Source organism: Panulirus ornatus, chromosome 10 (genome assembly GCF_036320965.1).
Source record: "Panulirus ornatus isolate Po-2019 chromosome 10, ASM3632096v1, whole genome shotgun sequence".
NCBI lineage: Eukaryota > Metazoa > Arthropoda > Malacostraca > Decapoda > Palinuridae > Panulirus > Panulirus ornatus.
In genome coordinates this window covers 63,682,400-63,754,488 of record NC_092233.1, presented here as the reverse complement: position 1 = coordinate 63,754,488, position 72,089 = coordinate 63,682,400, and the positions used below count along the sequence as shown (strand labels likewise).

Here is a 72,089-nt window from a genome sequence, read left to right as displayed (position 1 = left end):
AAAGTTCTGTGGGGCCTGGATGTGGAAAGGGAGCTGTTGTTTCGGGCATTATTACATGACAACTAGAGACTGAGTGTGAGCGAATGGGGCCTTTGTTGTCTTTTCCTAGCGCTACCTCGCACACATGAGGGGGGAGGGGGATGTTATTCTATGTGTGGCGAGGTGGCGATGGGAATAAATAAAGGCAGACAGTATGAATTATGTACATGTGTATATATGTATATGTCTGTGTGTGTATATATACGTGTACATTGAGATGTATAGGTATGTATATGTGCGTGTGTGGACGTGTATGTATATACATGTGTATGGGGATGGGTTGGGCCATTTCTTTCATCTGTTTCCTTGCACTACCTCGCAAACACGGGACACAGCGACAAAGCAAAATGAATAAATAAAATATATATATATATATATATTTTTTTTTTTTGCTTTGTCGCTGTCTCCCGCATTTGCGAGGTAGCGCAAGGAAACAGACGAAAGAAATGGCCCAACCCACCCCCATACACATGTATATGCATACGTCCACACATGCAAATATACATACCTACACAGCTTTCCATGGTTTACCCCAGACGCTTCACATGCCTTGATTCAATCCACTGCCAGCACGTCAACCCCGGTATACCACATCGCTCCAAATCACTCTATTCCTTGCCCTCCTTTCACCCTCCTGCATGTTCAGGCCCCGATCACACAAAATCTTTTTCACTCCATCTTTCCACCTCCAATTTGGTCTCCCTCTTCTCCTCGTTCCCTCCACCTCCGACACATATATTCTCTTGGTCAATCTTTCCTCACTCATTCTCTCCATGTGCCCGAACCATTTCAAAACACCCTCTTCTGCTCTCTCAACCACGCTCTTTTTATTTCCACACATCTCTCTTACCCTTACGTTACTTACTCGATCAAACCACCTCACACCACACAATGTCCTCAAACATCTCATTTCCAGCACATCCGTCCTCCTGCGCACAACTCTATCCATAGCCCACGCCTCGCAACCATACAACATTGTTGGAACCACTATTCCTTCAAACATACCCATTTTTGCTTTCCGAGATAATGTTCTCGACTTCCACACATTCTTCAAGGCTCCCAGAATTTTCACCCCCTCCCCCACCCTATGATCCACTTCCGCTTCCATGGTTCCATCCGCTGCCAGATCCACTCCCAGATATCTAAAACACTTCACTTCCTCCAGTTTTTCTCCATTCAAACTCACCTCCCAATTGACTTGACCCTCAACCCTACTGTACCTAATAACCTTGCTCTTATTCACATTTACTCTTAACTTTCTTCTTTCACACACTTTACCAAACTCAGTCACCAGCTTCTGCAGTTTCTCACATGAATCAGCCACCAGCGCTGCATCATCAGCGAACAACAACTGACTCACTTCCCAAGCTCTCTCATCCCCAACAGACTTCATACTTGCCCCTCTTTCCAAAACTCTTGCATTCACCTCCCTAACAACCCCATCCATAAACAAATTAAACAACCATGGAGACATCACACACCCCTGCCGCAAACCTACATTCACTGAGAACCAATCACTTTCCTCTCTTCCTACACGTACACATGCCTTACATCCTCGATAAAAACTTTTCACTGCTTCTAAGAACTTGCCTCCCACACCATATATTCTTAATACCTTCCACAGAGCATCTCTATCAACTCTATCATATGCCTTCTCCAGATCCATAAATGCTACATACAAATCCATTTGCTTTTCTAAGTATTTCTCACATACATTCTTCAAAGCAAACACCTGATCCACACATCCTCTACCACTTCTGAAACCACACTGCTCTTCCCCAATCTGATGCTCTGTACATGCCTTCACCCTCTCAATCAATATCCTCCCATATAATTTACCAGGAATACTCAACAAACTTATACCTCTGTAATTTGAGCACTCACTCTTATCCCCTTTGCCTTTGTACAATGGCACTATGCAGGCATTCAGCCAATCCTCAGGCACCTCACCATGAGTCATACATACATTAAATAACCTTACCAACCAGTCAACAATACAGTCACCCCCTTTTTTAATAAATTCCACTGCAATACCATCCAAACCTGCTGCCTTGCCGGCTTTCATCTTCTACAAAGCTTTTACTACCTCTTCTCTGTTTACCAAATCATTTTCCCTAACCCTCTCACTTTGCACACCACCTCGACCAAAACACCCTATATCTGCCACTCTGTCATCAAACACATTCAACAAACCTTCAAAATACTCACTCCATCTCCTTCTCACATCACCACTACTTGTTATGACCTCCCCATTTGCGCCCTTCACTGAAGTTCCCATTTGCTCCCTTGTCTTACGCACTGTATTTACCTCCTTCCAGAACATCTTTTTATTCTCCCTAAAATTTAATGATACTTTCTCACCCCAACTCTCATTTACCCTCATTTTTACCTCTTGCACCTTTCACTTGACCTCCTGTCTCTTTCTTTCATACATCTCCCACTCAATTGCATTTTTTCCCTGCAAAAATCGTCCAAATGCCTCTCTCTTCTCTTTCACTAATAATCTTACTTCTTCATTCCACCACTCACTACCCTTTCTAATCAACCCACCTCCCACGCTTCATATATACATATATCCCTGGGGATAGGGGAGAAAGAGTACTTCCAATGCATTCCTCACATATCGTAGAGGGCGACTAAAGGGGACAGGAGCAGGGCGCTGGAAACCCTCCCTTCCTTGTATTTTGACTTTCTAAAAGGGAAAACAAGGAGTCACCTGGGGAGTGCTCATCCTCCCTGAAGGCTCAGATTGGGGTGTCTAAATGTGTGTGGATGTAACCAAGATGAGAAAAAAGGAGAGATAGTTAGTATGTTTGAGGAAAGGAGCCTGGATGTTTTGGCTCTGAGTGAAACGAAGCTTAACGGTAAAGGGGAAGATTGGTTTGGAAATGTCTTGGGAGTAAAGTCACGGGTTAGTGAGAGGACAAGAGCAAGAGAAAGAGTAGCACTACTCTTGAAACAGGAGTGGTGGAAGTATGTGATAGAGGGTAAGAAAGTAAACTCTAGATTGATATGGGTAAAACTGAAAGTGGATGGAGAGAGATGGGTGATTATTGGTTCATATGCACCTGGGCATGAGAAGAAAGATCACGAGAGGCAAGTATTTTGGGAGCAGATGAATGAGTGTGTTAGTAGTTTTGATGCATGAGACCGGGTTATATTGATGGGTGATTTGAATGTAGAGGTGAGTAATGTGGCAGTTGAGGGAATAATTGGTGTACATGGGGTGTTCAGTGTTGTAAATGGAAATGGTGAAAAGCTTGTAGATTTATGTGATGAAAATGGAGTGGTGATTGGGAATACCTGGTTTAGAAAGACATATATACATAAGTATACGTATGTAAGTAGGAGAGATGGCCAGAGAGTGTTAATGGATTACGTGTTAATTGATAGGCGTGCGAAAGAGAGACTTTGGGATGTTAATGTGCTGAGAGGTGCAACTGGAGGGATGTCTGATCATTATCTTGTGGAGGCAAACATGAAGATTTGTAAAGGTTTTCAGAAAAGAAGAGAGAATGTTGGGGTGAAGAGAGTGGTGAGAGTAAGTGAGTTTGGGAAGGAGACTTGTTTGAGGAAGTACCAGGAGAGACTGAGTACAGAATGGAAAAAGAGAACAATGGACGTAATGGGAGTGGGGGAGGAATGGGATGTACTTAGGGAAGTAGTGATGGCTTGCGCAAGGGATGCTTGTGGCATGAGAAGAGTGGGAGGTGGGCAGATTAGAAAGGGTAGTGAGTGGTGGGATGAAGAAGTAAGATTATTAGTGGAAGAGAAGAGAGAGGCATTTGGACAATTTTTGCAGAGAAATAATGCAAATGACTGGGAAATGCAAAAAATAAGAGGGAGGAGGTCAAGAGAAAGGTGCAAGAGGTGAAAACGAGGGCTAATGAGAGTTGGGGTGAGAGAGTATCATTAAATTTTAGGGAGAATAAAAAGATGTTTTGGAAAGAGGTAAATTAAGTGCATAAGGCAAGGGAACAAATGGGAACTTCAGTGAAGGGGGCTAATGGGGAGGTGATAACAAGTTGTGGTGATGTGAGAAGGAGATGGAGTGAGTATTTTGAAGGTTTGTTGAATGTGTTTGATGATAGAGTTGCAGATATAGGGTGTTTTGGTCGAGGTGGTGTGCAAAGTGAGAGGGTTAGGGAGAATGATTTGGTAAACAGAGAAGAGGTAGTAAAAGCTTTGCAGAAGATGAAAGCCAGCTAGGCAGTGGGTTTGGATGGTATTACAGTGGAATTTATTAAAAAAAAAAAAAGGGGGTGATTGTATTGTTGACTGGTTGGTAAGGATATTTAATGTATGTATGATTCATGGTGAGGTGCCTGAGGATTGGCGGAATGCTTGCATAGTGCCATTGTACAAAAGCAAAGAGGATATAAGCGAGTGCTCAAATTAGAGAGGTATAAGTTTGTTGAGTATTCCTGGGAAATTATATGGAAGGGTATTGATTGAGAGGCTGAAGGCATGTACAGAACATAAGATTGGGGAAGAGCAGTATGGTTTCAGAAGTGGTAGAGGATGTGTGGATCAGGTGTTTGCTTTGGAGAATGTATGTGAGAAACACTTAGAAAAGCACATGGATTTGTATGTAGCATTAATGGATCTGGAGAAGGCATATGATAGAGTTGATAGAGATGCTCTGTGGAAGGTATTAAGAATGTATGGTGTGAGAGGCAAGTTGTTAGAAGCAGTGAAAAGTTTTTATCGAGGATGTAAGGCATGTGTACATGTAGGAAGAGAGGAAAGTGATTGGTTCTCAGTTAATTTTGGTTTGCGGCAGGGGTGTGTGATGTCTCCATGGTTGTTTAATTTGTTTATGGATGGGGTTGTTAGGGAGGTGAATGCAAGAGTTATGGAAAGAGGGGCAAGTATGAAGTCTGTTGTGGATGAGAGAGCTTGGGAAGTGAGTCAGTTGTTGTTCACTGATGATGCAGCGCTGGTGGCTGATGTGGGTGAGAAACTGCAGAAGCTAGTGACTTTGTTTATTAAAGCGTGTGAAAGAAGAAAGCTGAGAGTAAATGTGAATAAGAGCAAGGTTATTAGGTACAGTAGGGTTGAGGGACAAGTCAACTGGGAGGTAAGTTTGAATGGAGAAAAACTGGAGGAAGTGAATTGTTTTAGATATCTGGGAGTGGATTTGGCAGTGGATGGAACCATGGAAGCTTAAGTGAATCATTGGGTGGGTAGGGGGCGAAAGTTCTGGGAACGCTGAAGAATGTGTGGAAGTCGAGAACATTATCTTGGAAAGTGAAAATGGGTATGTTTGAAGGAATGTGGTTCCAACAATGTTATATGGTTGCGAGGTGTGGGCTATAGATAGAGTTGTGCGGAGAAGGGTGGATGTGCTGGAAATGAGATGTTTGAGGACAATGTGTGGTGTGAGGTGGTTTGATTGAGTAAGTAATGTAAGGGTAAGAGAGATGTGTGGAAATAAAAAGAGCGTGGTTGAGAGAGCAGAAGAGGGTGTTTTGAAATGGTTTGGGCATATGGAGAGAATGAGTGAGGAAAGATTGACCAAGAGGATATATGTGTCGGAGGTGGAGGGAACGAGGAGAAGTGGGAGACCAAATTGGAGGTGGAAAGATGGAGTGAAAAAGATTTTGATTGATCGGGGCCTGAACATGCAGGAGGGTGAAAGGCTTGCAAGGAATAGAGTTAATTGGAACGATGTTGTATACTGGGGTCGACATGCTGTCAGTGGATTAAACCAGGGCATGTGAAGCGTCTGGGATAAACCATGGAAAGTTCTGTGCGGCCTGGATGTGGAAAGGGAGCTGCTGTTTCGGTGCATTAGACATGACAGCTAGAGACTGAGTGTGAACAAATGTGGCATTTGTTATCTATTCCTAGTGCTACCTCATGCATATGCGGTGGGAGGGGGTTGTTATTTCATGTGTGGCAGGGTGGCGATGGGAATGAATAAAGGCAGACAGTATAAATTATGTACATGTCTGTATATGTATATGTCTGTGTGTGTATATATATGTATATGTAGAGATGTATAGGTATGTATATTTGCGTGTGTGGATGTGTATGTACATACATGTGTATGTGGGTGGGTTGGTTCATTCTTTCGTTTGTTTCCTTGTGCTACCTCGCTAATGCAGGAGACAGCAACAAAGTAATATAGGGGAGAAAGAATACTTCCCACGCATTCCTCACATGTCGTAGAAGGCGACTACAGGGGACGGGAGCGGGGGGCCAGAAACCCACCCCTCCTTGTATTCTAACTTTCTAAAAGGGGAAACAGAAGAAGGAGTCACGCGGGGAGTGCTCATCCTCCTCGAAGGCTCAGATTGGGGTGTCTAAATGTCTGTGGATGTAACCAAGATGAGAAAAAAGGAGAGATAGGTAGTATGTTTGAGGAAAGGAACCTGGATGTTTTGCTCTGAGTGAAACGAAGCTCAAGGGTAAAGGGGAAGAGTGGTTTGGGAATGTCTTGGGAGTAAAGTCAGGGGTTAGTGAGAGGACAAGAGCAAGGGAAGGAGTAGCACTACTCCTGAAACAGGAGTTGTGGGAGTATGTGATAGAGTGTAAGAAAGTAAATTCTAGATTGATATGGGTAAAACTGAAAGTTGATGGGTGATTATTGGTGCATATGCACCTGGGCATGGCAAAAAAGATCATTAGAGGCAAGTGTTTTGGGAGCAGCTGAATGAGTGTGTTAGTGGTTTTGATGCACAAGACCGGGTTATAGTGATGGGTGATTTGAATGCAAAGGTGAGTAATGTGGCAGTTGAGGAAATAATTGGTATACATGGGGTGTTCAGTGTCGTAAATGGAAATGGTGAAGAGCGTGTAGATTTATGTGCTGAAAAAGGACTGGTGATTGGGAATACCTGGTTTAAAAAGCGAGATATACATAAGTATACGTATGTAAGTAGGAGAGATGGCCAGAGAGCGTTATTGGATTACGTGTTAATTGATAGGCGCGCAAAAGAGAGACTTTTGGATGTTAATGTGCTGAGAGGTGCAACTGGAGGGATGTCTGATCATTATCTTGTGGAGGCGAAGGTGAAGATTTGTAGGGGTTTTCAGAAAAGAAGAGAGAATGTTGGGGTGAAGAGAGTGGTGAGAGTAAGTGAGCTTGGGAAGGAGACTTGTGTGAGGAAGTACCAGGAGAGACTGAGTAAATAATGGAAAAAGGTGAGAACAAAGGAGGTAAGGGGAGTGGGGGAGGATTGGGATGTATTTAGGGAAGCAGTGATGGCTTGCGCAAAAGATTCTTGTGGCATGAGAAGAGTGGGAGGTGGGTTGATTAGAAAGGGTAGTGAGTGGTGGGATGAAAAAGTAAGATTATTAGTGAAAGAGAAGTGAGAGGCATTTGGATGATTTTTGCAGGGAAAAAATGCAAATGAGTGGGAGATTTATAAAAGAAAGAGGCAGGAGGTTAAGAGAAAGGTGCAAGAGGTGTAAAAGAGGGCAAATGAGAGTTGGGGTGAGAGAGTATCTTTAAATTTTAGGGAGAATAAAAAGATGTTCTGGAAGGAGGTAAATAAAATGCGTAAGACAAGGGAACAAATGGGAACTTCAGTGAAGGGGGCTAATGGGGAGGTGATAACAAGTAGTGGTGATGTGAGAAGGAGATGGAGTGAGTATTTTGAAGGTTTGTTGAATATGTTTGATGATGGAGTGGCAGATATAGGGTGTTTTGGTCGAGGTGGTGTGCAAAGTGAGAGGGTTAGGGAAAATGATTTGGTATATAGAGAAGAGGTAGTAAAAGCTTTGAGGAAGATGAAAGCCGGCAAGGCAGCAGGTTTGGATGGTATTGCAGTGGAATTTATTAAAAAAGGAGGTGACTGTATTGTTGACTGGTTGGTAAGGATATTTAATGTATGTATGATTCATGGTGAGGTGCCTGAGGATTGGCGGAATGCTTGCATAGTGCCATTGTACAAAGGCAAAGGGGATAAGAGTGAGTGCTCAAATTACAGAGGTATAAGTTTGCTGAGTATTCCTGGTAAATTGTATGGGAGGGTACTGATTGATAGGGTTAAGGCATGCACAGAGCATCAGATTGGGGAAGAGCAGTGTGGTTTCAGAAGTGGTAGAGGTTGTGTGGATCAGGTGTTTGCTTTGAAGAATGTATGTGAGAAATACCTAGAAAAGCAAATGGATTAGTATGTAGTATTAATGGATCTGGAGAAGGCATATGATAGAGTTGATAGAGATGCTCTGTGGAAGGTATTAAGAATATATGGTGTGGGAGGCAAGTTGCTAGAAGCAGTGAAAACTTTTTATCAAGGATGTAAGGCATGTGTATGTGTAGGAAGGGAGGAAAGTGATTGGTTCTCAGTGAAGGTAGGTGTGTGGCAGGGGTGTGTGATGTCTCCATGGTTGTTTAATTCATTTATGGATGGGGTTGTTAGGGAGGTGAATACAAGAGTTTTGGAAAGAAGGGCAAGTATGCAGTCTGTTGTGGATGAGAGAGCTTGGGAAGTGAGTCAGTTGTTGTTCGCTGATGATACAGCGCTAGTGGCTGATTCATGTGAAAAACTGCAGATGCTGGTGACTGAGTTTGGTAAAGTGTGTGAAAGAAGAAAGTTAAGAGTAAATGTGAATAAGAGCAAGGTTATTAGGTACAGTAGGGTTGAGGGTCATGTCAATTGGGAGGTAAGTTTGAATGGAGAAAAACTGGAGGAAGTAAAGTGTTTTAGATATCTGGGAGTGGATCTGGCAGCAGGTGGAACCATGGAAGCTGAAGTGAATCATAAGCTGGGGGAGGGGGTGAAAATTCTGGAAGCTTTGAAGAATGTTTGGAAGTCGAGAACATTATCTTGGAAAGTGAAAATGGGTATGTTTGAAGGAATAGTGGTTCCAACAGTGTTGTATGGTTGCGTGGGCTATGGATAGAGTTGTGCGCAGGAGGGTGGATGTGCTGGAAATGAGATGTTTGAGGACAATATGTGGTGTGAGGTGGTTTGATCGAGTAAGTAATGTAAGGGTAAGAGAGATGTGTGGAAATAAAATGAGTGTGGTTGAGAGAGCAGAAGAGGGTGTTTTGAAATGGTTTGGTCACATGGAGAGAATGAGTGAGGAAAGATTGACCAAGAGGATATATGTGTCAGAGGTGGAGGGAATGAGGAGAAGTGGGAGACCAAATTGGAGGTGGAAAGATGGAGTGAAAAAGATTTTGAGTGATCGGGGCCTAAACATGCAGGACGGTGAAAGGCGTGCAAGGAATAGAGTGAATTGGAACGATGTGGTATACCGGGGTCGACGTGCTGTCAATGGATTGAACCAGGGGATGTGAAGCGTCTGGGGTAAACCATGGAAAGTTCTGTGGGGCCTGGATGTGGAAAGGGAGCTGTGGTTTCGGTGCATTATTACATGACAGCTAGAGATTGAGTGTGAACGAATGGGGCCTTTGTTGTCTTTTCCTACCGCTACCCCGCACACATGAGGGGGGAGGGGGTTGTTATTCCATGTGTGGTGAGGTGGCGATGGGAATAAATAAAGGTAGACAGTATGAATTATGTACATGTGTATATATGTATATGTCTGTGTGTTTATATATATGTGTACATTGAGATGTATAGGTATGTATATTTGCGTGTGTGGACATGTATGTATATACATGTGTATGTGGGTGGGTTGGGCCATTCTTTCGTCTGTTTCCTTGCACTACCTCGCTATCGCGGGAGACAGCGACAAAGCAAAATAAATAAATATATATATATATATATATATTTCCCATTTTAGAAAGTTAATACAAGGAGGGGAGGATTTCTGGCCCCCCGCTCCCGTCCCCTCTAGTCGCTTTCTACGACATGCGAGGAATACGTGGGAAGTATTCTTTCACCCCTATCCCCAGGGATAATATACATATATATATACATATACACATACACACACATACACATACATACGCACATATACACACACACACACATACATATATATACATATGAAAAATGTAAGAAACAATTTAGAAAACTGAAACATCTAGCTTGAAATGAATGGAAAAAAATGAATGTCACATAATGGTTCAACCTCTGGCTATGGAGAAAAGGAAATGTATAATTTATTTACACAAACGCAGGAGACAGCGACAAAGTATAAAGAAAAAAAAAAATATATATATATATATATATATATATATATATATATATATATATATATATATATACATATACATATATATATATATATATATATATATACATACATACATGTACAGAGCATCAGATTGGGGAAGAGCAGTGCGGTTTCAGAAGTGGTAGAGGATGTGTGGATCAGGTGTTTGCTTTGAAGAATGTATGTGAGAAATACTTAGAAAAGCAAATGGATTTGTATGTAGCATTTATGGATCTGGAGAAGGCATATGATAGAGTTGATAGAGATGCTCTGTGGAAGGTATTAAGAATATATGGTGTGGGAGGCAAGTTGTTAGAAGCAGTGAAAAGTTTTTATCGAGGATGTAAGGCATGTGTACGTGTAGGAAGAGAGGAAAGTGATTGGTTCTCAGTGAATGTAGGTTTGCGGCAGGGGTGTGTGATGTCTCCATGGTTGTTTAATTTGTTTATGGATGGGGTTGTTAGGGAGGTAAATGCAAGAGTCCTGGAAAGAGGGGCAAGTATGAAGTCTGTTGGGGATGAGAGAGCTTGGGAAGTGAGTCAGTTGTTGTTCGCTGATGATACAGCGCTGGTGGCTGATTCATGTGAGAAACTGCAGAAGCTGGTGACTGAGTTTGGTAAAGTGTGTGGAAGAAGAAAGTTAAGAGTAAATGTGAATAAGAGCAAGGTTATTAGGTACAGTAGGGTTGAGGGTCAAGTCAATTGGGAGGTGAGTTTGAATGGAGAAAAACTGGAGGAAGTGAAGTGTTTTAGATATCTGGGAGTGGATCTGGCAGCGGATGGAACCATGGAAGCGGAAGTGGATCATAGGGTGGGGGAGGGGGCGAAAATTTTGGGAGCCTTGAAAAATGTGTGGAAGTCGAGAACATTATCTCGGAAAGCAAAAATGGGTATGTTTGAAGGAATAGTGGTTCCAACAATGTTGTATGGTTGCGAGGCGTGGGCTATGGATAGAGTTGTGCGCAGGAGAATGGATGTGCTGGAAATGAGATGTTTGAGGACAATGTGTGGTGTGAGGTGGTTTGATCGAGTAAGTAACGTAAGGGTAAGAGAGATGTGTGGAAATAAAAAGAGCGTGGTTGAGAGAGCAGAAGAGGGTGTTTTGAAATGGTTTGGGCACATGGAGAGAATGAGTGAGGAAAGATTGACCAAGAGGATATATGTGTCGGAGGTGGAGGGAACGAGGAGAAGAGGGAGACCAAATTGGAGGTGGAAAGATGGAGTGAAAAAGATTTTGTGTGATCGGGGCCTGAACATGCAGGAGGGTGAAAGGAGGGCAAGGAATAGAGTGAATTGGAGCGATGTGGTATACAGGGGTTGACGTGCTGTCAGTGGATTGAATCAAGGCATGTGAAGCGTCTGGGGTAAACCATGGAAAGCTGTGTAGGTATGTATATTTGCGTGTGTGGACGTGTGTATGTGCATGTGTATGGGGGGGGGGGTTGGGCCATTTCTTTCGTCTGTTTCCTTGCGCTACCTCGCAAATGCGGGAGACAGCGACAAAGTATAAAAAAAAAAAAAAAAAAAAAACATACATATTTTTATCCCTGGGGATAGGGGAGAAAAAATACTTCTCACGTATTCCCTGAATGTCGTAGAAGGCGACTAAAAGGGAAGGGAGCGGGGGGGCTGGAAATCCTCCCCTCTCGTTTTTAATTTTCCAAAAGAAGGAACAGAGAAGGGGGCCAAGTGAGGATAATCCCTCAAAGGCTCAGTCCTCTGTTCTTAACACTGCCTCGCTAATGCGGGAAATGGCGAATAGTATAAAAAAATATATTTTTATATATATATATATATATATATATATATATATATATATATATATATTTTTTTTTTGCTTTGTCGCTGTCTCCCGCGTTTGCGAGGTAGCGCAAGGAAACAGACGAAAGAAATGGCCCAACCCACCCCCATACACATGTATATACATACGTCCACACACGCAAATACACATACCTACACAGCTTTCCATGGTTTACCCCAGACGCTTCACATGCCTTGATTCAATCCTCTGACAGCACGTCAACCCCGGTATACCACTTCGCTCCAATTCACTCTATTCCTTGCTCTCCTTTCACCCTCCTGCATGTTCAGGCCCCGATCACACAAAATCTTTTTCACTCCATCTTTCCACCTCCAATTTGGTCTCCCTCTTCTCCTCGTTCCCTCCACCTCAGACACATATATTCTCTTGGTCAATCTTTCCTCACTCATTCTCTCCATGTGCCCGAACCATTTCAAAACACCCTCTTCTGCTCTCTCAACCACGCTCTTTTTATTTCCACACATCTCTCTTACCCTTATATTACTTACTCGATCAAACCACCTCACACCACACATTGTCCTCAAACATCTCATTTCCAGCACATCTATCCTCCTGCGCACAACTCTATCCATAGCCCACGCCTCGCAACCATACAACATTGTTGGAACCACTATTCCTTCAAACATACCCATTTTTGCTTTCCGAGATAATGTTCTCGACTTCCACACATTCTTCAAGGCTCCCAGAATTTTCGCCCCCTCCCCCACCCTATGATCCACTTCTGCTTCCATGGTTCCATCCGCTGCCAGATCCACTCCCAGATATCTAAAACACTTCACTTCCTCCAGTTTTATTTATTTATTTATAATTGGTGTACATGGGGTGTTCAGTGATGTAAATGGAAATGGTGAAGAGCATGTAGATTTGTGCGCTTAAAAAGGACTGGTGATTGGAAATACCTGGTTTAAAAAGAGATATTCATAAGTATATGTATGTAAGTAGGAGATGGCTAGAGAGCGTTGTTGGATGAATGTGTTAATTGATCGGCGTGCGAAAGACAGACTTTTGGATGTTAATGTGCTGAAAGGTGCAACTGGAGGGATGTCTGCTCATTACCTTGTGGAAGCAAAGATGAAGATTTGTAGCGGTTTTCAGAAAAGAAGAGAGAATGTTGGGGTGAAGAGAGTGGTGAAAGTAAATGGGTTTGGGAAGGAGACTTGTGCGAGGAAGTACCAAGAGAGACTGAGTGCAGAATGGAAAAAGGTGAGAACAAAGGAAGTAAAGGGAGTGGGGGAGGAATGGGATGTATTTAGGGAAGCAGTGATGGCTTGCACAAAAGATGCATGTGGCATGAGAAGCTTGGGAGGTGGGCAGATTAGAAAGGGTAGTGAGTGGTGGGATGAAGAATTAAGATTATTAGTGAAAGAGGAGAGAGCGGCATTTGGACGAGTTTTGCAAGGAAATAATGCAAATGATTGTGAGATGTACAAAAGAAAGAGGCAGGAGGTCAAGAGAAAGGAACAAGAGGTGAAAAAGAGAGCAAATGAGTGTTGGGGTGAGAGAGTATCATTAAATTTCAGGGGGAATAAAAAGATGTTTTGGATGGAGGTAAATAAAGTGCGTAAGACAAGAGAACAAATGGGAACATCGGTGAAGGGGGCAAATGGGGAGGTGATAACAAGTAGTGGTAATGTGAGAAGGAGATGGAGTGAGTATTTTGAAGGTTTGTTGAATATGTTAGATAATAGAGTGGCAGATATAGGGTGTTTTGGTCGAGGTGGTGTACAAAGTGAGAGGATTAGGGAGAATGATTTGGTAAACAGAGAAGAGGTAGTAAAAGCTTTGTGGAAGATGAAAGCCGGCAAGGCAGCAGGTTTGGATGGTATTGCAGTGGAATTTATTAAAAAAGGGGGTGACTGTGTTGTTGACTGGTTGGTAAGGATATTCAATGTATGTATGACTTATGGTGAGGTGCCTGGGGATTGGTGGAATGCATGCATAGTACCATTGTACAAAGGCAAAGGGGATAAAGGTGAGTCCTTAAATTACTGAGGTAATTACTGGGAAATTGTATGAGAGGGTATTGATTGAGAGGGTGAAGGCATGTATAGAGCATCAGATTGGGGAAGAGTAGTGTGTCTCAGGTGTTTGCTTTGAAGAATGTACGTGAGAAATATTTAGAAAAGCAAATGGAGTTGTATGTAGCATTTATGGATCTGGAGAAGGCATATGATAGAGTTGATAGGGAAGCTCTGTGGAAGGTATTAAGAGTATACAGTGTGAGAGGCAAGTGGTTAGAAGCAGTGAAAAGTTTTTATCAAGGATGTAAGGCATGTGTACGAGTAGGAAGAGAAGAAAGTGATTGGTAGTCAATGAATGTCGGTTTGCGACAGGGGTGCATGATGTCTCCATGGTTGTTTAATTTGTTTATAGATGGGGTTGTTAAGGAGGTGAATGCAAGAGTTTTGGAGAGAGGGGCAAGTATGCAAACTGTTGAGGATGAGAGAGCTTGGGAAGTGAGTCAGTTGTTGTTCGCTGATGATACAGCGCTGGTGGCTGATTCGTACGAGAAACTGCAGAAGCTGGTGACTGAGTTTGATAAAGTGTGTGAAAGAAGAAAGCTGAGAGCAAATGTGAATAAGAGCAAGGTTTCCAACGAAAGAATGGCCCAACCCACATTCATACACATGTATATACATACACGTCCACACACACACACATATACATACCTATACATCTCAACATATACACATATATATACACACCCAGACATGTAGATATATACACTTGTACATAATTCGTATTCTGCCCTTATTCATTCCCTCGCCACCCCGCCACACATGAAATGACAACCCACCTCCCCCCCCCCGCATGTGCGCGATGTAGCACTAAGAAAAGACAAAGGCCACATTTATTCACACTCAGTCTCTAGCTTTCATGTATAATGCACCATATATATATATATATATATATATATATATATATATATATATATATATATATATATATATATATTTTTTTTTTTTTTGCTTTGTCGCTGTCTCCCGCGTTTGCGAGGTAGCGCAAGGAAACAGACGAAAAAAATGGCCCAACCCACCCCCATACACCTGTATATACATACGTCCACACACGCAAAATATACATACCTACACAGCTTTCCATGGTTTACCCCAGACGCTTCACATGCCCCGATTTAATCCACTGACAGCACGTCAACCCCGGTATACCACATCGCTCCAATTCACTCTATTCCTTGCCCTCCTTTCACCCTCCTGCATGTTCAGGCCCCGATCACACAAAATCTTTTTCACTCCATCTTTCCACCTCCAATTTGGTCTCCCTCTTCTCCTCGTTCCCTCCACCTCCGACACATATATCCTCTTGGTCAATCTTTCCTCACTCATTCTCTCCATGTGCCCAAACCATTTCAAAACACCCTCTTCTGCTCTCTCAACCACGCTCTTTTTATTTCCACACATCTCTCTTACCCTTATGTTACTTACTCGATCAAACCACCTCACACCACACATTGTCCTCAAACATCTCATTTCCAGCACATCCATCCTCCTGCGCACAACTCTATCCATAGCCCACGCCTCGCAACCATACAACATTGTTGGAACCACTATTCCTTCAAACACTCATTTTTGCCCCCCGAGACAACGTTCCCGACCTCCACACACTCCCCAAGGTAATTAGTGCATGACAGCTAGAGACTGAGTGTGAACGAATGGGGCCTTTGTTGTCTTTTCCTAACGCTACCTCGCACACATGAGGGGGGAGGGGGATGGTATTCCATGTGTGGCGAGGTGGCGATGGAAATGAATAAAGGCAGACAGTTTGAATTGTGTGCATGGGTATATATGTATGTGTCTGAGTGTGTATATATATGTGTACATTGAGATGTATTGGTATGTATTTTGCGTGTGTGGACGTGTATGTATATAAATGTGTGTGTATGGGGGTGGGTTGGGCCATTTCTTTCGTCTGTTTCCTTGCGCTACCTCGCAAACGCGGGAGACAGCGACAAAGCAAAATAAATAAATAAATATTGGTAACTAAATGTTTCAGGACAATATGTGGTGTGAGGTCGTTTGATCATGTAAGTAATGAAAGGAAGTGCTGGGAACAAGGCGAATGGGGAGACCAAATTGGAGATGGAAAGATGGAGTGAGAAAGATTTTGAGTGATGAGGGCCTGAACATGTGGAAAGGTGAAAGGTGTGAATGGGATAAAGAGAATTGGAACAATGTGGTATACTGGGGTTGATGTGCAGTCAATGGACTGAACCAGGGCATGCAAAGTATCTGCAGTAAACCATGGAAAGGTCTGTAGGGTCTGGTTGTGGATAGGGAGCTTTGGTTTCGTTGCATTACCTTGATTGCTAGAGAATGGATGTGAGCTGATGTGGACTTCTTTCATCTGTCCCTGGGGCAACTTTGAAATGCAGGAACTTATGATGAAATATGGGGAAGAGAAAGAAAAAAAATATTTCAGTAAGCTTCAACTTGTTAAGTGTCGCCACTACTGCACGTTTATCCCTACTTGTATTTTCTCAGTTCTTTTATGTGATAGTATCCATCTAAGAACATTATGATATTATTTAGTTACTGTTTCAATGATTATTATTTTCAGATTTCAAAACAATATTGATTTAAAAAAGTATGGTTAGTTATTATGCATCGACGGCATTGCAACCCAATAAACCACTCCCAAATTTGCTCAGTTTGCCTTACAGAATCGAGACTCGAGCAAAGACAGAATTGGTCGCAATGTTAAACTGAAGCAGGGGTCAATTCCAACGAGATTCAAAATGTTTCCATATCATCTTAAAAAGGTAAAGTATAAATACACTATGCAAAGTGCATTGATTTGTAATTGAAGCATGTAATGGTTAAGGACAAAATGGTGATATGCTGGATAAATTTCCTTGAATTTTTCTTTGAACTTGTACAATTATTAAACAAAGCAGGACTGTTGGAAGTTCTTGTATTCAATTTGCCAAGAGACAGAAAGTCATATTTGTACTTCTAATTTTCATGACAAAATAGGCTAAAGATCTAAGCTTTAGGAATTTTATTTACATCACTGTATTAACAGATACAAGTGGCTCAGTTTAGGCGTCGATTTCTCTTGCCTAGGCGTAAAAATTATAGATTTCACTTTAAGTGAGCCATATTCGAAATGACAACAGAGCTCCTTAATCATCCAGAAATTGTGTAAGTACAGTGAAGACAACTATAGTGAATTGTAGGATAATTTTCTCTGAAAGTATTGAGGATTTTAGAAGCCTTTCAGTGCTCGGTATGAATCTCGTGATCTGATAATGTCATCAATCTGACAGCGATAGAAACTCGATCCAATCTTTATATTTTAGACCAGTGGTATACAAGCAAGGGATCTGAAGTGTGTCTGGCAGGGTTTTTTTCACCAGTTCCTTTCATGACGTACAACAAATACTTTGGAAACAACTTTCCGAGGGGGGATACCCATGGTTACTCCATCCTTTTGTTTGAACAGAAATGATTAAACAGAAAAAAATAAACAAGGAAGTATATTTGAACATATCATCAGTACAAATATCTCTGTTATTGTCAAGGATTGTTCTCAATACCAAGATACATTAAAAGAGGCAAAAAAGCAGTCATCATGGTTAAGATTACGAAGGAGGAGGAATCATTGACTGTGTAAATTGGGGCAAGTACTGGAAAGAGAAGCGTTGCTAAATTGTAGTTAAAAGTACTAGTAGCCAATGAAATAGAACGAAACATCTCAGTTTCGTCTGAAGAGTATCTATACTCTCAGAAAGGAACGACAGGCTCATCTCGTGTACATTTTGTCCGTTGGTACACCTAACGAGAGAGAGAGAGAGAGAAACAAAAGCTTCAATGAGTTGTATGCTGGATTCAAGATCCGAAGTAACCGAGATCTCCTTACTGTTACACGAGAAAATAATCGACACATTGACAATGTGGAATGCACATCGAAGTTATTTTGAAACTGTGATTCCTGACGTTTACCAGTTATGAACTAATTAAATGTAATCTAAGCGTCACAAACGTTCGCCCCTCATGTTTGTTTCATGGATCATTGCAAGTATCGAATCACTTTCGAGTGTTTTGCAGACCTGGGTGTCATAGCTTGTATGGACAGACCAAGGATTAGGCAGGAAACCACGAAGGAATTGAAAGGAACAGAAACAGTGAGCGTCATGATATAATACCTCATAGATACTAATAATAGTAAGTGAACAATCTGTCAATAGACTGATCAAACGGTATATGGAGAAAAGATATTACAATGAATGGGCATGGCTGAGGGCACCCTAGTTCAACCACACCGCGTGAAGACCAAGGGATTGTCACGCTTATACATGCTAGGCTTATACGTAGCGGAGGAGGCATATAAGACAGTTTGCAGATGTAGTACAAATGACCAACGGTAATACACAGACTGAGCAGATGTTCACTCATACAACCTACCTGTTAAGCCTGCAGTGCTACAACGTCACAGGAATGAACATGGAGGAAATTGCGAGACTAGACACAGAAGACAAGTTTTGGTAAGTCATGTTTTGTGATGAGAAAACGTCCATCAGATAGTCTTAGACCATCACGCATCTGGAGGACCAATAATACAAGGTGAAGTTATTTTGAGAGGAGGTAAACAATGAGACGATAGGGTAACGGTAAATACCTTCGGTGTTCATTAGGTTGATTAGAAAGGGTAGTGAGTGGTGGGATGAAGAAGCAAGATTATTAGTGAAAGAGAAGAGAGAGGCATTTGGACGATTTTTGCAGGGAAAAAATGCAAATAAGTGGGAGATGTATAAAAGAAAGAGACAGGTCAAGAGAAAGGTGCAAGAGGTGAAAAAGAGGGCAAATGAGAGTTGGGGTGAGAGTATCATTAAATTTTAGGGAGAATAAAAAGATGTTCTGGAAGGAGGTTAATAAAGTGCGTAAGACAAGGGAGCAAATGGGAACTTCAGTGAAGGGCGCAAATGGGGAGGTGATAACAAGTAGTGGTGATGTGAGGAGATGGAGTGAGTATTTTGAAGGTTTGTTGAATGTGTTTGATGATAGAGTGGCAGATATAGGGTGTTTTGGTCGAGGTGGTGTGCAAAGTGAGAGGGTTAGGGAAAATGATTTGGTAAACTGAGAAGAGGTAGTAAAAGCTTTGCGGAAGATGAAAGCCGGCAAGGCAGCAGGTTTGGATGGTATTGCAGTGGAATTTATTGAAAAAGGGGGTGACTGTATTATTGACTGGTTGGTAAGGTTATTTAATGTATGTATGACTCATGGTGAGGTGCCTGAGGATTGGCGGAATGCGTGCATAGTGCCATTGTACAAAGGCAAAGGGGATAAGAGTGAGTGCTCAAATTTCAGAGGTATAAGTTTGTTGAGTATTCCTGGTAAATTATATGGGAGGGTATTGATTGATAGGGTTAAGGCATGTACAGAGCATCAGATTGGGGAAGAGCAGTGTGGTTTCAGAAGTGGTAGAGGATGTGTGGATCAGGTGTTTGCTTTGAAGAATGTATGTGAGAAATACTTAGAAAAGCAAATGGATTTGTATGCAGCATTTATGGATCTGGAGAAGGCATATGATAGAGTTGATAGAGATGCTCTGTGGAAGGTATTAAGAATATATGGTGTGGGAGGCAAGTTGTTAGAAACAGTGAAAAGTTTTTATCGAGGATGTAAGGCATGTGTACGTGTAGGAAGAGAGGAAAGTGATTGGTTCTCAGTGAATGTAGGTTTGCGGCAGGGGTGTGTGATGTCTCCATGGTTGTTTAATTTGTTTATGGATAGGGTTGTTAGGGAGGTGAATGCAAGAGTTTTGGAAAGAGGGGCAAGAATGAAGTCTGTTGGGGATGAGAGAGCTTGGGAAGTGAGTCAGTTGTTGTTCGCTGATGATACAGCGCTGGTGGCTGATTCATGTGAGAAACTGCAGAAGCTGGTGACTGAGTTTGGTAAAGTGTGTGAAAGAAGAAAGTTAAGAGTAAATGTGAATAAGAGCAAGGTTATTAGGTACAGTAGGGTTGAGGGTCAAGTCAGTTGGGAGGTAAGTTTGAATGGAGAAAAACTGGAGGAAGTAAAGTGTTTTAGATATCTGGGAGTGGATCTGCCAGCGGATGGAACCATGGAAGTGGAAGTGGATCATAGGGTGGGGGAGGAGGCGAAAATTCTGGGAGCCTTGAAGAATGTTTGGAAGTCGAGAACATTATCTCGGAAAGCAAAAATGGGTATGTTTGAAGGAATAGTGGTTCCAACAATGTTGTATGGTTGCGAGGCGTGGGCTATGGATAGAGTTGTGCGCAGGAGGGTGGATGTGCTGGAAATGAGATGTTTGAGGACAATGTGTGGTGTGAGGTGGTTTGATCGAGTAAGTAACGTAAGGGTAAGAGAGATGTGTGGAAATAAAAAGAGCGTGGTTGAGAGAGCAGAAGAGGGTGTTTTGAAATGGTTTGGGCACATGGAGAGAATGAGTGAGGACAGATTGACCAAGAGGATATATGTGTCGGAGGTGGAGGGAACGAGGAGAAGTGGGAGACCAAATTGGAGGTGGAAAGATGTGGAGTGAAAAAGATTTTGTGTGATCGGGGCCTGAACATGCAGGAGGGTGAAAGGAGGGCAAGGAATAGAGTGAATTGGATCGATGTGGTATACCGGGGTTGACGTGCTGTCAGTGGATTGAATCAGGGCATGTGAAGCGTCTGGGGTAAACTATGGAAAGCTGTGTAGGTATGTATATTTGCGTGTGTGGACGTGTATGTATATACATGTGTATGGGGGGTGGGTTGGGCCATTTCTTTCGTCTGTTTCCTTGCGCTACCTCGCAAACGCGGGAGAGCGACAAAGCAAAAAAAAAAAAAAAAATCCTTTCAGGTAATTATAGACAATAATTCATTTTTAGGTGTAAATACACACACTCCTTCACGAATTACGTTGCATATTGAAGGACTTTTATGTCAGAAATATCCAAAATGAACAATGTTTCTAAACAATCATTAGATTGCATCATCTAATAGTGCCCTAGCGCGCTAACCCTCCATTGCTCAGTTTTAATTCCAGTGGCAGATTTGGCGGGTGCAATGCTGTGCTCCAAGGCGGTGAAGATGGTGGTAGTGGCGTTGGTCATCGTTTCATACGTTGAGATACAGGAAGAAATGATGCTGCCACCTGTGATGGTACATCCGTTACCAAGTGAAAAAGCTTACCTGCCCCCAAGATAAAAGCCGTATCCACACTACAAGGAATGTTGCAGCACGTCCTCACACTCCTCGACTGACCGCCTATATCAACAGACCTAAAACACTTGAAAACTTGCCGGCATATATAAATAATGAAGTTGGGTGGGTGTGATGCAACGAGTCTACAAATAATATGAATAAAGTGAATGAGTTGTAGGAGTGCCGTCGACATATTCAGAAATTACACACCTTGTTGAGTCAGGCGCAAGCGGAGGACATACCAAGAACTAATGTATCATCTTTCTTTGCGTAATAAAAAGATTATATCTTTATAAATCTATTGGTGATCTAATATCGTGTGAATACAATTACTTCATTCACGTGTTATAAGTAAAGAATACGTTGATGGTTTTCGAGGTCCCACACGCTTGCTAATCGTTCATTTCTTTCACAATAGGGTGTATCGGACGACTTAATATCCCCGCAATGTATCCACCAAATCTTGAGATAGAAAACAACAAATAACCAGCTTTTCGGAGCATTAAGAGGAACCCTATGGCACAACGCAGCCGTTCTCCAAAACGTTATTGCAGCCACTCGAAACCACAAGAGAGCTTTGGACCGCCAGCATATATAGCCAGGAATACTTCCCATTCCATGAATTGCTGGGTCCCTCCTTCGCTTGCTACCTTCATCCATCGCTGGGAGCTTGCTTTTAATATGGTAGGCCTCTTAAAGCAGTTTTATATTCATTCTATTGTAGCCCATATTTTAATCACATATATATCAGGATTTATCTATTAGATCTTTATCCACGTTAATTTGTGTACGACTGGACGTAAATGCTCAACCATTCTCTTCTAAGAGATTTTTAGACAAAATTAACTATTTATCTAAAATGAATGATCTTCTAAATGATGACATAACATATTCTAAACTTAGTATAAATCCCTTAGAAGCAGTTAATTCTCATTTCAATAAAGAAATGAAGTTGAAAAGTAACATTTATCAAAAGTTTGTCGTCTTTGTCCCCTTCATTGCCATATATGCATGGACTTATCAAAACACATAAACAGAATTTTCCAGCAAGACCTATAGTGAGTTCAGTAGGCTCCATCACATATAGATTGTCAAAATGGTTAGTTTCTTTATTAAGCCCTTTAGTGGGTAAGGTATCAAATTCTAATATCATGAACAATGTAGATTTAGTCAACAAGCTAAACAATATCAATGTTAATTTTGATTTCAACCTAGTTAGCTTTGATGTTTCCTCACTTTTCACTAAAGTTCCAGTTGATGACCTTTTAGAATATTTATTTGATGTCTTGGATGATATTCATTTGCCTGTTTCAAAAGTCTAATTTCATTGAACTGCTAAAATTGTGAATAAAAGACTGTATTTCAATTTAATGGAGATTATTATGCTCAAAAATTTGGTATGGCGATGGGTAACCCTCTTTCACCTGTACTAAGTAATCTTTATATGGAATTTTTTGAAACAAAATTACTAAAAGATATCTTACCTTCTAATGCAGTTGGGTTTAGGTATGTAGATGATGTTTGTGTTTGGCCAACAAATGAAAATTTACAAATATTTCTCCCCTTAACAATTTAGTACCGTCCATCAAATTTACTGTAGAAAATGAAAATAATGGTATGTTACCATTTTTAGATTGCATGATCCATAGACAGGGAAACAAGTTTAAGTTTAGCATGTACAGAAAACCCACCAATGTATGCTCATATATCCATTATTACTCATCTCAACATGACAGAGTTAAATTATCATCATTTCAATCTATGTTCCTTAGGGCATTACGTATTTGCAGTCCAGAGTTTATTGATGAGTTTGAGAAGATATATTGTAATGGATCTAAGTTAAAGTACCCTAAATCTTTCATTGATAAATCCCCTAAGTTAGCAAAGAAATTATTTTATAGAGTTGAGCCCAAACCTCCCATTGACACCAAGAATCTTTTAGTTTTCCCTTTTGATAATAATTTCACTATGCTTCCCATGTTGCTTAAATTCTTTAATGTAAATGTTGCCTTTAGCAACAATAATACTATAAAGAATATCTTAAACAGGAATTCACCAGAAAATTCTCTTGGATGCATCTATAAAGTGCCTTGTGGAAACTGTGATAAATTTTATGTTGGTCAGACTGGTAAGGATTTTTCTTTTAGACTTAAGCAACATAAATATAGTATAAGAATGGGACAAGAATCAATTGCCTTGTTTAATGATGTTAAAAACTATGATCATTGTACTGACTGGAGTAACGCCATCTCAGTTATTAACTCTAACTCTATTACCAAGAGAAATATCATTGAATCTTCTATTATTAGATACACAGAGAATTATAATCTTAATATTAGTGATGGTCTATACAAATTACATAACTTTATTGCTGATAAAATTTGTAAAATGATAAGTTTATGAAGGCTCGTATATTTTCGACAATCACATGTTTACCAAATGGCGTCCTAGCTTTGTCTCTTCGATGTATATCAACTGACTGTTATGTTTCTCTCTTGTGTCTCCCCTGATGATGTAATTATTACACGAAAGTGCACTTGGGAACTTATCGTGTTTCATTTTCCCCGTGGACTCATAGGAATTTATATATATATATATATATATATATATATATATATATATATATATATATATATTTTTATACTATTCGCCATTTCCCGCGTTAGCGAGGTAGCGTTAAGAACAGAGGACTGGGCCTTTGAGGGAATAACCTCACCTGGCCCCCTCCTCTGTTCCTTCTTTTGGAAAATTAAAAAAAATATATATATATATATATATATATATATATATATATATATATATATATATATATATATATATTTTTTTTTTTCGCTGTCACCCGCGTTCGCGAGGTAGTGCAAGGAAACAGACGAAAGAAATGGCCCAACCCACCCCCATACACATGTATATACATACACGTCCACACACGCAAATATACATACCTATACAGCTTTCCATGGTTTACCCCAGACGCTTCACATGCCCTGATTCAATCCACTGACAGCACGTCAACCCTGGTATACCACATCGATCCAATTCACTCTATTCCTTGCCCTCCTTTCACCCTCCTGCATGTTCAGGCCCCGATCACACAAAATCTTTTTCACTCCATCTTTCCACCTCCAATTTGGTCTCCCACTTCTCCTCGTTCCCTCCACCTCCGACACCTATATCCTCTTGGTCAATCTTTCCTCACTCATTCTCTCCATGTGCCCAAACCATTTCAAAACACCCTCTTCTGCTCTCTCAACCACACTCTTTTTATTTCCACACATCTCTCTTACCCGTACGTTACTTACTCGATCAAACCACCTCACACCACATATTGTCCTCAAACATCTCATTTCCAGCACACCCACCCTCCTGTGCACAACTCTATCCATAGCCCACGCCTCGCAACCATACAGCATTGTTGGAACCACTATTCCTTCAAACATACCCATTATTGCTTTCCGAGATAATGTTCTCGACTTCCAAACATTCTTCAAGGCTCCCAGGATTTTCGCCCCCTCCCCCACCCTATGATCCACTTCCGCTTCCATGGTTCCATCCGCTGCCAGATCCACTCCCAGATATCTAAAACACTTTACTTCCTCCAGTTTTTCTCCATTCAAACTTACCTCCCAATTGACTTGACCCTCAACCCTACTGTACCTAATAACCTTGCTCTTATTCACATTTACTCTTAACTTTATTCTTTCACACACTTTACCAAACTCAGTCACCAGCTTCTGCAGTTTCTCACATGAATCAGCCACCAGCGCTGTATCATCAGCGAACAACAACTGACTCACTTCCCAAGCTCTCTCATCCCCAACAGACTTCATACTTGCCCCTCTTTCCAAAACTCTTGCATTCACCTCCCTAACAACCCCATCCATATATATATATATATATATATATATATATATATATATATATATATATATATATATATATATATATATATATTTTTTTTTTTTTTTTTTTTTTTTTTATACTTTGTCGCTGTCTCCCGCGTTTGCGAGGTATATATATATATATATATATGTGTGTGTGTGTGTGTATATGTATATGTTTGTGTGTGTGTATATATATGTGTACATTGAGGTGTATGGGTATGTATATTTGCATGTGGGGACGTGTATGCATATACATGTGTATGGGGGTGGGTTGGGCCATTTCTTTCGTCTGTTTCCTTGCGCTACCTCGCAAACGCGGGAGACAGCGACAAAGCAAAATAAAAAAAAGATATAATTATATATATATATATATATATTTATTTATTTATTTATTTATTTTGCTTTGTCGCTGTCTCCCGCATTTGCAAGGTAGCGCAAGGAAACAGACGAAAGAAATGGCCCAACCCAGCCCCATACACATGTATATACACACATGTCCACACACGCAAATATACAAACCTATACATCACAATGTACACATATATATACACACACAGACACATACATATATACCCATGTACACAATTCACACTGTCTGCCTTTATTCATTCCCATCGCCACCTTGCCACACATGGAATACTATTCCCCTCCCCCCTCATGTGTGCGGGGTAGCGCTAGGAAAAGACAACAAGGCCTCATTCGTTCACACTCAGTCTCTAGCTGTCATGCAATAATGCCCGAAACCACAGCTCCCTTTCCACATCCAGGCCCCACACAGCTTTCCATGGTTTACCCCAGACGCTTCACATGCCCCTTAGGAGGAATAGTGATTCCAGCATTGTTATATGGTTAAAGGCATGGGCTATAGATAGGGTTGTGTGGAGGAGGGTGGATGTGTTATGTGTTGGAAGTGAGATGTTTGAGGACAGTATGTGATGTGAGGTGGTTTGATCGAGTAAGTAATGAAAGGGTAAGAGAGGTGTGTGGTAATAAGAAAAGAGTGTAGTTGAGAGAGCAGAAGAGGGTGTATTGAAATGGTTTGGTCACATGGAGAGAAATGAGTGAGGAAATACTGACAAAGAGGATATATGTGTCAGAGGTGGAGGGAACGAGGAGAAGGAGACCAAATTGGAGGTGGAAGGATGGAGTGAAAAAGATTTTGAGCGATCGGAGCCTGAACATACAGGAGGGTAAAAGGCGTGCAAGGAATAGAGTGAATTGGAACGATGTGGTATACCGTGTTCGATATGCTGTCAATGGATTGAACCAGGGCATGTGAAGTGTCTGGGGTAAACTATGGAAAGTTTTATGTTGCCTGGATGTGGAAAGGGAGCTGTGGTTTCGGTGCATTACACGACAGCTAGAGACAGTTGCGAACATATGTGGCCTTTGTTGTCTTTTCCTAGTGCTACCTCGCACGCTTGCGGGGGGAGGGGGGTGCCATTTCATGTGTAGCGGAGTAGCAGCGAGAATGGATGAAGGCAGCATGTATGAATATGTATAAATATGAATGTCTGCGTATTTATATGTATGTATACGTTGAAATGTATAGGTATGTATGTGTGCGTGTGTGGGCTTTTTGTATATACATGTGTATGTGGGTGGGTTGGGCCATTCTTTCATCTGTTTCCTTGCGCTACCTTGCTAACGCTGGTGGGGTGGCGATGGGAATGAATAAGGGCAGACAGTATGAATTATGTACATGTGTATATATGTATATGTCTGTGTGTGTATATATATGTATATGTTGAGATGTATAGGTATGTATATGTGTGTGTGTGGTCGTGTATGTATATACATCTGTTCTCGACGCCACCCTGCCCCACAGAAAACAGCACAAATGCATAAAGGAAAAAAAAGATAATGTACATTCTCTTCCCCTCCCTCACACTTGATTGCTGTCCCTCTGCATCAGCGAGAGAACGCCAGGAAACACAAAGGAAAGCCACATCCACTCTTCAGTCTCTATCTGTCATGTGTAATGTACTGAAACCCGAGCACCCTATCCATATTCAGGCCCTACAGACCTTTCCATGGTTTACCCCGAACATTTCACATGCCTTGGTTTAGTCCACTGACAGCGCGTTGATCCCGGTATACCACATCATTTTCTCTCTCTCTCTCTCTCTCTCTCTCTCTCTCTCTCTCTCTCTCTCTCTCAACGCAGGAAATGGCAAATAGCATGAAAGAAATATATATATATATATATATATATATATATATATATATATATATATATATATATATATATATATATATATGTATATTATTATTACTATTACTATCGGTGTCATCAGTGACAAGCCGTGCATCACAAAATTCCACACCCTTCCTTCCTTCACTTTAGGCAACCACACCAAAGACGCAGACACATTACTACTGCCTTGCTTGCCTGCACCACTTGACTACTACAGCCCTGCCTGCACGCGTGTATGCATGTCATACGACAGCATCAGCAGCAGCACAGAAAAAGAAGTAGCAGAAACACAGTACAGGGGCAACACGGAGATGTGCCAACAATGGGTGGCGGGTGAGGAGGAAGAAGAAGAAGAACTTTGCTGTGATGATGCAGAGGGCTTGGACACAAAATCAACAACACCAAAAGTAAGTCCAACACCACCACCAAAACCTCCTTCACCTCGTCCAGTCCTGCGCCTGAACCCAGGCCCGCTTCCTGCACAGGCCCGACTGGCTCAATCCTCAGAGCCAATCCTTTTCCCGAAGTTACGGATCTAACTTGCCGACTATTATCCCTGGGGATAGGGGAGAAAGAATACTTCCCACGTATTCCCTGCGTGTCGTAGAAGGCGACTAAAAGGGAAGGGAGCGGGGGGCTGGAAATCCTCCCCTCTCAATTTTTTTTTTAATTTTCCAAAACAAGGAACAGAGAAGGGGGCCAGGTGAGGATATTCCCTCAATGGCCCAGTTCTCTGTTCTTAACGCTACCTCGCTAACGCGGGAAATGACGAATAGTTTGAAAAAAAAAAATATATATATATATATATATATATTTATATATATATATATATATATATATATATATATATATATATATATATATATATATATACCACTTCTGAAACCACACTGCTCTTCCCCAATCTGATGCTCTGTACATGCCTTCACCCTCTCAATCAATAACCTCCCATATAATTTACCAGGAATACTCAACAAACTTATACCTTTATAATTTGAGCACTCACTCTTATCCCCTTTGCCTTTGTACAATGGCACTATGCACGCATTCTGCCAATCCTCAGGCACCTCACCATGAGTCATACATACATTAAATAACCTTACCAACCAGTCATCAATATAGTCACCCCCTTTTTTAATAAATTCCACTGCAATACCATCCAAACCTGCTGCCTTGCCGGCTTTCATCTTCCGCAAAGCTTTTACTACCTCTTCTCTGTTTACCAAATCATTTTCCCTAACCCTCTCACTTTGCACACCACTTCGACCAAAACACCCTATATCTGCCACTCTATCATCAATCACATTCAACAAACCTTCAAAATACTCACTCCATCTCCTTCTCACATCACCACTACTTGTTATCACCTCCCCATTTGCGCCCTTGTCTTACGCACTTTATTTACCTCCTTCCAGAACATCTTTTTATTCTCCCTTAAATTTAATGATACTCTCTCACCCCAACTCTCATTTGTCCTAGTTTTCACCTCTTGCACCTTTCTCTTGACCTCCTGTCTCTTTCTTTTATACATCTCCCACTCAATTGCATTTTTTCCCTGCAAAAATCGTCCAAATGCCTCTCTCTTCTCTTTCACTAATAATCGTACTTCTTCATCCCACCACTCACTACCCTTTCTAATCAACCCACCTCCCACTCTTCTCATGCCACAAGCATCTTTTGCGCAATCCATCACTGATTCCCTAAATACATCCCATTCCTCCCCCACTCCCCTTACTTCCATTGTTCTCACCTTTTTCCATTGTACAAAGGCAAAGGGGATAAGAGTGAGTGCTCAAATTACAGAGGTATAAGTTTGTTGAGTATTCCTGGTAAATTATATGGGAGGGTATTGATTGAGAGGGTGAAGGCATGTACAGAGCATCAGATTGGGGAAATGCAGTGTGGTTTCAGAAGTGGTAGAGGATGTGTGGATCAGGTGTTTGCTTTGAAGAATGTATGCGAGAAATACTTAGAAAAACAAATGGATTTGTATGTAGCATTTATGGATCTGGAGAAGGCATATGATAGAGTTGATAGAGATGCTCTGTGGAAGGTACTAAGAATATATGGTGTGGGAGGCAAGTTGTTAGAAGCAGTGAAAAGTTTTTATCAAGGATGTAAGGCATGTGTAACGTGTAGGAAGAGAGGAAAGTGATTGGTTCTCAGTGAATGTAGGATTGCGGCAGGGGTGTGTGATGTCTCCATGGTTGTTTAATTTGTTTATGGATGGGGTTGTTAGGGAGGTGAATGCAAGAGTTTTGGAAAGAGGGGCAAGTATGCAGTCTGTTGTGGATGAGAGAGCTTGGGAAGTGAGTCAGTTGTTGTTTGCTGATACAGCGCTGGTGGCTGATTCATGTAAGAAACTGCAGAAGCTGGTGACTGAGTTTGGTAAAGTGTGTGAAAGAAGAAAGTTAAGAGTAAATGTGAATAAGAGCAAGGTTATTAGGTACAGTAGGGTTGAGGGTCAAGTCAATTGGGAGGTAAGTTTGATTGGAGAAAAACTGGAGGAAGTGAAGTGTTTTAGATATCAGGGAGTGGATCTGGCAGCGGATGGAACCATGGAAGTGGAAGTGAATCATAGGGTGGGGGAGGGGGCGAAAATTCTGGGAGCCTTGAAGAATGTTTGGAAGTCGAGAACATTATCTCGGAAAGCAAAAATGGGTATGTTTGAAGGAATAGCGGTTCCAACAATGTTGTATGGTTGCGAGGCGTGGGCTATGGATAGAGTTGTGCGCAGGAGGATGGATGTGCTGGAAATGAGATGTTTGAGGACAATGTGTGGTGTGAGGTGGTTTGATCGAGTAAGTAACGTAAGGGCAAGAGAGATGTGTGGAAATAAAAAGAGCGTGGTTGAGAGAGCAGAAGAGGGTGTTTTGAAATGGTTTGGGCACATGGAGAGAATGAGTGAGGAAAGATTGACCAAGAGGATATATGTGTCGGAGGTGGAGGGAACGAGGAGAAGTGGGAGACCAAATTGGAGGTGGAAAGATGGAGGGAAAAAGATTTTGAGTGATCGGGGCCTGAACATGCAGGAGGGTGAAAGGCGTGCAAGGAATAGAGTGAATTGGAATGATATGGTATACCGGGGTCGACGTGCTGTCAATGGATTGAACCAAGGCATGTGAAGCGTCTGGGGTAAACCATGCAGTGTGTGGGGCCTGGATGTGGAAAGGGAGCTGTGGTTTCGGTGCATTATTACATGACAGCTAGAGACTGTGTGTGAACGAATGGGGCCTTTGGTGTTTTTCCTAGCGCTACCTCGCACACATGAGGGGGGAGGGGGTTGTTATTCCATGTGTGGCGAGGTGGTGATGGGAACAAATGAAGGCAGACAGTATGAATTATGTACATGTGTATATATGTATATGTCTGTGTGTGTATATATGTGTACATTGAGATGTATAGGTATGTATATTGTGTGTGTGTGGACATGTATGTATATACATGTGTATGTAGGCGGGTTGGGTCATTCTTTCGTCTGTTTCCTTGCGCTACCTCGCTAACGCGGGAGATAGCGACAAAGCATAATAAATAAATAAAATAAAAATGCTATATTTTGGAGACATGAGAAAAAAATCTGCAGGAAAATTATTAGTAATTTTTTAGGGTGATTGAATTAGAAAGGGAGTAGTTATTAGTTTCTGAGGTAATAAGGTGGTTGCCATTTCCTTATTTAAACAGTAAAGAGGATTATATTTGATTTTTAGTTAACAAGGAAGATGCCATATCCCTTTCATATCCCCCCATTCCCACCCAGTGTTAAGAGTGTGATTTGCGTGTGTTGGTGGGGTGAGTTGGGCGGTCAATTATGTAGTGCTTCTCATTTCAGTGTGTATTTGTTGTCAATGATGTGTTTGTTCAGTGTTGGGGGATCTGTGAGTAGAGGTTACTGCAGATGAGGTGGGGCTAGGCTTTTTACATCTACTTGAGGGTTGATGGTTAGTTATGGAGTGGTTTGGGTGGGAGAGGGTCTAGTGCTGTGGCATAGAATTGGGTGCCGAACATGTTTAATTGGGACTGCATTGAGAGGATCTCTGTTTCATCTTGAAGGTGTTGAGTGCTTATTGTTCTTGGGCAGCTGATGTTTATTCTAAACGCTCTAATTTGTGTTGTTCGTAGCATATATTTGCCCTCGATGGGGTGGAGAACCATACAGTTAAGACGTAGTTTAGGGTGCAGTGGATATTTAATTTGTAAAGGATGCTAAGGGAGTCTTTTTCACGTCCAAATCTGGCATTTAGTTTGTGTTGATGTCTTTGGTGTGGGGAGTGAATATGTGTATCATAAGTGATGCTCAAAATAGTTGGTGTTTTGTTCAGTGGGATTGATTGTCCACACAAGATGACTTTGTGTCTGTTTGGGGTTGAGGATGATCAAAAGACTTGTGAAGGTAAAGGCATTCTGTTTAAGGTGAGCCATTGTTCAAATTGTGTAATAAAGTGTTGCATATTTGTTGCTACTGTTGTATCAAGGTGTTGTGAAGTGATTGTGAAACAAATTGAAACATTCTATTGACAATAATTACATCAAAAGGACAGGGTAGTGTACTACTCCCACCCTTTAGGGCTTACAAAAGTTTTAAATGTTATAAATTGGTACAATACAAGAATTACCTTATTCATTGCATTATTTACAGTGATAGAATTGAAATACAACTAGTAAGTGATTGTGTGGTCGTCTTCCTTCATATTATAGTTCATCGGAAGTAATGGAAGGCCATGTAAGGAGAGATTGAAGAGTGTTAGGGAAAGACCCGCTCCTTAAGAACTCCATTGAAGATTTTTTAGAGGTGGAGCTATTGCGAGTGACTAGCTTGGCGGCCGGATTTCAAGTTGGCTAAGCACCATTTGTCATTGTTGTCCAGGTTAGTGTCAAGTTTCTTTTGTGTGATGTGTTGGAGAAGAGTGTTAAATGTTTTGTAGACGTCGCCGCTAATATTGTGCGGGATGGGGGCTATGTTTGCTTGAAGCCTTCTAGGATATGTATGAAGTGTGTGTGTAGTGTTGTGGTGGAGGGTTGGGTCCGAATCCATGTTACGTATAAGAGTGGGATATTTCTTTTGATTCTGTTGTGGATTATATTTCACAAATTGTGAATGCTGAAGACAGAAGTGATACAGGGCGGCAGGAGGAGGGTGTGTTGGATGGTTTAGGGGCTTTTGGCTCGGTATTATGTTGGTAGTTTCCATATGTTTGGGATTTTCCTTGTGTACAAAGGAATGGTTAAAGATAATCGTAAGTGCATGCACTGTGATTGAGTCAAGCATCTCCATTCCTATCAGACCATACTTTACCATCGCTTCAAGACCCTCGCATTTCCATCACACTGCACCATCTATAAACACAATTAAACAGCCATGGCAACATCACATGCCCTTGATGCAAACTCACCTTCAACTGGAACCACTCACACTCTTCATTCTACTCGCACGCACATCTCTTTTGATGAAAACTCCTCACTAGGGCTCACAGGAAAGTGATATAACATTAGGCCTCACAGGGAAGAGTGATATAACTAGGCTTCTCAAGGAGGAGTGATATATTAACACTAGGCCTCACAGACAAGATAAATATAACACTAGGCCTCACAGGGAAGATTGATATAACACTAGGCATCACAGGGAAAAGTGATATAACACTAGGACTCACAGGGAAGAGTGATATGACACTAGGCATCACAGGGAATAGTGATATAATGCTAGGCCTCACTAGGAAGAGTGATATAACACTAAGCCTCACAGGGAAAATTGATATAACATTAGGCCTCACAGGGAAGAATGATATAACACTAGGCCTCACAGTGAAGAGTGATGTAACACTAGGCCTCACAGGAAGAGAGATATAACAGTCGGCCTCACAGAGAAGAGAGATATAACACTAGGCCTTACAGGGAATAGCGATATAAGGCCTCACAGGATGGAATGATATAATGCTAGGCTTCACAGGAAGATTGATAATGCTAAGCCCCACAGGGAAGAGTGATATAACTAGGCCTCACAGGAAGAGAGATATAACACTAGGCCTCACAGGGAAGAGTGATATAATAACACAAGGCCTAACAGGAAAGTGATATAAAATTAGGCCTCACAGGTAAGAGTTATATAACACTAGGCCTCACAGGAAGAGAGATATAGCACTAGGCTCACAGGGAAGAGTGATACAACACTAGGTCTCACAGGAAGAGATATAACACTAGACCTCAAAGGGAAGAGTAATATAACACTAGGCCTCACAGGGAAGAGTGATATAAAACTAGGCCTCACAGGAAGAGAGATATAACACTAGGCCTCACAGGGAAAAGTGGTACATCATTAGGCCTCAAAGGGAAGAGTGATATAACACTAGGCCTCACAAGAAAGAGATATAACACTAGGCCTCACAGGGAAGAGTGATATACACTAGGCCTCACAGGGAAGAGTGATATAACACTAGGCCTCACAGGAAAGAGTGATATAACTAGGCCTTACAGGGAAGAGTGATATAATATTAGGCCTCAGAGAAGAGTAATATAAGATTAGGCCTCACAGGGAAGAGTGATATAACTGGGCCTCACAGGAAGAGAGATATAACACTAGGCCTCACAGGGAAGAGTGATATAATAACACTAGGCCTCACAGGAAAGTGATATAAAATTAGGCCTCACAGGTGAGTGATATAACACTAGGCCTCACAGGAAGAGAGATATAACACTAGGTTCACAGGGAAGAGTGATACAGTACTAGGCCTCACAGGAAGAGATACAACACTAGGCCTCAAAGGGAAGAGTGATATAACACTAGGCCTCACAGGGAAGAGTGATATAACACTAGGCCTCACATGAAGAGAGATATAACACTAGGCCTCACAGGGAAAAGTGATACAGCATTAGGCCTCAAAGGCAAGAGTGATATAACACTAGGCCTCACAAGGAAGAGTGATATAACACTAGGCCTCGCAGGGAAGAGCGATATACACTAGGCCTCAGAGGGAAGAGTGATATAACACTAGGCCTCACAGGAAAGAGTGACATAACTAGGCCTTACATGGAAGAGTGATATAATATTAGGCCTCACAGAGAAGAGTAATATAAGATTAGGCCTCACAGGGAAGAGTGATATAATACTAGGCCATACAGGGAAGAGTGTATAACACTAGGCCTTACAGAGAAGAGTGATATAATATTAGGCCTCACAGAGAAGAGTGATATAATAGTAGGCCTCACAGGGAAGAGTGTTATATCACTAGGGCTCACAGGGAGTAGCGATATAACACTAGGACTCAAAGGGAGTAGCAATAACATTAACTAGGCCTCACAGGTGAAAGTGATATAACACTAGGCCTCAAAGCGAGAGTAATGTAATGCTAACGCCTCACAGGGAAAAGTGATAAAACGCTAGGTTTCAGAGCGAGAGTGATATAACACTAAGCCTCACAGGGAATAGTGATATAACACTAGGCCTCACAAGGAAGAGTGACATAAAAGTCAAGCCTCACAGGGAAGATTGATGTAACACTAGGCCTCACAGGGAAGAGTGGTAAAACACTAGGCCTCACAGGGAAGAGTGATTTAACACTAGGCCTCACAGGAAGTGATATAACACTAAGCGTCACAGGGAAGAGTGGTAAAACACTAGGCCTCACAGAGAAGAGTGATATCATATTAGGCCTCACAGAGAAGAGTGATATAACACAAGGCCTCACTGAGAAGAGTGATATAACACTAGGCCTCACATGAACAGTGATATAATAACACTAGGCCTCACAGAGAAGAGTGATAAAACACTAGGCCTCACAGGGAAGAGTGATATAACAGTAGGCCTTACAGGAACTGATATAATAACTAGGCCTCACAGGGAAGAGTGATATAACACTAGGCCTTACAGGAACTGATATAATAACTTGGCCTCACAGGGAAGAGGGATAAAACTATAGGCCTCACAGGGAAGTGATTTAACACTAGGCCTCACAGGGAAGATTGATGTAACACCAGGCCTCGCAGGGAAGATTGATGTAACACCAGGCCTCACAGGCAAGAGTGATAAAACACTAGGCCCCACAGTGAAGAGTGATATAAAACTAGGCCTCATGGGGAAGAGTGATATAACACTAGGCCTCACATGAAGAGTGATATAACACTAGGCCTCACAGGGAAGATTAATACAATAACACTAGGCCTCAGAGGGGAGAGTGATATAACACTAGGCCTCATGGGAAGAGTTATATAACACTAGACCTCACAGGGAAGAGTGATATAACACTAGGCCTCACAGGAGGAGTGATATAACAGTAGGCCTGACAGAAAGAGTGATATAACACTAGGCCTCACTGGGAAGATTGATATAATAACACTAGGCATCACAGGGAAGAGTGATATAACCCTAGGCCTCACAGGGAAGAGTGATATAACACTAGGCCTCCCACGGAAGAGTGGTATAAAACTAGGCTTCACAGGGAAGAGAGAATATAACACTAGGCCTCACAGGAAAGATTTATATAAGGTTATGCCTCACAGGGAATAGTGATATAAGACTAGGCCTTATGGGGAAGAGTGATATAACACTAAGCCTCACAGAGAGTAGCGATATAACACTAAGCCTCACAGTGAAGAGTGTTATAACACTAGGCCTCACAGGGAAGACTGATATAACACTAGGCCTCACAGGGAAGAGTGATAAAACACTAGGCCTCACAGTGAAGAGTGATATAAAACTAGGCCTTGTGGAGAAGAGTGATATAACACTAGGCCTCGCAGGAAGAGTGATATAACACTAGGCCTCACAGGAAGAGTGATATAATACTAGGCCTCACAGTGAAGAGTGATATAAAGCTAAGCCTCACAGAGAAGAGTGATATAACACTAGGCCTCACAGGGAAGAGTGATGTAACACTAGGCCTTACAGTGAAGAGCAATATAAAACTAGGCTTCACGGAGAAGAGTGATATAACACTAGGCCTTGGAGGATGATTGACATAACACTAGGCCTCACAGGAAGAGTGATATAGCAGTAGACCTCACAGAGAAGAGTGATATAACACTAGGCCTCACAAGGAAGAGTGATATAACACTTGGCCTCACAGGAAGTGAAAAAACATTAGGACTCGCAGGAAGAGTGATATAATACTAGGTCTCAGAGGGAAGATTGATATAATAACTAGGCCTTACAGTGAAGAGTGATATAACCCTAGGCCTCACAAGGAAGAATGATATAACACTAGGTCTCACAGAAAGAGTGATATAACACTAGGCCTCACAGTGAAGAGTGATATAACCCTAGGCCTCACAAGGAAGAATGATATAACACTAGGTCTCACAGAAAGAGTGATATAACACCCTCACAGGGAAGATTGATATTATAACACTAGGCCTCACAAGGAAGAGTGATATAACACTAGGCCTCACAGGAAGAGTGATATAGCACTAGGCCTCACAGGAATAGTAATATAACACTAGGCCTCAGATTGAAGATTGATATAATAACTAGGCCTCACAGGGGAGAGTGATATAACCCTAGGCCTCACAGGGGAGAGTGATACAACACTAGGCCTCAGAGGAAGAGTGATATAACACTAGGCCCCACAGAAAGATTGATATAACACTAGGCCTCTCAGGGAAGAGTGATATAACACTAGGCCACACAGGGAAGAGTGATACAACACTAGACCTCACAGGGAAGAGTGATATATCACTAGGCCTCACAGGAAGTGTGATATGATAACACTAGGCCTCACAGGAAAAGTGATATAATACCACTAGGCCTCACAGGGAAGAGATATAACACTAGGCCTCACAGGAAGAGTGATATGATAACACTAGGCCTCACAGGAAGAGTGATATAACACTAGGCCTCACAGGGAAGAGTGATTTAACACTAGGCCTCACAGGGAAGAGTGATATAACACTAGGCATCACAGGGAAGAGTGATATAACACTAGGCATCACAGGGAAGAGTGATATAACACTAGGCCTCACAGGGAAGAATGATGTAATAGGCCTCACAGGGAAGTGATATAATGCAAGACGTTACAAAGAAGAGTTATATAACACTAGGCCTCACAGGGAAGATTTACATAACACTATGACTCACAGGGAGGAGTGATATAACACTAGGACTCACAGGGAAGAATGATATAACATTAGGTCTCACAGGGAAGAGTTATGTAACACTTTACCTCACAGGGAAGTGATATAACACTAGGCCTCACAGGGAAGTGATATAATACTATACCACACAGGGAAGAGTGATATACAACTAGGCCTCACAGGGAAGAATGATATAACACCAGGCCTCACAGGGAAGAGTGATATAACACTAGGTCTCACAGGGAAGAGTTATATAACACTTTACATCACAGGGAGGAGTGATATAATGCTAGGCCTCACAGGGAAGAGTGGTATAACACTAGGCCTCACAAGGAAGAGTGATATAACACTAGGCCTCACAGGGAAGAGTGATATAACACTAGGCCTCACAGGGGAGAGTGATATAACACTAGGTCTCACAGGGAAGAGTGTTATAACACTAGGCCTCACAGGGGAGAGTGATATAACACTAGGCCTCACAGGGAAGTGATATAACACAAGGCCTCACAAGGAAGTGATATAACGCTAGACTTTGTAAAGAATTATATAACAAGTCCTCACAGGGAAGATTTATATAACACTATGACTCACAGGGAGGAGTGATATAATACTAGGCCTCACAGTGAAGAGTTTTACAGGTCTAGGACTCACAGGGAAGAATGATATAACAGCCTCACAAGGGAAGAGTTATATAATGCTAGGTCTCAAAGGGAAGAGTGATATAACACTAGGCCTCACAGGGAAGAATGATATAACACCAGGCCTTACTGGGAGGTGATATAACACTAGACCTAACAGGTAAGAGTTACATAACACTTGCTCTCACAGGGAAGGACAATATAATGTGATGCTTCACAGGGAAGTGATAAAAGACTAGGCTTCACAGGGCAGAGCGATGTAAAACTTGGCTTTACAGAGAAGAATGATATAACACCAGGCTGCACAGGGAAGTGATATAAGACTAGGCCTCACAGGGAAGTGATATTACACTAGGCCTCACAGGGAAGAGTGATATAACACTAGGCCTCACAGGGAAGAGTGATATAGCACTAGGCCTCAGAGGGAAGCATGATGTAACACTAGGCCTCACAGGGAAGTGATATAACACTAGGCCTCACAGGGAAGAATGATATAACACTAGGCCTCACAGGGAAGAATGATGTAACACTAAGCCTCACAGGGACATGATATAACACTAGACCTTACAGATAAGAGTTTTATAACATTAGGCCTCACAGAGAAGATTAATATAACACTAGGCCTCACAGAGAAGATTAATATAACACTAAGCCTCACACTGAAGAGTTTTATATCTCTAGGGCTCACGGGGAAGAATGATATAACAGCCTCATAGGGGAAGTTATATAATGCTAAGTCTCACAGGGGAGAGTGATATAACACTAGGCCTCACAGGGAAGAATGATATAACTCCAAGCCTTGCTGGGAGGTGGTATAACCCTAGACCTCACAGGGAAGAATTATATAACTCTTGCTCACAGGGAAGAATGATATAATGCCAGGCCTCACAGGGAAGAGCGATATAAAACTTGGCTTTACAGGGAAGAATGATATAATACCAGACCTCACAGGGAAGTGATATAAGACTAGGCCTCACAGGGAAGTGATAAGACACTAGGCCTCACAGGGAAGAGTGATATATTAACACTAGGCCTAACTAGGAATATCGGTATAACACTAGGCCTCACAAGGAAGAGTGATATAACACTAGGCTTCCCAGGTAAGAGTGATATAACACCAGGCCTCACAGGGAAGAGTTTTATAAGTATGGCCCTCACAGGGAAGAGTGATTTAACACTAGGTGTTACAAGGAGGAGTTGCATATCGCCTCCACTCATCATGAGCAGCACATGCAACAATAAGGGACCTACGGCCATGTCTGTGAAACTCCTGCATCCCTAACACCTCTTTAGGAACCTCCTGCCACTTAATGGTAGTTGTCGCACACTTTAGGAGCCTCTTGCTCCCCTTATGACTTCGGCAGTCACTGTACACTCCAGGAGCCACGATACAGCCCACACCCATCTTCTATAGGAGCTCCACTTTGATTCAGCAGTGATGCACTTCTCCCACATGCTTTTGCTTCAACTGACTCCTACCATCCCTTGCATCACAGGACCGCTGCCAAATGTGCCTTATATTTCTCAGCATCACAACTGATCTCTCCTTTTCCCCCCAATAATCCTGCACTCCCAGTATCTCCAATAAATCCAACAAGAACACCCGCCAAAGATATGTTATGGTGAAGAGTGGGGCACACTGCATTATTCAACACTATATGGCAACATATTGAGGTTGAGGGTGATGTTGGTGTATAATGTGGCTTAGGGCAAGAGGTGAAGCAGTACATGCATTTGATGGGTAGGTTATGATGAACACTGGGCTGGATTCGTTGCTTTTTTGATATCCTGTAGGCCACCGCTCTTTTGAGGGTTCGGTATTATTTCTGAATTGTCGCAATTCGTAAGAGTGATGATGTGACTGAAGGAGGTTGTGCGCGTTTAAAGGTTACATTAGGGTGAGAATCGAGGTGTTTTCACTTGAATCCACTTTTGTGAGGACATGGGTGAGGTTGATGTGGGCAAGGTTAAGGGTGAGCCTGTGCATGTGTGCGACAGGGTGAACACTGTCTTGGATTGATGTTTTTTTGTCCTGATCTATGGGGCCAGTAGCATTTCTGCATTGTGGCTTAGTTGGTGAGGTTGAGGCCTAATGTTGTGAATGAGGTTAAGGGTGAAGTGATGCATGTACATGATGGGTATGTTAGAGTGACATTTTCTGTTTTTTGGTCCTTTTTTTTCATATTGTACATGAAGAGCATATGTAGCTATGGCAAGTCTCCTCTCTCCATGACCACTGCAACCAAGATATTTCTTAGACATAATCATGTGAAAAAGACTTACTAATGATCATGTGATATCTATTTCATGGAGCTGACATAAAACATTTCAACCATACTTTCAGAATGCAGTCCTCAACATGAAGGCCCCCCCACCCAGACGCTTAGAAGGTTCAAGTCAGCGATATACCTTGCCTAAGGACAGAAATGGATTGGTTTTGATGGCACACAGAACTACTGGGGAAAAATAGTTTACTAATAACTTGAGCCTTCAAGAGGCTTACTTTCACGAGACTAAATGATCATTTCTTAGGAGACTTCAGCATATCTGCTTAGGGAAGAGAGAGACAATGGCACATTATGTTCAACATTTATTTCTTTGTTTACTTCAAGATGACAACGTTTAGAAAGTGACAGTGGGTGAAACCGATAATTAATGGGAAATGATGAGAAAATGATGCATCGAGTGGCACAGAACAATAATCATATTACATCAAGATAAAGCTGACAGCGCTAAACCAAACTGGCCATCATTTTATCACTTAATCTTTTGAGTTAATAATTACTTAAGAAATTGATACACCAAGTCCAAACTGGGTTCATAGCTTCTCCAACAGCAGGTGATAATTGGTACAGTATCATATCTGCTGTGTGTAAGTGCAGCAATGGAGAACCATGACAGTCGTTTGTTGTTCTACAGTATATATTTTCAAACGTTTTCTGAATACTTCTGCAGGTGATTTCTAATAAAATGAAGAACTAAATATTCAAAATACATTAATTCTTATACGAACAAATGATCACTTTAATCAATAAGATTATATCGGCAAGTTACGCTTTTATATACACAGAAAGTGAGACAGTGCAAAATATACATGTACATAAAAAAAAGCTGTTTACACATCTTCATGCAAGCTGTACCCATTACAGGTCTATAATTAACAGGCATTTAAAATGACTTAAGTGAGATCATGTGAGGAAATGAGTGGCTCTTTCAACTGTTTTATTTCAGAAAAGAAAATTCTTAATGGAGAGCCAAACAAAAAATCATGAATAATAAAATGACCCATACATATATGTACAAATGTTTAACAGAAGTTTTCTCTGATAATACAGTAAAACAGCAACACTGGTGACTTATGACAGAGTAAGTTATTATCATTTAATGACGTGAGAGCAGTAATGTACAAAAGGAAAGGTTTTAAAAATTCCTTATATGTAATGAAAGAAAAATGAGTGGTTAACAATAAAAGCAATGCAAATGATTAGAATGAGTAATAAAATAATTGGATGATCACTTTAACAAAGTTCAACAATCAGTTCACAGAAAAAGTGACAATAGCCATTGACACCAGGACAGAGAAGGATGTTGCATGACACTAAAGCGAAGACCTTCTATATTCCTACACAAACAACGTCTTCATTTGTACCACTTACAAGTATTATCAAAAGAACTTGCATTGGGAGGGGAGGGGGGGTAAAACCTGCTTTTACACCTATGAAGCTCCATTATAAGGAATGGTGGGTTTGGTGGAAAACTATGAACCATAAAAGCATGATGCATTTGTATATAAAAACTGAGTGTTTGTGTGAATTTATGCTTGCATGTGTGTATGTGTATGTGTGATTTTTTGGGGGGGGTTTCAGTTTTTACTTTTGTACATACTGAATCAAGTTTTAAAGTGCTGTATGTATTATGAGTATGTACAGTGAAGCTGCTGCAGCCATGCTGTGACTATTATGCCCATTTTCATGTCCAATAAGTTATCAATGAAAGTAAGACTAGTACCTGAAGACCTTTTAAAAAAGCTGTTTCATCAGTGTGATGTGTTTGTGGAATTGCATAGTATCTATATGCTATACAAAGATATATGGTACACAGTAAATTCAGCTCAAAAAACACCATGAAATAAAAATTTAATGCAGTTCTGAAACAGAAATGAAATGTAAATTATCAAGCTCAGTAAACATCACATTCAGTGACTTTTTTTGAAAAGTTGTATTTCATACACCCATATGTCTGAAAGGAAACCCATTACACACTGGTTCATACATTAGTTCCATGAAATTCTGAGATAAACAAAATAACACTGTGAGAGAAGAGTTCCAGTCCTTTGAGACTGTAAACACCATACCACAAAATGTTTCTTCACGTCATGCTTGATGACAATGGAGTTTCAAAATTAAGGAATTCTTATACCTTGAGTTTACTGCAATTGATCAGATGTTTCACAACATGATTATCTAGAATAATTCTCAGGATTAAAAAATGCTTTGAGAACCTTTTTCCACAACAGAACCTAAATGTGGTTTGTGTGTCCTGCCAAAATCTTGTTGACTTTGCACAATGGTGAGGTAGAAACTAATTTAACTAAAACTTTACAGACTAGAATGATTTCATGAAGCAGCATACATGGATGGGGCTGTTATCTGTACTATACTATGCACAAAATCAATGAATAATAATGTATCACCCGGTACAAATAAAGCATATACAAAACATCCAATTTTTTTTTAACAATGAGATGATCAAGATCAAATTGCAGTGTCTCATTAATCTAATGCTACAGAGCATTATTACATTATTTTTTTTATCAAAATGACTTGTTCAACAAATGTAATGTACGAAAATGAAATTTCTAGCTGAAATATTAAATTTTTTGAATAGTCTGTTCATATAACATTTTTTATTTCTATCTGACATATGAAGCAAAGCCTGAATGCTGATGACTATTCACCAAAATCTACGTATGGAATGGAATGTCAACAATCATTTATTGGAAACTTTGAACCTATTATATGAGACGCTAAAAATCAGTAGGTATTCTTCAATGTCAAGTTAAAAGTGTCCATTCTTAGTCTGAACTGGCAGAACCTTATTAATGAAATTTAAAATTGACAAATAAGAAAATATATATCATATATATATATTCATACTCATGACAATAAATTGTGTTCAGATGTGGAAGATGATCGTGAGTTCTGAGTTGTTTTAAACAGGCGCAGCTAACTAGTCTTGTTGACATTAATGAATGAGATTTAAATATAATGTCATATGTGTTTCGGAGACCTTGTATTGAAGTCATCACACAGAGGCATAACCATCAAGCGGGACACATAACATAATTTGGGGTAAATTCTTGCTTAGCACTTGAGGATAAATCATCACATGTGAATGTTTAATTTACATACAAGACATTTTGTTATATCAAGGGGGGAAGAACCATGCCACCTATCTCCTCTCCTGCTTTCCTCAAAGTAGCACGTGCTTTGGTTTCAACTCAAGTATCATTCAAGAATTAGCCCAATGGGTGCACCAAATCTGCACATTGTGCATCATTATGTACATTTTACACCTCTCAATTCTCTACGGTAAGTGTATTGTAATTGGCAATATCAAATTTCAAATAGCCTTTTATTAATCCACTCTTGTCTGGACACCAGTCAGTCAAGACTCGGCCCAAGATTTAAATCTCATTGTACAAAAGTCAACAGTCAGACTACCACAGACGCATGTTCCAAAACATTCACTTGGCTTTTGTTGAAGTGCAATGAAAATCATTGCTCAAATTTTTTAGATTACATTCAAAATTCAAGATTGCCATTATCAGTTATATCTAATGACCTAGCTATAAGTCTTGGCAGTCACATACATTGAGACAATTTACATTGTGTAACATGAAATATGAAGCATTTTTTTTATGTAATACACTGTACACAGTCCATTACTCTACAAAGTCTTTTTGATTATTTTTGATACCCCATGGTATAATCTTTAGTTTTATATATATATATATATATATATATATATATATATATATATATATATATATATATGGAAAACAAACAAAATTATTATCAGTGATAAAATGACATCTTTCATGTGTATGTATGTATTTTTTCTTGTAGACTGTATGTGTTTATAAATATTTACATAACTTTATGCATAGGTATATGTACATATACATGTATATATAAGTATGTGCACCTTGAACCTTGAACAATGCAACCCTGGAGTCTTTTTATAGGACTCTTGCAACACTCATAAATTCCTAGACAGTTGAGGAGTAGGTGTTTGATGTTTTCATTGAGAAAGTTGCACCATGGGCAGAAGGGGTCCTGTGACAGTTGAAATTATGTTTGTTGTGTTGAAGCAATATTTGTTGTCCACTGCACAGGTAAAAAAAAAAAAGTATCACTTGTGTTTGTCTTGGGGGTGTAGTTTCAGATGTATGTTGTGGAATAACATTTAGCATCTGTCAAGCAATGTGTTTGTCACAGTGCTTTCCTGGCCATGTGGGAATCTGTGAGTACAGGTAGTTTGAGTGAGGCTGGGATGAGTTTTTCTATATCTGCAAAAAGGTTGTTAGGTGGTTGAGAAGTAACCTAGGTATGAGAAGATTAATGCTGTTGCACAGAACTGAGTGCCAAACATGTTATGATGGAACTGCTCTAGTAGCATTTTTGTATCATTGTACACCTGTTGAATGGGTCTTATTGCAAATCAGCTTTGGACTCCCTTTCCTTTGTGTTTTGTAGTTTTTTAGACTTACTTTACAAAGGTGGGTGACCTGGAAAGTGAGGCAGATTTGAATTCAGCTGATATACCATTTGTAGAGGATACTGAGGGGTTGTTTATCTTGTGCAGCACTCTGAGGGAGTTTAATTTGTTCATGAACTTTGTATTTACATATTTGTTCACCATGGATAGGGAATTCTACACTCCTGAGGCCCTACCACTTGTGTTGATGTTTGTGAGGTTGGAAGTGAAAATCACGGGTGACTGTTGTTCAGGATGATGTGAGGATGGATACAGGTTAGCCTCATATCTGTCAGAGGCTACGAGTGAGATGATGGACTTTTGTGAGAATGCAAACAATCCAATTCCCACGAGCCAGTGCCCAAATTGTGTGATGTAGTGCTGCAAGTTTCACTCACTTGGCCAGTGCCTAGGAGCTATGACATAACTGAGGTTGTCTACATATGGTAGGACATTCACAGTGTGATTTCTGGAGGTTCTGAAGTAGGTTATATAGGAAAAAAGGTGGATGGAGATAGAACAGCTTCCTGTTGTGTGTGAGAGTTTTATGAATGTTGTTGACTGACTCCCATGGCTGTAATGTTGGCTGACAATCTCATTTTTTTTCTTTCAACTTTACAAGTGTTGGCATCAATTAGCAGACTGTGTCATATGCTTTGTTTAGGGCTATTGAAAATAATAATGAGCACGGAAGAAGGATGTGGTTGGTTGACTCCATCTATTATGTACTGTGTGAGATTTGTATGTATTGAGGTAATAAAGTATTTGGATCTGAAGCCATGTTGTACACACACACACACACATAGAGGGTAGCGATGCTATATCCTACGGGGCTGGGTGGCACCGGGAATGGATGAAGGCAAGCAAGCATGAGTATGTACTTGTGTAAATATATGTATATAGTTGTGTATATGTTAATATGTATATGTATAGGTACGTGTATGTGTGTTTATGTATATATATATATATATATATATATATATATATATATATATTTCTTTCTTTTAAACTATTCGCCATTTCCCGCGTTAGCAAGGTAGCGTTAAGAACAGATGACTGGGCCTTTTTTGGAATATCCTCACCTGGCCCCCTCTGTTCCTTCTTTTGGAAAATTAAAAAAAAAAAACGAGAGGGGAGGATTTCCAGCCTCCCGCTCCCTCCCCTTTTAGTCGCCTTCTATGACACGCAGGGAATATGTGGGAAGTATTCTTTCTCCCCTATCCCCAGGGATAAAGGAAGAAGAAGGGGGGTGAGAAGGGGGCCAGGTGAGGATATTCCCTCAATGGCCCAGTCCTCTGTTCTTAACGCTACCTCGCTAATGCGGGAAATGGCGAATAGTTTGAATATATATATATATATATATATATATATATATATATATATATATATATATATATATATATGTGTGTGTGTGTGTGTGTGTGTTTGTGTGTGTATATGAGTGGATGGGGCATTCTTCATCTGTTTCATGGTGCTACCTTACTGATGCGGAAAATAGCAATCAAGTATAACAAATAAAAATTATACACACACACACATATATATATATATATATTTTTTTTTCATACTATCCGCCATCTTCCGCATTAGCGAGGTAGCATTAAGAACAGAGGACTGAGCCTTTGAAGGAAATCCTCACTTGGCCCCCTTCTCTGTTCCTTCTATTGTAAAATTAAAAATGAGAGGGGAGGATTTCCAGTCCCCCGCTCCCTCCTCTTTTAGTCGCCTTCTACGACACGCAGGGAATACGTTTTTAATTTTCCAAAAGAGGGAACAGAGAAGGGGGTGAAGTGAGGATTTCCCTCAAAGGCTCAGTCCTCTGTTCTTAACGCTACCTCGCTAATGCAGGAGATGGCGAATAGTATGGAGAGAAAAAAAAAAAATATATATATATATATATATATATATATATATATATATATATGTGTGTGTGTGTGTGTGTGTAAGTAGGAGAGATGGTCAGAGAGCGTTACTGGATTACGTGTTAATTGATAGGCGTGCGAAAGAGAGACTTTTGGATGTTAATGTGCTGAGAGGTGCAACTGGAAGGATGTCTGATCATTATCTTGTGGAGGCGAAGGTGAAGATTTGTAGAGGTTTTCAGAAAAGAGAGAATGATAGGGTGAAGAGAGTCGTGAGAGTAAGTGAGCTTGGGAAGGAGACTTGTGTGAGGAAGTACCAGGAGAGACTGAGTACAGAATGGAAAAAGGTGAGAACAAAGGAAGTAAGGGGAGTGGGGGAGGAGTTGGATGTATTTAGGGAAGCAGTGATGGCTTGTGCAAAAGATGCTAGTGGCATGAGAAGCATGGGAGAAGGCAGATTAGAGAGGGTAGTGAGTGGTGGGATGAAGAAGTAAGATTATTAATGAAAGAGAGGAGAGAGGCCTTTGGACGATTTTTGCAGGGAAATAATGCAAATGACTGGGAGATGTATAAAAGGAAGAAGCAGGAGGTCAAGAGAAAGGTGCAAGAGGTGAAAAAGAGGGCAAATGAGAGTTGGGGTGAGAGAGTATCATTAAATCTTAGGGAGAATAAAAAGATGTTTTGGAAGGAGGTAAATAAAGTGCATAAGACAAGGGAACATATGGGAACATCAGTGAATGGGGCTAATAGGGAGGTGATAACAAGTAGTAGTGATGTGAGGAGATGGAGTGAGTATTTTGAAGGTTTGTTGAATGTGTTTGATGATAGGATGGCAGCTATAGGGTGTTTTGGTGTGCAAAGTGAGAGGATTAGGGAGAATGATTTGGTAAACAGAGAAGAGGTAGTAAAAGCTTTGCGGAAGATGAAAGCTGGCAAGGCAGCGGGTTTGGATGGTATTGCAGCGGAATTTATTAAAAAAAAAGGGGGTGAATGTATTGTTGACTGGTTGGTAAGGTTATTTAAAGTATGTATGACTCATGGTGAGGTCCCTGAAGATTGGCGGAATGCTTGCATAGTGCCATTGTACAAAGGCAAATGGGATAAAAGTGAGTGCTCAAATTACAGAGGTATAAGTTTGTTGAGTATTCCTGGTAAATTATATGGGAGGGTATTGACTGAGAGGGTGAAGGCATGTACAGAGCATTAGATTGGGGAAGAGCAGTGTGGTTTCAGAAGTGGTAGAGGATGTGTGGATCAGGTGTTTGCTTTGAAGAATGTATGTGAGAAATACTGCTTTGAAGAATGTATGTGAGAAATACTTAGAAAAGAAAATGGGTTTGTATGTAGCATTTATGGATCTGGAGAAGGCATATGATAGAGTCGATAGAGATGCTCTGTGGAAGGTATTAAGAATATATGGTGTGGGAGGCAAGTTGTTAGAAGCAGTAAAAAGTTTTTATCGAGGATGTAAGGCATGTGTACGTGTAGGAAGAGAGGAAAGTGATTGGTTCTCAGTGAATGTAGGTTTGCGGCAGGGGTGTGTGATGTCTCCATGGTTGTTTAATTTGTTTATGGATGGGGTTGTTAGGGAAGTGAATGCAAGAGTTTTGGAAAGAGGGGCAAGTATGCAGTCTGTTGTGGATGAGAGAGCTTGGGAAGTGAGTCAGTTGTTGTTCGCTGATGATACAGCGCTGGTGGCTGATTCATGTGAGAAACTGCAGAAGCTGGTGACTGAGTTTGGTAAAGTGTGCGAAAGAAGAAAGTTGAGAGTAAATGTGAATAAGAGCAAGGTTATTAGGTACAGTAGGGTTGAGGGTCAAGTCAACTGGGAGGTAAGTTTGAATGGAGAAAAACTGGAGGAAGTGAAGTGTTTTAGATATCTGGGAGTGGATTTGGCAGCGGATGGAACCATGGAAGCAGAAGTGAATCATAGGGTGGGGGAGGGGGCGAAAATTCTGGGAGCCTTGAAGAATGTGTGGAAGTCGAGAGCATTATCTCCGAAAGCAAAAATGGGTATGTTTGAAGGAATAGTGGTTCCAACAATGTTGTATGGTTGCGAGGCATGGGCTATGGATAGAGTTGTGCAGAGGAGGGTGGATGTGCTGGAAATGAGGTATTTGAGGACAATATGTGGTGTGAGGTGGTTTGATCGAGTAAATAATGTAAGGGTAAGAGAGATGTGTGGTAATAAAAAGAGTGTGGTTGAGAGAGCAGAAGAGGGTGTTTTGAAATGGTTTGGTCACATAGAGAGAATGAGTGAGGAAAGATTGACAAAGAGGATATATATGTCAGAGGTGGAGGGAATGAGGAGAAGTGGGAGACCAAATTGGAGGTGGAAAGATGGAGTGAAAAAGATTTTGAGTGATCGGGGCCTGAACATGCAGGAGGGTGAAAGGCGTGCAAGGAATAGAGTGAATTGGAACGATGTGGTATACCGGGGTCGATATGCTGTCAATGGATTGAACCAGGGCATGTGAAGCGTCTGGGGTAAACCATGTTAAGTTCTTTGGGGCCTGGATGTGGAAAGGGAGCTGTGGTTTCAGTGCATTATTACATGACAGCTAGAGACTGAGTGTGAACGAATGGGGCCTTTGTTGTCTTTTCCTAGCGCTACCTCGCACACATGAGGGGGGAGGGGGTTATTTCATGTGTGGCGAGGTGGTGATGGGAATGAATAAAGGCAGACAGTATGAATTATGTACATTTGTATATATGTATATGTCTGTATGTGTATATATATATGTATATGTTGAGATGTATAGGTATGTATATTTGCGTGTGTGGACGTGTATGTATATACATGTGTATGTGGGTGAGTTGTGCCATTCTTTCATGTGTTTCCTTGCGCTACCTTGCTAACGCGGGAGACAGTGACAAAGCAAAGTAAAAAATAAAAAAATAACTATATATATATATTTATTTATTCATTTATTTTGCTTTGTTGCTGTCTTCCGTGTTTGCGAGGTAGCGCAAGGAAACAGATGAAAGAAATGGCACAACCCACCCCCATACACAATGTACACACACACACGCAAATATACATACCTATACATCTCAATGTACACATATATATACACACACAGACACATACATATATACCCATGCCCACAATTCACACTGCCTGCCCCTATTCATTCCCATCGCCACCTCGCCACACATGGAATACCATCCCCCTCCCCCCTCATGTGTGCGAGGTAGCACTAGGAAAAGACAACAAAGGCCACTTTCATTCACACTCAGTCTCTAGCTGTCGTGTGTAATGCTCCGAAACCACAGCTCCCTTTCCACATCCAGGCCCCACAAAACTTTCCATGGTTTACTCCAGATGCTTCACATGCCCTGGTTCAATCCCTTGACAGCACGTCAACCCCGGTATATCACATTGTTCCAATTCATTCTATTACTTGCACGCCTTTCACCCTCCTGTGTGTTCAGGCCCCAATCGCTCAAAATCTTTTTTACTCCATCCTTCAACCTCCAATTTGGTCTCCCACTTCTCCTCGTTTCCTCTACCTCTGACACATATATCCTCTTTGTCAATCTTTCCTCCCTCATTCTCTCCTTATGACCAAAACCTTTCAATACACACTCTTCTGCTTTCTCAACCATACTCTTTTGATTACCACACATCTCTCTTACCCTTTCATTACTTACTTGATCAAACCACCTCACACCACATATTGTCCTCAAATGTCTCATTTCCAACACATCCACCCTCCTTCGCTCAACCCTATCTACAGCCCATGCCTTTAACCATATAATACTGTTGGAATCACTATTCCTTAAAACATACCCATTTTTGCTCTCCGAGATAACATTCTCACCTTCCACACATTCTTCATTGCTTCCAGAACCTTTATATATATATATATATATATATATATATATATATATATATATATATTTTTCAAACTATTCGCCATTTCCCGCATTAGCGAGGTAGCGTTAAGAACAGAGGACTGGACCTTTGCGGGAATATCCTCACCTGGCCCCCTTCTCTGTTCCTTCTTTTGGAAAATTAAAAAAAAAAGCGAGAGGGGAGGATTTCCAGCCCCCCGCTCCCTCCCCTTTTAGTCGCCTTCTACGACACGCAGGGAATACGTGGGAAGTAATGTTTCTCCCCTATCCCAAACCATATATATATATAATATACATATATATATATATATATATATATATATATATATATATAAATATATATATATATATATATATACATATATATATATATATATATATATATATATATATATATATGAAGTCTGTTGTGGATGAGAGAGCTTGAGAAGTGAGTCAGTTGTTGTTCGCTGATGATACAGCACTGGTGGCTGATTCATGTGAGAAACTGCAGAAGCTGGTGACTGAGTTTGGTAAAGTGTGTGAAAGAAGAAAGTTAAGAGTAAATGTGAATAAGAGCAAGGTTATTAGGTACAGTAGGGTTGAGGGTCAAGTCAATTGGGAGGTAAGTTTGAATGGAGAAAAACTGGAGGAAGTAAAGTGTTTTAGATATCTGGGAGTGGATCTGGCAGCAGATGGAACCATGGAAGCGGAAGTGGATCATAGGGTGGGGGAGGGGGCGAAAATCCTGGGAGCCTTGAAGAATGTGTGGAAGTCGAGAACATTATCTTGGAAAGCAAAAATGGGTATGTTTGAAGGAATAGTGGTTCCAACAATGTTGTATGGTTGCGAGGCGTGGGCTATGGATAGAGTTGTGCGCAGGAGGATGGATGTGCTGAAAATGAGATGTTTGAGGACAATGTGTGGTGTGAGGTGGTTTGATCAAGTAAGTAACGTAAGGGTAAAAGAGATGTGTGGAAATACAAAGAGCGTGGTTGAGAGAGCAGAAGAGGGTGTTTTGAAATGGTCTGGGCACATGGAGAGAATGAGTGAGGAAAGATTGACCGAGAGGATATATGTGTCGGAGGTGGAGGGAACGAGGAGAAGTGGGAGACCAAATTGGAGGTGGAAATATGGAGTGAAAAAGATTTTGTGTGATCGGGGCCTGAACATGCAGGAGGGTGAAAGGAGGGCAAGGAATAGAGTGAATTGGATCGATGTGGCACACCGGGGCCGACGTGCTGTCACTGGACTGAACCAGGGCATGCGAAGCGTCTGGGGCAAACCACGGAAAGCTGTGTAGGTATGTATATTTGCGTGTGTGGACGTATGTATATATATATATATATATATATATATATATATATATATATATATATATATATATATATTTCTTCATTTCTTTCAAACTATTCGCCATTTCCCACGTTAGCGAGGTAGCGTTAAGAACAGAGGACTGGGCCTTTGAGGGAATATCCTCACCTGGCCCCCTTCTCTGTTCCTTCTTTTGGAAAATTACAAAAATAACAAGAAAGTGGATGTGCTGGAAATGAGATGTTTGAGGACAATATGTGGTGTGAGGTGGTTTGATCAAGTAAGTAATAATAGGGTAAGAGATGTGTGGTAATAAAAAGAGTGTGGCTGAGAGAGCAGAAGAGGGTGTTTTCAAATGGTTTGGTCACATGGAGAGAATGAGTGAGGAAAGATTGACCAAGAGGATATATGTGTCAGCGGTGGAGGGAATGAGGAGAAGTCGGAGACCAAATTTGAGGTGGAAAGATGGTGTGAAAAAGATTTTGAGTGATTAGGGCCTGAACATGCAGGAGGGTGAAAGGTATGCGAGGAATAGAGTGAATGGGAACGATGTGGTATACCGGGGTCGACGTGCTGTCAATGGATTGAACCAGGGCATGTGAAGCGTTTGGGGTAAACCATGGAAAGTTCTGTGGGGCCTGGATGTGGAAAGGGAGATGTGGTTTCGGTGCATTATTACATGACAGCTAGAGACTGAGTGTGAACAAATGTGGCCTTTGTTGTCTTTTCCTAGCACTACCTTGCACACATGAGGGGGGAGGGGGTTGTTATTTCATTGTGGCTAGGTAGCGATGGGAATGAATAAAGGCAGACAGTATGAATTATGTACATGTGTATATATGTATATGTCTGTGTGTATATATATGTATATGTTGAGATGTAAAGGTATGTATATTTGCGTGTGTGGACATATATGTACATACATATCATATGCCTTCTCCAGATCCATAAATGCTACATACAAATACATTTGCTTTTCTAAGTATTTCTCATATACATTCTTCAAAGCAAACACCTGATCCACATATGGCAACTTCAGTGAAGGGGGCTAATGGGGAGGTGATAACAAGTAGTGGTGATGTGAGAAGGAGATGGAGAGAGTATTTTGAAGGTTTGTTGAATGTGTTTGATGATTGAGTGGCAGATATAGGGTGTTTTGGTCGAGGTGGTGAGCAAAGTGAGAGGGTTAGGGAAAATGATTTGGTAAACAGAGAAGAGGTAGTAAAAGCTTTGCGGAAGATGAAAGCCGGCAAGGCAGCAGGTTTGGATGATATTGCAGTGGAATTTATTACAAAAGGGGGTGACTGAATTGTTGACTGGTTGGTAAGGTTATTTAATGTATGTATGATTCATGGTGAGGTGCCTGAGGATTGGCAGAATGTGTGCATAGTGCCATTGTATAAACGCAAATGGGATTAGAGTGAGTGCTCAAATTAGAGGTATAAATTTGTTGAGTATTCTTGGTAAATTGTATGAGAGGGTGAAGGCATGTACAGAGCATCAGATTGGGGAAGAGCAGTGTGGTTTCAGAAGTGGTAGAGGATGTGTGGATCAGGTGTTTGCTTTGAAGAATGTATGTGAGAAATACTTAGAAAAGCAAATGGATTTGTATGTAGCATTTATGGATCTGGAGAAGGCATATGATAGAGTTGATAGAGATGCTCTGTAGAAGGTCCTAAGAATATATGGTGTGGGAGGCAAGTTGTTAGAAGAAGTGAAAAGTTTTTATCGAGGATGTAAGGCATGTGTACGTGTAGGAAGAGAGGAAAGTGATTGGTTCTCAGTGAATGTAGGTTTGTGGCAGGGGTGTGTGATGTCTCCATGGTTGTTTAATTTGTTTATGGATGGGGTTGTTAGGGAGGTGAATGCAAGAGTTTTTGAAAGAGGGGCAAGTATGAAGTCTGTTGGGATGAGAGAGCTTGGGAAGTGAGTCAGTTGTTGTTCGCTGATGTCGTCCTTGACAAAGAGGACGTGTGTTGTGGGTGGGGGGGATGGGGAGGGGTGGGGGGCCGGGTTGGGGGTGGAGGGGTGGAGTGAGGGGGATTTTGGGTGATAGGGCAGGGGCCTGGACATGCAGGAGGGTGGGGGGTGTGCGGGGAGTAGAGTGAGTTGGAACAGTGTGGTGTGTTGGGGTCGATGTGCTCTCGGTGGACTGAGCCGGGGCGTGTGCAGCGTCTGGGGTGAACCATGGAATGTTTTTTGGAAAGGGAGCTGTGGTTTCGGTGCATTGTGCATGGCGGCTGGAGGCTGGGTGTGAGCGAATGTGGCCTTTGTTGTCTTTTCCTGGTGCTGCCGTGCGCGCGCGCGCGCGTGTGTGTGTGTGTGTGTGTGTGTGTGTGTGTGTGTGTGTGTGTGTGTGTGTGGGGGGGGGGGGGGGGGGGGGGGGGGGGGGAATGTCATTTCGTGTGTGGCGGGGTGGCGACAGGAATGGGTGGGGGCAGCGGGTGTGAGTTGTGTCCATGTGTATGTGTGTGTGTGTGTGTATAGGTGTGTGTATGTGTGTGTGTGGGCGTGCATGTGTGTGTGGGTGGGTTGGGCCATTCTTTTGTCTGTTTCCTTGTGTTGCCTTGCTAGTGCGGGAGACGGTGACAAAGTATAATAATATGAAAAAAGTAATGTATATGTGTGTGTGTGTATATATATATATATATATATATATATATATATATATATATATATATATATATATATATATTATTATTATTTATTATACTTTGTCGCTGTCTCCCGCGTTTGCGAGGTAGCGCAAGGAAACAGACGAAAGAAATGGCCCAACCCCCCCCATACACATGTATATACATACGTCCACACACGCAAATATACATACCTACACAGCTTTCCATCGTTTACCCCAGACGCTTCACATGCCTTGCTTCAATCCACTGACAGCACGTCAACCCCGGTATACCACATCGCTCCAATTCACTCTATTCCTTGCCCTCCTTTCACCCTCCTGCATGTTCAGGCCCCGATCACACAAAATCTTTTTCACTCCATCTTTCCACCTCCAATTTGGTCTCCCTCTTCTCCTTGTTCCCTCCACCTCCGACACATATATCCTCTTGGTCAATCTTTCCTCACTCATCCTCTCCATGTGCCCAAACCACTTCAAAACACCCTCTTCTGCTCTCTCAACCACGCTCTTTTTATTTCCACACATCTCTCTTACCCTTACGTTACTCACTCGATCAAACCACCTCACACCACACATTGTCCTCAAACATCTCATTTCCAGCACATCCATCCTCCTGCGCACGACTCTATCCATAGCCCACGCCTCGCAACCATACAACATTGTTGGAACCACTATTCCTTCAAACATACCCATTTTTGCTTTCCGAGATAATGTTCTCGACTTCCACACATTCTTCAAGGCCCCCAGGATTTTCGCCCCCTCCCCCACCCTATGATCCACTTCCGCTTCCATGGTTCCATCCGCTGCCAGATCCACTCCCAGATATCTAAAACACTTCACTTCCTCCAGTTTTTCTCCATTCAAACTCACCTCCCAATTGACTTGACCCTCAACCCTACTGTACCTAATAACCTTGCTCTTATTCACATTTACTCTTAACTTTCTTCTTCCACACACTTTTCCAAACTCAGTCACCAGCTTCTGCAGTTTCTCACATGAATCAGCCACCAGCGCTGTATCATCAGCGAACAACAACTGACTCACTTCCCAAGCTCTCTCATCCCCAACAGACTTCATACTTGCCCCTCTTTCCAAAACTCTTGCATTTACCTCCCTAACAACCCCATCCATAAACAAATTAAACAACCATGGAGACATCACACACCCCTGCCGCAAACCTACAATCACTGAGAACCAATCACTTTCCTCTCTTCCTACACGTACACATGCCTTACATCCTCGATAAAAACTTTTCACTGCTTCTAACAACTTTCCTCCCACACCATATATTCTTAATACCTTCCACAGAGCATCTCTATCAACTCTATCATATGCCTTCTCCAGATCCATAAATGCTTGAGAAGGAGACCTGTGTGAGGAAGTACCAGGAGAGACTGAGTACAGAATGGAAAAAGGTGAGAACAATGGAAGTAAGGGGAGTGGGGGAGGAATGGGATGTATTTAGGGAATCAGTGATGGATTGCGCAAAAGATGCTTGTGGCATGAGAAGAGTGGGAGGTGGGTTGATTAGAAAGGGTAGTGAGTGGTGGGATGAAGAAGTAAGAGTATTAGTGAAAGAGAAGAGAGAGGCATTTGGACAATTTTTGCTGGGAAAAAATGCAATTGAGTGGGAGATGTATAAAAGAAAGAGACAGGAGGTCAAGAGAAAGGTGCAAGAGGTGAAAAAAAGGGCAAATGAGAGTTGGGGTGAGAGAGTATCATTAAATTTTAGGGAGAATAAAAAGATGTTCTGGAAGGAGGTAAATAAAGTGCGTAAGACAAGGGAGCAAATGGGAACTTCAGTGAAGGGCGCAAATGGGGAGGTGATAACAAGTAGTGGTGATGTGAGAAGGAGATGGAGTGAGTATTTTGAAGGTTTGTTGAACGTGTTTGATGATAGAGTGGCAGATATAGGGTGTTTTGGTCGAGGTGGTGTGCAAAGTGAGAGGGTTAGGGAAAATGATTTGGTAAACAGAGAAGAGGTAGTGAAAGCTTTGCGGAAGATGAAAGCCGGCAAGGCAGCAGGTTTGGATGGTATTGCAGTAGAATTTATTAAAAAAGGGGGTGACTGTATTGTTGACTGGTTGGTAAGGTTATTTAAAGTATGTATGACTCATGGTGAGGTGCCTGAGGATTGGCGGAATGCGTGCATAGTGCCATTGTACAAAGGCAAAGGGGATAAGAGTGAGTGCTCAAATTACAGAGGTATAAGTTTGTTGAGTATTCCTGGTAAATTATATGGGAGGGTATTGATTGAGAGGGTGAAGGCATGTACAGAGCATCAGATTGGGGAAGAGCAGTGTGGTTTCAGAAGTGGTAGAGGATGTGTGGATCAGGTGTTTGCTTTGAAGAATGTATGTGAGAAATATATATATATATATATATATATATATATATATATATATATTTTTTTTTTGCTTTGTCGCTGTCTCCCGCGTTTGCGAGGTAGCGCAAGGAAACAGACGAAAGAAATGGCCCAACCCACCCCCATACACATGTATATACATACATCCACACACGCAAAATATACATACCTACACAGCTTTCCATGGTTTACCCCAGACGCTTCACATGCCCCGAATCAATCCACTGACAGCACGTCAACCCCGGTATACCACATCGCTCCAATTCACTCTATTCCTTGCCCTCCTTTCACCCTCCTGCATGTTCAGTCCCCGATCACACAAAATCTTTTTCACTCCATCTTTCCACCTCCAATTTGGTCTCCCTCTTCTCCTCGTTCCCTCCACCTCCGACACATATATCCTCTTGGTCAATCTTTCCTCACTCATTCTCTCCATGTGCCCAAACCATTTCAAAACACCCTCTTCTGCTCTCTCAACCAAGCTCTTTTTATTTCCACACATCTCTCTTACCCTTACGTTACTTACTCGATCAAACCACCTCACACCACACATTGTCCTCAAACATCTCATTTCCAGCACAACGCGCACAACTCTATCCATAGCCCACGCCTCGCAACCATACAACATTGTTGGAACCACTATTCCTTCAAACATACTCATTTTTGCTTTCCGAGATAATGTTCTCGACTTCCACACATTCTTCAAGGCTCCCAGAATCTTCGCCCCCTCCCCCACTCTATGATCCACTTCCGCTTCCATGGTTCCATCCGCTGCCAGATCCACTCCCAGATATCTAAAACACTTCACTTCCTCCAGTTTTTCTCCATTCAAACTCACCTCCCAATTGGCTTGACCCTCAACCCTACTGTACCTAATAACCTTGCTCTTATTCACATTTACTCTTAACTTTCTTCTTTCACACACTTTACCAAACTCAGTCACCAGCTTCTGCAGTTTCTCACATGAATCAGCCACCAGCACTGTATCATCAGTGAACAACAACTGACTCACTTCCCAAGCTCTCTCATCCCCAACAGACTTCATACTTGCCCCTCTTTCCAAAACTCTTGCATTCACCTCCCTAACAACCCCATCCATAAACAAACATATATATATATATATATATATATATATAAATATATTTTCTTTATTTTAAACTATTCGCCATTTCCCGCATTAGCGAGGTAGCGTTAGGAACAGAGGACTGGGCCTTTTTTGGAATATCCTCACCTGGCCCCCTCTGTTCCTTCTTTTAGAAAATTAAAAAAAAAAACGAGAGGGGAGGATTTCCAGCCTCCCGCTCCCTCCCCTTTTAGTCGCCTTCTACGACACGCAGGGAATACGTGGGAAGTAATCTTAATCCCCTATCCCCAGGGATATATATATATCCCTGGGGTTAGGGGAGAAAGAATACTTCCCACGTATTCCCTGCGTGTCGTAGAAGGCGACTAAAAGGGAAGGGAGCGGGGGGCTGGAAATCCTCCCCTCTCTTTTTCTTTTTTATTTTTCTCCAAAAGAAGGAACAGAGAAGGGGGCCAGGTGATGATATTCCCTCAAAGGCCCAGTCCTCTGTTCTTAATGCTACCTCGCTAATGCGGGAAATGGCGAATAGTATGAAAAAATATATATATATATATATATATATATATATATATATATATATATATATATATATTCATTTTTATTTTACTTTGTTGCTGTCTCCCGCATTTGCGAGGTAGCGCAAGGAAACAGACGAAAGAAATGCCACAACCCACCCCCATACACAATGTACACACACACATAAGCAAATATACATACCTATACATCTAAATGTACACATATATATACACACACAGACACATAGTTATGTACCCAGGCACACAATTCACACTGGCTGCCCCTATTCATTCCCATCGCCACCTCGCCACACATGGAATACCATCCCCCTCCCCCCTCATGTGTGCGAGGTAGCACTAGGAAAAGACAACAAACGCCCCATTCGTTCACACACAGTCTCCAGCTGTCACGCAATAATGCCCGAAACCACAGCTCCCTTTCCACATCCAGGCCCCACACAACTTTCCCTGGTTTACCTAAGACGCTTCACATGCCCTGATTCAATCCACTGACAGCACGTCAGCCCCGGTATACCACATTGATCCAATTCACTCTATTCCTTGCCCGCCTTTCACCCTCCTGCATGTTCAGGCCCCGATCACTCAAAATCTTTTTCACTCCATCTTTCCACCTCCAATTTGGTCTTCCACTTCTCCTCGTTCCCTCCACCTCCGACACATATATCCTCTTGGTCAATCTTTCCTCACTCATTCTCTCCATGTGCCCAAACCATTTCAAAACACCCTCCTCTGCTCTCTCAACCACGCTCTTTTTATTTCCACACATCTCTCTTACCCTTACATTACTTACTCGATCAAACCACCTCACACCACACATTGTCCTCAAACATCTCATTTCCAGCACATCCACCCTCCTGCGCACAACTCTATCCATAGCCCATGCCTCGCAACCATACAACATTGTTGGAACCACTATTCCTTCAAACATACCCATTTTTGCTTTCTGAGATAATGTTCTCGACTTCCACACATTCTTCAAGGCCCCCAGAATTTTCGCCCCCTCCCCCACCCTATGATCCACTTCCGCTTCCATGATTCCATCCGCTGCCAGATCCACTCCCAGATATCTAAAACACTTCACTTCCTCCAGTTTTTCTCCATTCAAACTCACCTCCCAATTGACTTGACCCTCAACCCTACTGTACCTAATAACCTTGCTCTTATTCACATTTACTCTTAACTTTCTTCTTCCACACACTTTACCAAACTCAGTCACCAGCTTCTGCAGTTTCTCACATGAATCAGCCACCAGCGCTGTATCATCAGCGAACAACAACTGACTCACTTCCCAAGCTCTCTCATCCCCAACAGACTTCATACTTGCCCCTCTTTCCAAAACTCTTGCATTTACCTCCCTAACAACCCCATCCATAAACAAATTAAACAACCATGGAGACATCACACACCCCTGCCGCAAACCTACATTCACTGAGAACCAATCACTTTCCTCTCTTCCTACCCGTACACATGCCTTACATCCTCGATAAAAACTTTTCACTGCTTCTAACAACTTTCCTCCCACACCATATATTCTTAATACCTTCCACAGAGCATCTCTATCATATGCCTTCTCCAGATCCATAAATGCTACATACAAATCCATTTGCTTTTCTAAGTATTTCTCACATACATTCTTCAAAGCAAACACCTGATCCACACATCCTCTACCACTTCTGAAACCACACTGCTCTTCCCCAATCTGATGCTCTGTACATGCCTTCACCCTCTCAATCAATACCCTCCCATATAATTTACCAGGAATACTCAACAAACTTATACCTCTGTAATTTGAGCACTCACTCTTATCCCCTTTGCCTTTGTACAATGGCACTATGCACGCATTCTGCCACTCCTCAGGGACCTCACCATGAGTCATACATACATTAAATAACCTTACCAACCAGTCAACAATACAGTCACCCCCTTTTTTAATAAATTCCACTGCAATACCATCCAAACCTGCTGCCTTGCCGGCTTTCATCTTCCGCAAAGCTTTCACTACCTCTTCTCTGTTTACCAAATCATTTTCCCTAACCCTCTCACTTTGCACACCACCTCGACCAAAACACCCTATATCTGCCACTCTATCATCAAACACATTCAACAAACCTTCAAAATACTCACTCCATCTCCTTCTCACATCACCACTACTTGTTATCTCCTCCCCATTTGCGCCCTTCACTGAAGTTCCCATTTGCTCCCTTGTCTTATGCACTTTATTTACCTCCTTCCAAAACATCTTTTTATTCTCCCTAAAATTTAATGATACTCTCTCACCCCAACTCTCATTTGCCCTTTTTTTCACCTCTTGCACCTTTCTCTTGACCTCCTGTCTCTTTCTTTTATACATCTCCCACTCACTTGCATTTTTTCCCTGCAAAAATCGTCCAAATGCCTCTCTCTTCTCTTTCACTAATACTCTTACTTCTTCATCCCACCACTCACTACCCTTTCTAATCAACCCACCTCCCACTCTTCTCATGCCACAAGCATCTTTTGCGCAATCCATCACTGATTCCCTAAATACATCCCATTCCTCCCCCACTCCCCTTACTTCCATTGTTCTCACCTTTTTTCCATTCTGTACTCAGTCTCTCCTGGTACTTCCTTACACAGGTCTCCTTCCCAAGCTCACTTACTCTCACCACCCTCTTCACCCCAACATTCACTCTTCTTTTCTGAAAACCCATACAAATCTTTACCTTAGCCTCCACAAGATAATGATCAGACATCCCTCCAGTTGCACCTCTCAGCACATTAACATCCAAAAGTCTCTCTTTCGCACGCCTGTCAATTAACACATAATCCAATAACGCTCTCTGGCCATCTCTCCTACTTACATAAGTATACTTATGTATATCTCGCTTTTTAAACCAGGTATTCCCAATCATCAGTCCTATATATATATATATATATATATATATATATATATATATATATATATATATATACATATATATATATATATATATATATATATATATATATATATATATATATATATATATATATATATATATATTTTATATTTAATCACTGTCTCCCAAGCTAGCGAGGTAGTGCAAGTAAACAGACGAAGGAATGGCCTAACCCACCGACATACACATGTATGTACATAAACGCCCACACAAGCACATATACATATCTATACATTTCAACGTATACATACATATACATACACGGATATTCCTATGAGTCCATGGGGAAAATGAAACACAAAAAGTTCCCATTTTCCCCGTGGACTCATAGGAATATCTTGATCACGCGCAAAATTGTGATCCTTTCCATACACAGACATATACATATATCCACATGTACATGTTCATACTTGCTGCCTTCATCCATTGTTGTTGCCACCCAGCCACACATGAAATAGCATCCCCCCACTCCAAGTAGTGCTAGGAAAAAAGAAAAAGACCACATTCTTTCACACTGAGTCTCTACCTGTTAAGTGTAATGCACTGAAACTACAGCTCCCTTTCCACATCCAGGCCCCACAAAACTTTTCATAGTTTAACCCAGATGCTTCACATGCCCTGGTTCAATCCATTGACAGCACGTCGATCCCGGTATACCACATCGTTCCAATTCACTCTATTACTTTTCTCACTTATTCTCTACATGTGACTAAACCATTTCAATACACCCTCTTCTGTTCTCTCAACCACATATATATATATTTATTTATTTCTTCATTTATTCATTATACTTTGTCCCTGTCTCCCGTGTTAGCGAGGTAGCGCAAAGAAACAGACGAAAGAGTGGCCCAACCCACCCACATACACAAGTATATACATACATGTCCACACACACACATATACATACCTCTATATCTCAACGAATACATATATATACACACAAAGACATATACATATATACACATGTACGTAATTCATACTGTCTGCCCTTATTCATTCCCATCGCCACCCTGCCACACATGAAATAACAACCCCTCTCCACACATGTGTGCGTGGTAGCGCTAGAAAAAGATAACAAAGGCCACATTCGTTCGTTCACACTCAGTCTAGCTGTCATACGTAATGCACCGAAACCACAGCTCCCTTTCCACATCCAGGCCCCACAGAACTTTCCATGGTTTACCCCAGACGCTTCACATGCCCTGGTTCAATCCACTGACAGCACGTCGATCCCGGTATACCACATCATTCCAATTCACTCTATTACTTTCCTCACTTATTCTCTCCATGTGACCAAACCATTTCAATACACCCTCTTGTGCTCTCTCAACCACATGTATATATATTTATTTATTTATTCATTTATTCATTGTATTTTGTCCCTGTCTCCCGCATTAGCGAAAGGAAACAGACGAAAGAATGGCCCAACCCACCCACATACACATGTATATACATACATGTCTACACACGCACATATACATACCTATAAATCTCAACGAATACATATATATACACACAAAGACATATACATATATACACATGTACATAATTCATACTGTCTGCCCTTACTCATTCCCATCGCCACCCCGCCACACAAGAAATAACAACCCCCTCCCCACGCATGTGCGCGAGGTAGCGCTAGAAAAAAACAAAGGCCACATTCGTTCGTTCACACTGTCTCTAGCTGTCATGCATAATGCACCAAAACCACAGCTCCCTTTCCACATCCAGACCCCAAAGAACTTTCCATGGCTTACCCCAGACGCTTCACATGCCCTGGTTCAATCCATTGAAAGCACGTCAACCCCAGCATACCACATCATTCCAATTCACTCTATTTCTTGCACGCCTTTCACCCTCCTGCATGTTCAGGCCCCGCTAACTCAAAATCTTTTTCATTCCATCTTTCCACCTCCAATTTGGTCTCCCACTTCTCCTCATTCACTCCACCTCTGACACATATCCTCTTTGTCAATCTTTCCTCACTCATTCTCTCCATGTGACCAAACCACTTCAAAACACCCTTCTCCGCTCTCTCAACCAATCTTTTTATTACCACACGTTTTCTACCCTTTCATTACTTACTCGATCAAACCACCTCACACCATATATTGTCCTCAAACATCTCATTTCCAGCACATCCACCCTCTTCCGCACAATTCTATCTATAGCCCACGCCTCGCAACCATATATCATTGTTGGAACCACTATTCCTTCAAACATACCCATTTTCGCTTTCAAAGATAACGTTCTCAACTTCCACACATTCTTCAATGCTCCCAGAACTTTCGCCCCCTCCCCAACCCTATGATTCACTTCCGCTTCCATGGTTCCATCCACTGCCAAATCCACTCCCAGATATCTAAAACACTTCACTTCCTCCAGTTTTTCTCCATTCAAACTTACATCCCAGTTGACTTGTCCCTCAAGCATACTATACCTAATAACATTGCTCTTATTCACATTTACTCTCAACTTTCTTCTTTCACACACTTTACCAAACTCAGTCACCAGCTTCAGCAGTTTCTCACTTGAGTCAGCCACCAGCGCTGTATCATCAGCGAACAACAACTGACTCATTTCCCAAGCCCTTTCATCCACAACAGACTGCATACTTGCCCCTCTTTCCAAGACTCTTGCATTCACCTCCCTAACAACCCCATCTATAAACAAATTAAGCAACCATGAAGACATCATGCACCCCTGCCGCAAACCAACATTCACTGAGAACCAATCACTTTCCTCTCTTCGTAAACATACACATGCCTTACATCCTCGATAAAAACTTTTCACTGCTTCTAACAACTTGCCTCCCACACCATATATTCTTAATTGATAGGCATTTGAAAGAGAGACTTTTGGATGTTAATGTGCTGAGAGGTGCAACGAGAGGGTTGTCTGATCATTATCTTGCAGAGGCAAAGGTGAAGATTTGTAGAGGTTTTCAGAAAAGAAGAGAGAATGTTGAGGTGAAGAGAGTGGTGAGAGTAAGTGAGCTTGGGAAGGAGACTTGTGAGAGGAAGTACCAGGAGAGACTGAATGCAGAATGGAAAAAGGTGAGACAAATGACATAAGGGGAGTGGGGGAGGAATGGGATGTATTTAGGGAAGCAGTGATGGTGTGTGCAAAAGATGCTTGTGGCATGAGAAACGTGGGAAGTGTGCAAATTAGAAAGGGTAGTGAGTGGTGGGATGAAGACGGAAGATTATTAGTGAAAGAGAAGAGAGAGGGATTTGGATGAGTTTTGCAGGGAAATAGTGCAAATGACTGGGAGATGTATAAAAGAAAGAGACAGGAGGTCAAGAGAAAGGTGCAAGAGGTGAAAAAGAGGGCAAATTAGAGTGGGGGTGAGAGAGTATCATTGAATTTTGGGGAAAATAAAAAGATGTTTTGGTAGGAGGTAAATTAAGTGCATAAGACAAGAGAACAAATGGGCACATCGGTGAAGGGGGCTAATGGGGAGGTAACATCAAGAAGTGGCGATGTGAGAAGATGCATGCATTATGGCATTGTACAAACGCAAAGGGGATACAAGTGAGTGCTCAAATTACAAAGGTATAAGTTTGTCGAGTATTCCTGAGAAATTATTTGGGTGGGTATTGATAAGAGTGGGTGAAGGCATGTACAGAGCATCAGACTGGGGAAGAGCAGTGTGGTTTCAGAAGTGGTAGAGGATGTGTGGATCAGGCGTTTGCTTTGAAGAATATATGTGAGAAATACTTAGAAAAGCAAATGGATTTGTAGGTAGCATTTATGGATCTGGAGAAGGCATATGATAGAGTTGACAGAAATGCTCTGTGGGAGGTATTAAGAATATATGCTGTGGGAGGAAAGTTGCTGGAAGCAGTGAAAAGTTTTTATTGAGGATGTAAGGCATGTGTACAAGTAGGAAGAGAGGAAAGTGATTGGTTCTCAGTGAATGTTGGTCTGCGGCAGGTGTGGGTGATGTCTCCATGGTTGTTTAATTTGTTTATGAATGGGGTTTTTAGGGAGGTGAATGCAAGAGTTTTGGAAAGAGGGGCAAGTATGCAGTCTGTTGTGGATGAGAGGGTTTGTGAAGTGAGTCAGTTGTTGTTCACTGATGATACAGCGCTAGTGGCTGATTCGGGTGAGAAACTGCAGAAGCTGGTGACTGAGTTTGGTAAAGTGTGTGAAAGAAGAAAGCTGAGAGTAAATGTGAATAAGTGCAAGGTTATTAGGTACAGTAGAGTTGAGGGACAAGTCATTTGGGAGGTAAGTTTGAATGGAGAAAAACTGGAGGAAGTGAAGTGTTTTAGATGTTTGGGAGTGGATTTGGCAGTGGATGGAACCATGGAAGCAGAAGTGAGTCACAGGGTGGGGGAGGGGGCGAAAGTTCTGGGAGTACTGAAAAATGTGTGGAAAGCAAGAACATTATCTCGGAAAGCAAAAATGGGTATGTTTGAAGGAATAGTGGTTTTCACCAATGTTATATGGTTGCAAGGCGTGGGCTATAGATAGAGTTGTGCGGAGGAGGGTGGATGTGTTGGAGATGAGATGTTTGAGGACAATATGTGGTGTGAGGTGGTTTGATCAAGTAAGTAATGAAAGGGTAAGAGAGATGTGTGGTAATAAAGAGTGTGTTTGAGAGAGCAGAAGAGGGTGTTTTGAAATGGTTTGGTAACATGGGAGAGAATGGATGAGGAAAGATTGAATAAGAGGATATATGTGTCAAAGGTGGAGGGAACGAGGAGAAGTGGGAGAGCAAATTGGAGGTGGAAAGATGGAGTGAAAAAGATTTTGAGCAATCAGGGACTGAACACGTAGGAGGGTGAAAGGCGTGCAAGGAATAGAGTGAACTGGAACGATGGGGTATACTGGGGTCAACGTGCTGTCAATGGATTGAACCAGGGCATGTAAAGCGTCTGGGGTAAACCATGGAAAGATTTGCGAGGCCTAGAAGTGGAAAGGGAGCTGTGGTTTCAGTGCATTGTACATGACAGCTAAAGACTGAGTGTGAACGAATGTGGCCTTTGTTGTCTTTTCCTAGTGCTACCTCACACGCATGCGTGGGGAGGGCGCTGTCATTTCATGTGTGGTGGGGTGGCATCAGGAATGGAATAAAGGCAGCAAGTATGAATTTTATACATGTGTATATATGTATATGTTCGTTTATGTATATATATGTATACGTTGAAATGTATAGGTAGGTATATGTGTGTGTGGACGTGTATGTAAATACATGTGTATATGGGTGTTGGGCCATTCTTTCATCTGTTTCCTTGCGCTACCTTGGTGACGCGGGAGACAGCGACAAAGAATAATAAGAAAATAAATAAAACACACACACACACATATATATATATTTATTTATTTATTTTGCTTTGTCGCTGTCTCCCGCGTTTGCGAGGTAGCGCAAGGAAACAGACGAAAGAAAGTGGCCCAACCGACCCCCATACACATGTATATACATACACGTCCACACACGCAAATATACATACCTATACATCTCAATGTACACATACATATATACACACACACACACATACATATATACCCATGCACACAATTCACACTGTCTGCCTTTATTCATTCCCATCGCCACCTCGTCACACATGGAATACCATCCCCCTCCCCCCTCATGTGTGCGAGATAGCACTAGGAAAAGACAACAAAGGCCCCATTCATTCACACTCAGTCTCTAGCTGTCATGCAATAATGCCCGAAACCACAGCTCCCTTTCCACATCCAGGCCCCACACAACTTTCCATGGTTTACCCCAGACGCTTCACTTGCCCTGATTCAATCCACTGACAGCATGTCAACCCCGGTATACCACATCGATTCAATTCACTCTATTCCTTGCCCGCCTTTCACCCTCCTGCATGTTCAGGTCCCGATCACTCAAAATCTTTTTCCCTCCATCTTTCCACCTCCAATTTGGTCTCCCACTTCTCCTCGTTCCCTCCACCTCCGACATATATATCCTCTTTGTCAATCTTTCCTCACTCATTCTCTCCATGTGCCCAAACCATTTCAAAACACCCTCTTCTGCTCTCTCAAACATGCTCTTTTTATTTCCACACATCTCTCTTACCCTTACATTACTTACTCGATCAAACCACCTCACACCACACATTGTCCTCAAACATCTCATTTCCAGCACATCCACCCTCCTCCGCACAACTCTACCCACAGCCCACACCTTGCAACCATACAACATTGTTGGAACCACTATTCCTTCAAACATACCCATTTTTGCTTTCCGAGATAATGTTCTCGACTTCCGCACATTCTTCAAGGCTCCCAGGATTTTCGCCCCCTCCCCCACCCTATGATTCACTTCCATTTCCATGGTTCCATCCGCTGCCAGATCCACTCCCAGATATCTAAAACACTTTACTTCCTCCAGTTTTTCTCCATTCAAACTTACCTCCCAATTGACTTGACCCTCAACCCTACTGTACCTAATAACCTTGCTCTTATTCACATTTACTCTTAACTTTCTTCTTTCACACTTTACCAAACTCAGTCACCAGCTTCAGCAGTTTCTCACATGAATCAGCCACCAGCGCTGTATCATCAGCGAACAACAACTGACTCACTTCCCAAGCTCTCTCATCCACAACAGACTTCATACTTGCCCCTCTTTCCAAAACTCTTGCATTCACCTCCCTAACAACCCCATCCATAAACAAATTAAACAACCATGGAGACATCACACACCCCTGCCACAAACCTACATTCACTGAGAACCAATCACTTTCCCCTCGTCCTGCACGTACACATGCCTTACATCCTCGATAAAAACTTTTCACTGCTTCTAACAACTTGCCTCCCACACAATATATTCTTAATACCTTCCACAGAGCATCTCTATCAACTCTATCATATGCCTTCTCCAGATCCATAAATGCTACATACAAATCCATTTGCTTTTCTAAGTATTTCTCACATACATTCTTCAAAGCAAACACCTGATCCACACATCCTCTATCACTTCTGAAACCACACTGCTCTTCCCCAATCTGATGCTCTGTACATGCCTTCACCCTCCCAATCAATACCCTCCCATATAATTTACCAGGAATACTCAACAAACTTATACCTCCGTAATTTGAGGACTCACTCTTATCCCCTTTGCCTTTGTACAATGGCACTATGCACGCATTCCGCCAATCCTCAGGCACCTCACCATGAGTATAATAAAAAAAAAAAAATATATATATATATATATATATATATATATATTTTTGCTTTGTCGCTGTCTCACGAGTTTGCGAGGTAGCGCATGGAAACAGACGAAAGAAATGGCCCAACCCACCCCCATACACATGTATATACATATGTCCACACACGCAAATATACATACCTACACAGCTTTCCATGGTTTACCCCAGACGCTTCACATGCCCTGATTCAATCCACTGACAGCACGTCAACCCCGGTATACCACATCGATCCAATTCACTCTATTCCTTGCCCTCCTTTCACCCTCCTGCATGTTCAGGCCCCGATCTCACAAAATCTTTTTCACTCCATCTTTCCACCTCCAATTTGGTCTCCCACTTCTCCTCGTTCCCTCCACCTCCGACACATATATCCAAGACTCTTGGTCAATCTTTCCTCACTCATTCTCTCCATGTGCCCAAACCATTTCAAAACACCCTCTTCTGCTCTCTCAACCACACTCTTTTTATTTCCACACATCTCTCTTACCCTTACGTTACTTACTCGATCAAACCACCTCACACCACACATTGTCCTCAAACATCTCATTTCCAGCACATCCACCCTCCTGCGCACAACTCTATCCATAGCCCACGCCTCGCAACCATACAACATTGTTGGAACCACTATTCCTTCAAACATACCCATTTTTGCTTTCCGAGATAATGTTCTCGACTTCCACACATTGTATAAGGCTCCCAGAATTTTCGCCCCTTCCCCCACCCTATGATCCACTTACGCTTCCATGGTTCCATCCGCTGCCAGATCCACTCCCAGATATCTAAAACACTTTACTTCCTCCAGTTTTTCTCCATTCAAACTTACCTCCCAATTGACTTGACCCTCAACCCTACTGTACCTAATAACCTTGCTCTTATTCACATTTACTCTTAACTTTCTTCTTTCACACACTTTACCAAACTCAGTCACCAGCTTCTGCAGTTTCTCACATGAATCAGCCACCAGTGCTGTATCATCAGCGAACAACAACTGACTCACTTCCCAAGCTCTCTCATCCCCAACAGACTTCATACTTGCCACTCTTTCCAAAACTCTTGCATTCACCTCCCTAACAACCCCATCCATAAACAAATTAAACAACCATGGAGACATCACACACCCCTGCCGCAAACCTACATTCACTGAGAACCAATCACTTTCCTCTCTTCCTACACGTACACATGCCTTACATCCTCGATAAAAACTTTTCACTGCTTCTAACAACTTGCCTCCCACACCATATATTCTTAATACCTTCCACAGAGCATCTCTATCAACTCTATCATATGCCTTCTCCAGATCCATAAATGCTACATACAAATCCATTTGCTTTTCTAAGTACTTCTAACATACATTCTTCAAAGCAAACACCTGATCCACACATCCTCTACCACTTCTGAAACCACACTGCTCTTCCCCAATCTGGTGCTGTGTACATGCCTTCACCCTCTCAATCAATACCCTCCCATATAATTTACCAGAAATACTCAACAAACTTATACCTCTGTAATTTGAGCACTCACTCTTATCCCCTTTGCCATTGTACAATGGCACTATGCACGCATTCCGCCAATCCTCAGGCACCTCACCATGAGTCATACATACATTAAATAACCTTACCAACAGGTCAATAATACAGTCACCCCCTTTTTTAATAAATTCCACTGCAATACCATCCAAACCTGCTGCCTTGCCGGCTTTCATCTTCCGCAAAGCTTTTACTACCTCTTCTCTGTTTACCAAATCATTTTCCCTAACCCTCTCACTTTGCACACCACCTCGACCAAAACACCCTATATCTGCCACGCTATCATCAAACACATTCAACAAACCTTCAAAATACTTTCACTGTGTGAAAGAAGAAAGTTAAGAGTAAATGTGAATAAGAGCAAGGTTATTAGGTAAAGTAGGGTTGAGGGTCAAGTTCATTGGGAGGTAAGTTTGAATAGAAAAAAACTGGAGGAAGTAAAGTGTTTTAGATATCTGCGAGTGGAACTGGCAGCTGATGGAGCCATGGAAGCGGAAGTGAATCATAGGGTGGGGGAGGGGGCGAAAATCCTGGGAGCTTTGAAGAATGTGTGGAAGTCGAGAACATTATCTCGGAAAGCAAAAATAGGTATGTTGGAAGGAATAGTGGTTCCAACAATGTTGTATGGCTGCGAGGCGTGGGCTATGGATAGAGTTGTGCGCAGGAGGGTGGATGTGCTGGAAATGAGATGTTTGAGGACAATGTGTGGTGTGAGGTGGTTTGATTGAGTAAGTAATGTAAGGGTAAGAGAGATGTGTGGAAATAAAAAGAGCGTGGTTGAGAGAGCAGAAGAGGGTGTTTTGAAATGGTTCGGGCACATGGAGAGAATGAGTGAGGAAAGATTGACCAAGAGGATATATGTGTCGGAGGTGGAGGGAACGAGGAGAAGTGGGAGACCAAATTGGAGGTGGAAAGATGGAGTGAAAAAGATTTTGTGTGATCGGGGCCTGAACATGTAGGAGGGTGAAAGGAGGGCAAGGAATAGAGTGAATTGGATCGATGTGGTATACCGGGGTTGACGTGCTGTCAGTGGATTGAATCAGGGCATGTGTATATATATATATATATATATATATATATATATATATATATATATACACCAGGGATCTTCAATCCCCGATTAAAAGACAGGAGCATATGTTAGTGCTGCATTTCCATTGATTTCATTTGATTTCTATCTTGTGTACCTAAGATTTTATTCTCAGACCATCATATAATCTACCTTCTGGACTGAAAACTTATGAAAGCTGCCACTACTTTTAAAGATCAGTGTCTTCTGAATAAGATAAAACTATGTGACAATCTGTCACAATTGTGTTAAGAGTTAACTTTTCATCAGCATATAGTTACACGTAAAACCTTGATAAATGATATGAATGGCTGATTTTTATCTATCTACAATATTTCAAACATCATGTAACAAAGACAGTACAGTAGTTTAGATCATAACTTATATAAGACAAGACAAAAGATCCTACTAACATAATTTAACCATTTTTTTGTAATACACTTAGAAAGATTTTGAGCAGTTAGCTTGACTTTTGTAAAATCAACACTATGTTCAATGGAACTGAACTGAGTATTTATTACTTGTGTGTCTGGTGGATGAAATAAATTAATCAGAAATTTATAATGAAGAATGACATGAAGAGGGAAAAAAATATTTCATAGGCTTTTCCTTCAGAATTACTCTACAATCTAACCTGAAAAGAAAAACTTTGCAGGATGACCATTTGTCTGCACTACAGAACAGAAGTTTTATAAACTATAAATACAAAAATATGATATTTACAACTGTTTTGTTTTGCTATGCTTAAATGAATGGTTATAGGAGTATTCATATTTTACATTTTAATATCAATAATTCTGAAAGTAAAACCAAAAACTGAAAGAAAATTATCTGTTCTACTTAGCTTCTTAGACAGATAAGTTATGACAGAATATTTGTAATACAACCATTTATGTTTTGTGATACCACAGGCTGTTAATGTTCCCATGAATAGAAGACATTTTGGGTTTTGTGATACCACCTGTTAATAATGTTCATATGAATAGAGATGCTTTGCATTTTGTGATACCACAGGTTAATAATGTTCACATGAATAGAAGATACATCTGCAGATTCAGAGTATTAAACACTGATGCTCCTTTCAGCAATTATGTTTTAATATCAAGG

At 41.6% G+C, this 72,089-nt stretch overlaps 1 protein-coding gene and 1 long non-coding RNA gene across 9 annotated transcripts in view; one reads left to right on the top strand and one right to left on the bottom strand.

Annotated features, from left to right (window-relative positions):
* The first annotated feature begins 20,821 nt into the window (after positions 1-20,821).
* LOC139751038 (uncharacterized) lies at positions 20,822-42,608 on the top strand. 6 transcript variants are annotated; one of them, XR_011713267.1, is made up of 5 exons: positions 20,822-21,382; positions 21,531-21,796; positions 27,341-27,597; positions 31,827-32,054; positions 40,232-41,549. It is a non-coding gene; the product is annotated as an uncharacterized lncRNA (long non-coding RNA). The 6 variants fall into 6 exon arrangements; XR_011713264.1 differs by having other exon boundaries at positions 20,843-21,382; positions 31,886-32,054; positions 40,232-42,608; XR_011713266.1 differs by lacking the exon at positions 27,341-27,597 and having other exon boundaries at positions 20,898-21,235.
* A 26,976-nt stretch (positions 42,609-69,584) lies between these two features.
* The window catches only part of LOC139751037 (protein SSUH2 homolog), a 524,722-nt gene continuing 522,217 nt past the window's right edge, over positions 69,585-72,089 (bottom strand). For all 3 annotated transcript variants that reach the window (XM_071666156.1, XM_071666157.1, XM_071666155.1), the window contains one exon: positions 69,585-72,089. This exon is cut by the window's right edge and continues 1,021 nt beyond it. The gene's annotated coding sequence lies outside the window, so the exon portion shown is untranslated.